The 72,089-nt window shown below is 40.2% G+C and overlaps 1 protein-coding gene across 1 annotated transcript; it reads right to left on the bottom strand.

The window, feature by feature from the left end:
• Window positions 1-18,905: 18,905 nt before the first annotated feature.
• Window positions 18,906-57,024, bottom strand: LOC138141735 (actin, cytoplasmic 2-like). The gene is made up of 4 exons (XM_069062566.1): window positions 56,981-57,024; window positions 56,577-56,930; window positions 55,859-56,180; window positions 18,906-19,141 (listed from the first exon to the last, which is right to left on the bottom strand). The coding sequence occupies exons 2-4, from the start codon at window positions 56,877-56,879 to the stop codon at window positions 18,906-18,908; spliced, it is 861 nt and encodes a 286-aa protein (XP_068918667.1). The 5' UTR covers window positions 56,880-56,930; window positions 56,981-57,024.
• Between the last annotated feature and the right edge of the window lie 15,065 nt (window positions 57,025-72,089).

Genomic DNA, 72,089 nt, shown 5'->3' with positions numbered 1-72,089 from the left:
TCTAATCAGTCCCACCCTAATTTTTTTGCAGATCTGTTTTGCTATATCCCCAAGCTATCCTGGGCTGGAAAAATGGCTCACTATGACTTTTTGTTGTTTTTCCCAACTCAAAAGGAGTTGGTTTTTTCCACTCAAAATTGTGTGATATACTTTTAAAAGTTGTTTCATAGGAGTGTCTTGAGAAAGTTTGGCAAAAATGCTGATTTCATTTGGCCATCTTGTCTCTACCCTCTCAGTGCTTCTTAAACTCCATGTTGGGGTCAAGACCCACAGTTTAAGAAGTGCTGAAGGAGTTGCAAGTGGAAAAAGTTTAAGAAGCCCAGCTCTAGAGGTTAAGGTGCTTTTAGTATGGTGAAAGTCTCCATTGTCTCTTTTGGCAACAAGGAGTGGTGAGTGAACCTAATCTAATGTTTGGTTTTGGTTCGGGGTGGGCACTTCATATTAATAGTAATAGTTCATGTTGCTCTGGCATATAACGGTTTATGAAATACTTTCCTCCCATACACTCTATGTGGTGGGGGTAGTCCAAATATTATTTTTTCTCATTTTACAGATGAGAATACTGAGGCTCACAGAAGTGACTGGGCTGAAGACACACAGCTAGTGAGGTTGTCTCCCAATCCACTTTTTTCACAAAGAATGGAAGGGAATAAGCATTTATATAGTGCCTACTATGGGACAGGCACTGTGCTTCAGCACTTTACAAATATTGTTTCATTTGATCCTCAAAACAACCCTGTGAGGGATATACGGTTTTTATCCCTATTTTACAGTTGAGGAAACTGAAGCAGAAAGAGGTAAAGTGACTTGAATGGATTTGAACTCACATCTTCCTGGCTCCAGGCCTACCACTCTGTCCACTGTACCACTTTGCTGCATTATTATAACATGTTGCTACTATCCATGATGTAGCCCCAAACTAGAAATGTCACACTTTCCAGCAAGAATTTAACACAAGAAATCTATAGAGCTCTTTGTAAGTTAGGGCATGTTGCCTGTAGATATATGAAAATGAAATGCTTAAAACTCTTCCCACTTGACTAGCAGAATCTTGGCATGACTTACTCCATCCTAAACTACATGGGAGAAAGCATCTTTAAAGTTTGTTTTTCACGTCTTCCATCTCTCAGAGGTTTCAGTGGTGCTGGCTTTTCCACCTCTGGTATATATTTTGCCCCATCCATGCCCCTCTCAGCTAGTGTGATTCTTTTTTTGTTTGTTTTTTTATTAGTTTATTTATTTTTAGTTTTCAACATTCACTTCCATAAGTTTAAAATTTTTTCTCCCTCCCAAGGTGGCATGCAATCTGATGGCATGCTCTACACATACATTCCTATTAAATACATTTTCACATTAGTCATGTTGCATAGAAGAATTATAACAAATGGGAGAAACCATGAGAAAGAAAGAAAAAAACAGAAGAAAAAAGAAAATAGTCTGCTTTGCTCTGCATTCTGATTCCATAGTTCCCTCTTTGCATGTGGATGGCATTTTCCATCATGAGTCCTTTGGAATTGTTTTATTGCATTGTTGAGAAGAGCTAAGTCTATCAAAATCAGTCATGTCACACTGTGGCTGTTACTGTGTACAATGTTCTCCTGGTTCTGCTCATACCACTCAGCATTAGTTCATATAAGTCTTTCCAGTTCAGAATTTCTTATGGCACAATAGTATTCCATTATATCTGTATAACACAACTTGTTCAGCCATTCCCCCATTGATAGGAATCCCCTAATTTCCAGTTCTTGACCACCACAAAAAGAGCTGGTATAAATATTTTTGTACATGTGGGTCCTTTACCCATTTTTATGATTTCTTTGGGATATAGCCCTAGAAGCGGTATTGCTGGGTCAAAGGGTATGCATATTTTTATAGCCCTTTGGGCATAGTTCCAAATTGCTCTCCAGAATGGTTGGATCATCTCACAACTCTACCAACAATGAATTAGTGTTCCAATTTTCCCACATCTCCAGCATTTATCATTTTCCTGTTTTGTCATGTTAGCCTGTCTGATAGGTATGATGTGGTACCTCAGAGTTGTTTAGATTTGCATCTCTCTAATCAATAGTGATTTAGAGCATTTTTTCTTATGACTATAGAAAGCTTTAATTTCTTCCTCTGAAAACTGCCTCTCTATTTCTTAGGCAGTACCAAGTAGTTTTTATGATTGCTGCTTTATAATACAATTTAAGATCTGGTATGGCCAGACTGCCTTCCCGAGCATTTCTTTTCATTACTTTCTTTGATATTCTGGACCTTTTGTTCTTCCAGATGAATTTTGATATTATTTTTTCTAGCTCTATAAAATGTTTTGGTAGTTTGATAGGTATGGCATTGAATAAGTAATTTAGATAGAATTGTTATTTTCATATTAGCTTGACCTACCTACAAGCAACTGATGTTTTTCCAATTATTTAGATCTGACTTTATATGAAAAGTGTTTTTTAATTTTGTTCTTATAGTTCCTGGGTTTGTGTGATTCTTGTTCATGGTCTTCCCTGAATCTACCACAGAGGACCCACCCCACATGAGAGACAACTTCTTTTGTTTTGTTGTATATTTTGTGGCTGCCAGTGTGATCTCTCTGAGATATTTTTTTTTAATTCAATCCACAAGCATTTATTCACCATTTACTATATGCCCAGTTCTGTATTAAGCAATCTTTTTGTCTAGACTTTTGATTTCATTGGTTTAGGTTACTTCCATAAGGAGATTTACCTCTAACAGTGTAGATTAGCAATTATTCTGTAATTTGCAGCTGTAGAAAATTGCCTGGTGTGCCGAAAGGTGAAGTGATTTATCTAGGATCACACAGCTAAGGTGACACTTGAAATCAGCTCTTACTGACCTTAAGATCACTATACAAACATTACCACCCCTAGCCTCCCCAGCTAAGATACACACATGAACACACACGTGGAATCCACAAAGAACCAGGAGAAGGCACCCAGTGTGTTGGGTGGTTCTCCCTTGGTGATTTTTGGTTGGACATTGACAAGAATTTTCCAGACTGAGAAGGTGGTACAGGTGGGTTGGAATTATATCCCAGAGTATGAAAGCACCAACTGAATGGAACCCATCTGTCTTTCAATCTTCACTCCTGATGTGACCAGCCTATCTCCTTTTCTGATCACACAGGTTATTGATGGGACGGTATCAGGTCTGCAGAGTAACACTGAATAAATCTCTTTGGGTTTCAGAGTTGTGCTTTCCACCTCCCTTTGCCTGGTGAGACAGACAGCTGTCACTGTTAGAAAGTTAATGGCATGTCAGTAACATCATGAACTCTCTGGACTGTTCAGTTAGGCATCTGGGCCTGAAGAGATGAAGTCAGCCTCAGAGTCACTCTGGCCTGGAAATGATTTCATTGAGCTGCAATGCAGATGGATTAATTCCAGTACCGTAAAGTCAACAGAGTTGAACATTGGCTACATCACAGTCTTCATTACTGTGGTCTGGATCAGGTTTTGATGAAGTAATTTCCCTTGAGTTTAGCACTTAGAAAAAATATAGGGCGTCCTTCTTGGATTGGACTTGAGATCAGCCTTCCCTTCCCCCAAGCTCAGTAAATTGGTCTTTATCAGTTGCACATGGACCTCTATGATTTGGAAAGGTTTCAAACAAGACCCATATGTTTTGTTGCACTCACTGCCCAAACAATCGGATGCATGAAATAAGATTCATTTTTTTGGCACAGGTGATGGAATTAATAACAAATGATATAGCACTCACTGTGAGGACCTTCAAATGTAGCAAGGAACTAGGTAACTGTAGTTTTCATAATGGATGACCCATCCCTTTGCTGAGGAGCCTGTCACCACATCCTTCCCATTAAGACAACTGCTTCAGATTCCAAAGCTTTCAAAATGGGCTTGTTATTCCAGGGAGTAGGAACATTAGCCTTCAAGGTTTGGGGAGCAAGGGATGTGATTAGTCAGACCTCATTGTCCTGCTAACTGTACAGTGTCCCAAATTCATAGGTTGTAGACTTTGGGTTCCCAAGGAAACGTTGCATTTTAAAACAGAAGAAAGAAAAAAATATCCAAGACCGCAGCTGAAAAGATGGAATAAGTCCTTAAGTATATTCTGTTCTGAAACAAAGGAATGTGCAAAAACAGTTGTTTTTCCAGCTTCCCCAGAAACCTCTGCATTCCTTATAAGACCAAAGGAAAGCAACCAAAAGCAGGCCAAGTATAGTTGCATTTTTTAGTTTTCAACCGGGGTCAGGGGGAGGAAATAGCCTTGGATGGTACAGATTAGTGTTCTCCATTGTACCTTGTGAGTGGAAATATTCAGACCTTGTATGAATAGTATAGTAGAAAGAACCCTGGATTTGGTGTCAGGGGATCTGGGTTCAAGTTTTGGCTCTATATGGCCTTGGTCAAGCTACTTTACATCTCAGGGCCTCAGTTTCCTCATCTGAAATGAAAGGGTTAGACTAGATGACTTTTAAGGCCCTTTCTAGCTCTGAATCTATAATCCTGTATGCCTGTCACAGTCCTGAGTTTTCATATTGGTTATCAACATAAGCATTTATTCAACATTTATTATGTGTGAGGCACTGTGTTGAGAACTAGAGGACAGGAGAAGTCAAAAATGGCCTCTGCCTTCAAGGAGTTTACATTATAGAGGAGGAGACAGTGTGTAGCTATCTAAGGATGTGCAGGATACATACAGAGTAGAAGGAAGGTGATCTTAGAGGGGAAGTCACTAGAAACTTGGGGTACTAGAAAGGCCTCCTGCAGAAAGTGATATTTGAGACAAGCCTTGAAGGAAACTAGGGATTCTAAGAAGTGGAAGTGAGGGAGAACATTTCAGGAGTGAGGGGCAGCCAGGACAAAGGTGTAGGAAAGACTATGAAAGTAGAGAAAACACAAATTGTGAAGGGCTCTAAATACTTATAAAGGTGCTCCATTTGAGCCTGGAATTAATAGGAATCCACTGGAGTTTATCAGGTATGTGGTTGACTTGGTCAGGTCTGTGTCTTAGTAAAATCACATTGGCAGTTGAACAAAGGTAGAATGAAGTGAGGAAAGACTTGAGAAAGGGAGACAAATAAGGAAGCTATTACAGTAGTCTAGGCAAGGGGTAGTAAGGATCTAAAGTGATGGCCATATGAGTGACAACGAAAGAATATTTGGCAACAAGATTGGGTATGTGAGATGAATGAGAGTGAAGAATGAAGTTTTAAATCTGTATGATTAAAAAGATAGTGGTGCCCTAGACAGTAATAGGGAAATTAGGAGGGGAAGGGATTCAGGAGGAAAAATGAGTTCAGTGTAAGACATGTTGAGTTTCAGGTGTCTTTGGGAATCCAGTTCACAACATCCACTAGGAAGTTGGTGGTACTGTACTATGGAGGTTAGAAGAGAATCTAGGGACAGATAATGTGGATCTGGGAATTATTTGTATAACGAAGATAATTGTACCCATGGAAGTTTGAGATCACCAAGAGGAGATGGCCCAGAGCCTTGGGGGACACCCATTACTTAGTGGGTGTAACAGCAATCAACAGTCAGCAGAGGAGACTGAAAAGTGGTCAGAAAGGGAGTATAACCAAGAAAGAGCAAGATCATGAAAACCCAGAGAGAAGAGAGTATCAAGGAAGAGAAGGATTACGATTATGAAGAAGCTGTGGAATTTGGCAATTAAGAGAGCTTCAGTTGATTGAGATTGGAAACCAGACTACATGAGGGATTAGAAGAGAGACTGGAGAGGAAATAGGAGCACCTATATAGATGATTTTTTTCTAAGGCTTTTCTCTGAGGAGAGGAGAGATATAGGATGATAGTGGGAATTATTGGATCAAGTGAGGGTTTTAAAAGATGTGGCAGATTTGAGTGTGTTTGTAAGCAGCAGGGAAGGAGCCAACCAAAGTGAGTCTCAAAGGAGGAGAGCTTGCTAAGTGATGGCAGTAGAGGGAGATTCTGGAACACAGGTATTTCCCAGGTTCTCTATCCTTACATTTATTTTGCATGTCCTTTTTATGTGCATGCTATCTCCCTGAAAGAATATAAGCTTCTCAAGGGAAGGGATTGTTTGACTTATCTTGGTTAGCTCCATTACCTGGCACATAGTAGGTGCTTAATAAATGCTTGTTAATTGATTGATTGATCATCTACATATGATGATGACATTTGACCATACCAGCATATACAGAATGAAGAAATTAAAAGCTTAACTGAAATACCTAACCCAGGAGTTTTTAATAGTCTGGTTCATTCATTAATTTCATAATTACTGAAAAGTTTTTTTCAGCCATTTAAAATCATTGGCAATCCTACTAATCTTACTAATCTATTCCTTCAGGTTTGCAAAAAACTTTATATATTACTTTATTCGATCCTCTGAAAAAGGATACCATGTTTTCAGATGGTACCCATGAGGTATCCCCATTTTGGAAATAAGGAAACTGCTTTAAAATTGATTAAGTTTATTGGACAAACACTTGCAATGTGTTTAGTCTTGATATAATAAAGAAATGTAAGTGCTCAAAGAGCTCCCAGTCAGGTTGGGGAAACAAGACCCACGGGTATACATGAAACAATTTGTGTTTGATGCTGTGTGCAAAGCAGCATAGAAGTGCTCAGTATGGCTCCGAGGGTCAGTGCAGGAGGATGAGCTCCAGCATTTTCTGCAGTGGCCAGGAAGACCTTCCTGCATGATCTAGGTCTTGCTGGATGGGTGGGATTTGGAGAGGAACTGGGCAATAGAGAAAATGACTTACTCTCTTGGGTCTTTATCTTTAATATAAATAATAATTCTGACACATAATTTGCCATTTTTGTTGTTTAGGAATGTTTATTTATTTTCCAGTAGAAAGCCAAGTAAACAGGGGGGACCAAGCTGCCCTGAGCTCTTCTCATTATCCTCAAATTGTTATGTTAATTATGGCAAGTCAATTTCTCAGGCAGTAGAAAGAAGATATGTTAATACTTATTCAGCCAGAGTATTGGGAAGTCATGTTATAAGAGCTCAGTGAATCTTCAGTTGAGACTACACAGCTACCAGGAGTGATTATTTTCAAGTTTATTTGCTAAGCCATTGATTGGATTGGGGTGATCTTTTTAATCTAGGCTGCATGATGGCTGAAGTTATGACTTCAGGTCTTTTGAGGCAAGGAGCCTGGGTTTGAATTTCACCTCTGGCTGCTTCCTTCCTGTTGTGTGTCCTTCGTTTTCCAAGAGGACCAGTGATATCATGGGGCAATGTCTTGACTTATGCATGAATTGGATTTAAGTGAGGCAGAATTACACAAAGTCGACAACTTCACTCTCTCTCCCAGAGTCATCAAAGTTCAGCAGCAGGACAAAAGTCAGAACAAATGGCAATGGCTTGAAGTTACCTTGGACAAGTCACATCATCTCTCTTAATCTCCTTACCTGTAAAATGAGTGGGTTTACTAGATCACCTTTAAAATCTCTCTTAACTTGAAATCTATAATTTTATGACTAGTTAAGATCAGCCTTTTGGCAATTAGTTCCTTGCTTTTCACTAATTAATACTAATAGAAATAATTATTCAAATATCTAGCTAGCAAGAATGGTAACAATAGTATATTCTTCCTGCTGACCCAACCCTCAGCTGAGTCAGGAGCTCTAGGACCCTGGTTTTGATTCATGGTACTGTGGGGGGAGAAGTTGAGTTAGATAAACAGCATCATGAAATCCTTGTATCCTTCTTGGCCCCCTAATATTGATCACCCCAATTTGAATCTCTGTTCCTTCACCCAGTCTCATTGACATGGTCCTCTCTAAGGTTACTTTCCATGTACTCTCTATGTATCTTGCACGTACCTATTTATAGACATGTTGTCTCTCCCACTAAGCTTTTTAAGGACAGGAACTGTTTTTTCCTATTTTTGTATCCCCAGAACCTAATAGTGTCTGGCACATTGTAAATGCTTAATAAGTACTTATTGATTGGGTGCTCCACAGAAACCAAGGTTCCTGATAATGTCCAGCCTTCAACATTTATGATGGCTTGTGTTCTGATTTAGACCTCAACCCTTCCTTCCCCTTAGACAAGTTTTTTATTCCTCTCTCAACTGTCATTATGTTTTGCCTAGACCAGGGGTAGGGAACCTTCTACCTCAAGGCCACTTGTGGCCCTCTAGGTCCCGAAGGGTGGCCCTTTGATTGAATCCAAACTTCAAAGAACAAATCCCCTTAATCAAAGAATTCATTCTGTAAAACTTGGAGTCAGTCAAAGGGCCACACCCAAGGACCTAGAAGTCCACATGTGGCCCCAAGGCCTCAGGTTCCCCACCACTTACCTGGATTATTTCAATAGTTTCCTAATTAGTCTCCTCTCTTCTAGTCTCTCCTGGTCCAATATGTCTCCTACACAGCAGCCCAATTGATATTCCTCTTTTTAAGTAAATAGGATTTTATTTTTTCCAATTACACATAAAGATAGTTTTCAACATTCTTTTTTTATAAGATTTTGATTTCCAATTTTTTTTCTCTTCCCCCTTCACTAAGATGGTAAGCAATCTGTTATAGGTTATACATGTACAGTCATGTTAAATGTTTAGTCATATTGTGAAACAAGAAACTGAACAAAAGGGAAAAACTATGCTTCAATCTGCATTCAGACTCTATAGTTATTTTCTCTGAATGTGGGTAGCATTTTCCATCATGAGTCTTTTGGAATTGTCTTAGATCATTGTGTTACTGAGAAGAGCTAAGTTTATCATGGTTGATCATGACAGAGTGTTGTCATTACTGTGTACAATGTTCTCCTGGTTCTGCTCACTTTACTTTGCATCAGTTCATGTAAGTCTTTCCAGGTTTTTCTGAAATCTGCCTGCTCATCATTTATTATAGCACAATAGTATTCCATTATATTTATATACCACAACTTGTTTAGTCATTCCCCCATTGATGGGCATCCCATAAATTTCTAATTCTCAGCCCCCACAAAAGGAGCTGCTATAAATAATTTTGTACATGTGGGATCTTTTCCCTTTTTTATAATCTTTTTGGGATATATACCTAGTAGTGGCAACAGCAACAGGGTATGTGAAGTTTGGTAGCCCTTTGGGCATAGTTCCAAATTGCTCTCCAGAATGGTTGGATCACTTCACAACACCACCAACAGTGCTTTAGTGTCCCAATTTTCCCAAATCTTCTCCAGCATGTATAATTTTCCTTTTCTGTCTTAGTAGCCAGTCTGATAGGCATGAGGTGGTACCTCAGAGTTGTTTTAATTTGCATTTCTCTAATCATTAGTGCTTTATAGCATTTTTTCCTATGACTATAGATAGGTTTAATTTCTTCATCTGAAAACTGCCTATTCATATCCTTTGACCTTTTATCAATTGGGGAATGACTTCTATTCTTGTAGATTTGACTCAGTTCTCTATATATTTGAGAAATAGGGCCTTTATCAGAAACACTGACAGTAAAAATTGTTTCCCCAGCTTTCTGCTTTCCTTCTAATCTTGACTGCATTGGTTTTGTTTGTGTAAAACCCTTTAAATTTAATGTAATCGAAATTAACTATTTTGCATTTCATAATGTTCTCTCTTATTTGATCATAAATTCTTCCCTTCCCCATAGATCTGACAGGCAAACTATTCCTTACTTTCCTAATTTGCTTATGCTATCACCCTATATGTCTAAATCACGTACCCATTTTGACCTTATCTTGGCATACAGTATGAGATGTTGGTCTATGCCTAGTTTTTGCTATACTATTTTCTAGTTTTCTCAGAAGTTTTTGTTAAATAGTGAGTTCTTATCCCAGAAGCTGGAATCTTTGGGTTTATCAAATCCTAGAATATTATGGTCATTTATTATTATGTCTTGTGTACCTAATCCCTTCCACTGATCCACCATGCTATTTCTTAGCCAGTACCAAATAGTTTTGATGATTGCTACTTTATAATATAGTTTTAGATCTGGTACAGCTAGGTCACCTTCCTTTGCATTTTTAAAATTGATTACCTTTATATTCTTGACCTTTTGTTCTTCCAGATGAATTTTTGGTTTTTTTTCTAGCTCTTTAAAATAAATTTTGGTAATGTGATTGATATGGCACTGAATAAGTAAATTAGGTAGAATGATCATTTTAATTATATTAGCTCAGCCTACCCTTGAGCAGCTGATATTTTTCTAGTTGTTTAGATATGACTTTATTTGTGTGAAAAGTGTTTTGTAATTGTGTTCCTTTAGTTCTTGGGTTTGTCTTGGCAAGTAGACTCCCAAGTATTTTGTATTGTCTACGGTTATTTTAAATGGAATTTTCCTTTCTATATTTTGCTGCTAGACTTTGTTGGTGATATATAGAAATGCTGATGCAAATTGATATTCCAAAAGCACAGGTCTGATCATGTCACCCTGGTCAAGAAGTTTCAGTGGCTCCCTATTGCCTCTAGGATCCAATATAAATTCCTCTGTTTGGCTTTTAAAACCTTTACAGTCTGGCTGCAGTCAGTCTTTATAGGTTTGTTAACACATTACTTCCTCTCAAGCAGTCACCCTTCCAGCCAGACTGGACTAAATAGTATTTGTCATACGTAACATTCAATTTCCCATCTCCATTCCTGGAATGTTCTCCCTCTCCACATCAACCCGTAGGAGCCCCTAACTCTCTTCAAAGCTCAGAGGCCTTTGCTACTGCTGCCGCCACCACTGCCACCAGTGATAACTAGCATTTATAGAGTGCCTGCTATGACAAGCATTGTACTAAGTGCTTAGCAAATGTTATCTCATTTGTTTTTTTTTTAAGCAATAGGGGTTAAGTAACTTGCTCAGGGTTACACGGCCAGTTATTTCTGGGTGTGGTGCTGAGTATCTGAGCCCGGATTTGATCCAGGTCATCCTGACACTGGAGCTGGTGCTCTTACTCGCTGAGCCACCTGGCTGCCCCCGACTTATGTTATTTTTACAGCCAGAAATGCTAACTCTCTATGGTTGTCATGGGGTAGGTGACCTAGCTCCACTCCTTTTTCCATATCTATACCAATTTGATATCCAGAGGGTGTGAATTCATGTGAATTTACCTAATCTGAATCACTTCTTAATCTCTTGTCCAACCAATAACGCCCTCTGCACTGAACTTGGTATATTTCACAAGACACTAATTAAACGACATTGGCATAATGGTCCTCATAAATGTAGACAGGCCTGCTTGAATATTGCATACAGTTTTGTCATGGAGCCAATAAGGACAATAAATCAATATCTAATAAAAAAATTTACCTGCACTTCTGCATCCCCATCTTCTACAGACCAAGGCATTTTCCAGGCAGTATGTCACCTGCTCCAAACACAGGAGTTCTTGGAAATAAATAAGTTTACTGTAATACTCAGGTCTGTCACTATTGTATGGACCCAAGGGTATAGGCAGTGTAACAGTTCACAACTAATGTTCAACTCACACATCCGTTAGGGCCAATCATGAGGTGAAGACTTAGGAACTCTTGACCTAGGTGTTGGATCCTTAATGCAGAGCACACATTCAGGTGATCGTAGACTTAGGAGAAAGCAGGAGCTCCCATAGCTGGTGTTTTTCTTGCTCCTGACTGTTTTGTTACCAGTAAGCACCTCCAGCTGCTTCTCATTGCAGAGTGAGTGGTCTCAATAGCTGACTTTGGCAAAGACAGAAGCCTTCCAATTTGTACCCATTATGTCTTTGGAGCCCTGCGAGGATGGTGCAGGTATTATTATCCCCATTTTAACAGATAAGGATATTGAGACTCAGGGGTGAAGAGATTTGCCCAAGGTCACTTGGCTAAGTGGTAGAGCCAGGAGTTTGATTCCAGGTTCAGTTCTCTTTCTGTGCTATCCAATTCTGTTTATGTCCATTGGCACATCAACCTGGCATCTCAAGTCACTGACTTGGACTGTGACACCTCTCTCTACTTCCTCTTTGTCTCTAGCAGCTAAAGGCCAATCTGTCCATGTAGAAGGGGAGAGGCAGGCTGGGTAAGAGTAGGCTAGAGCATAGGGCATGCAGCATGGAGAAGTATTGTGAGATAAGGATAGAGAGGCAGCTAGGGGCCAAATTGTGATGGGCCTTGAAGATCTGGTTAAGGGTTCTGTATGGGAGGTTTTTTGAGGAAGAAAGTGACATGGGTAGAATTGTTTTAAAATTCACTTGGGATGGTCTTGTGTTTTGTATACTGGTATATGTGTATTCCTGGGCTGTTTTTTTTTTTATTTAGTAGGCTGTCTCTATACGACTGCAAACATCTAAGTGGTAAGGCTTTTCATTTCTCTTGTACTTTTACCTTTTCAAAGTGTTCTGATATCTTTGACCTCATTTGTTGCAAGGCACGAAGGTCAGGCATGATGCCCACTAGTTTTTTCATATGGTAGCTGGCATTTCTATAGCATTTTAAAAGGTTACAAAACACTTTACATGCATTATCTCATTAGAGCCCTCTGTAGTTGGTGGCTCGGAGGTGAAGACAGTTGTCCAAGTTCCCCAAGTTGAGTACTCTTTTTGTGCCATCCATTTATGTTTAGTTACATAAACATTTGTTAAGCACCTACTTTGTGCCACACACTGGGGATACAAAGAAAATAAAGAAAGTGCAAAGGTCTAGACAAGGTGTCTAAAAAGTGGCAGAGCTGAGGCCACAATCTGGGCAGATGAACCTTGTTCTCATACTCTTTCTATTGTGCTTTGCTGCTCTGTTAAATGAAGAAAAAGTCAATTAATGGCCAAGATACGTTTACCAATACTCAGATGTTTGGCACTGCCTAGACATGACATTGATAATTGACGGCACTTTTTCTTTTTCCTCTGAATGTTGGGTTATCATATAGATATAGTTTTAGTGTCTGCTTTTCCATGGTCTCTTCCAAAAGCTTCACGTGGGAATGGATTGCATGATCTGTTTTGGGTAGTATAGCCAGTTTGCCATGCAAAGTTGGGGGTGTTCAACACAGCCACAAACCAGGTGGAGAATGGGCAGTCATCTTGGTACCTTGATCTGGCCAAACAGTCTACTTCAAAAGCACTGTCTGAATATTCAAACTCAGTTGTCTGTATGGATCACATTAACTGGGTGATGGTCCAGTCTCTGGTATGTTTTTGACTGCGTAGATGCAAGCTCACCGCTTACAGGAGACAAATGCTGAAGGAAGGAGAGGGTGAGAAAGCTGACGAAGCTTTGTATGGATTGGTAAATGTTTTTCTGTCATGTCTCCGATTCACATTTCCTCTGCCTTCATCATCCCTCACCTGGCCTGGTGTAGCCTCCCTACTGGTCTCTCTGCTTTCAGCCACTCTCCTCTCTAATCTATCTAAACAATTACCAGAATAATTCTTCTAAGGCACAGAAGAATTCGAAATTCTTCTAAATTTTCCATCTAATGATGTCACTTTCCTGATCAAAAGCTTTCAAGCTCTTTATTACTTGCAACATAAAATATGGATTCTTTTGACTGTAATTCAAGGCTCTCCGCAGTCTGACTCCAGCCTGCTTTTTCAGCTTCATACTCATATTGCTGTACCTGATATTCTAGTCACACTGGACTGTTAGCTCTTTCTTAGTCTTCTCTTGCCCCTACTTGTCTCCTTATACTTCCTCACAACTAGAATGCACTTGTTACTCATCTCTGCCCGTTGAAATCCTTTCTTCATTCAAAGCTGTCCGTGTCCTACCTGTGCATAGGAGCATGCTAGGGCTAGAACTGGGTTAGTTCTGGGCCCTCTTCCTGTTGCTCTATTTTCTTCATGATTTCATTAATTTATATGGGTTCAATAATTATCTCAGGAATCATCTATTCAGATGATTCCTAAGTCTATGTATTCAGTTCTCATCTCTCCCCAGTCCTTGATAGCCACATCTACCCGTGTGTCCCATAGACATCTTAAATACGTGTCCAAAATGAAACTCATTATTTTGTTCTCTTAGATACATCTTTCCTTACCTTCTTTAGGCTTTTTCTTCCAGTCGCCTAAGTGGACAGCCTTGAGGTCATCCTTTTCCCCTCTGTATTTAAGCACTCGCCAGTCTTGTCAGTTTCATCTCCATGGCACATCTCTTGCATCTGTCATCTCTTCTCTCTACTTAAATTGCTCTCATCACCCTTTATTTTAACTATTGCAACAGCCTCCTAATTGGTTTCTCTGCTTCTGGCCTCTTCTCTCCAATTCGGTTTTCCATACAGATGCCAAATTGATTTTCCTGAAGCACAAATCTATCACTTTCTTGTTCAAGAAACTTCAGTAGCTCCCTATTACCTCTGGGATAAAGTAGAAATTCCTGTGTTTGGCATTTAGAGTACTTCATGACCTAGCTCCATCCCATCTTTGTAGATATATTTAATATGTCAGTCAAACCATCCCTGAGCACTGGTCCTGAAATCAGGAGGTCTAAGACACTTATCAGTTGTGTGACCCTGGGCAGGTCACTTAATCTCAATTGCCTCCAAAATTGTTTTTTTCTTGAGTTGGACAGGTTTGGAACTGGAATAAGTGTTGAACAGAAAAGGCTAAGCTTTTTCTGCTTCCTGCCTAAAAGGAATAAACCTCAAAACTGAGGAACCGAGGGAGTAAAAAAGAAAGGCTTCTGTCAATCTATTTGACTATGGTTCATCATCCTTCCTGAAAAAACAAAGTAGTAGTCTATCTGAGAAGACGGTAATACCCATCCGAGTCAGAGGCTAGAGATGATGGTGACTGCACTTGCCCGTAGAATAGAGCAAGCTCAAAGAGGCTGGGAGATTGCTACAACCGGGAAAGAGGCCAGCGACTGAGTGATGTGCTTGACCCTGTTAGGCTGAATTAGGGTGACCTGCCTAGCATCTGTAACCAGCAGCTAAGTAATCAGCCCAGCTTGGTCTAGCTGAGATGCTCCCAATCTAGCAGAGATACTGTGCCCTATGAAGATCCAGCCCAGCCTAGCAGTAGAGCAGCTGACTTCTGACCCTGACATGCTTCGTTGTCAACTTCAGGAAGACTCTGGGCAACGAGAATAAATCAGGACCCTGCTTTTCCAGACTCATGAGCCCACATGTGCTCCCTACACATGTGCCCCACTCCTATTATAGTGAGGAACTAAGTTCCTGTTAATGCTCTACCCCTGGACTCTGTGTGTTTATAGGAGACTCTGCCCCATGTTGGGGACTTTGGGGGGTGAAGAATGCTTTATTTTTATTTGTCAAGTACATTTTTAATGATATCTTTTGTTTTTATTATCACCTGAATTTCTATCTGTATCTTGCCCTCCATTCCCCTGCAGAAAACCCTTCTTTGTAAAAAAGAATTTTCTTTAAAGAAAAATAAAGAGAGGCTGAAGAGGGGAAAAAATAAGCAAAACCAGTGATTAGCCTAAAAGAACCTGATATCATATGCAGGTCTGTAGACTTCCTGCTTTTGCAAATGAGCAGGGAGACATATCTTCTCATCTTTTTTGAGCTTTTTTTATTTATAATTTTGCAGCATTAATTTTTTATTGTTTTGTCTTACATTGTTGTAGTCTCTGTATATTTTCTTGCATCAGTTTGCTTCATTTTGTATCACTTCATTTAAGTATTGCCACATTTCTTGTTATTTGTCATACATGTTATTTCTTCTAGTATGGTAATATTCAGTTATATTCCTATATCATGATTTATTTACCTGTTCTCCAGTTAATGGATGTCTGCTTTGTTTCTAGATCTTTGCTACCATAGAATATGGTGTTATAAATGGTATGCTGTATCTGGAGCTTTCTTTAAAATCAGTGACCTCCTTGGGGCATTCTCCAACAGTGGAATTTCTGGGTCGAAGGGAATGAACATTTTGGTCACTTTGCATAATTCCAAATTGCTTCACAGTGTGGTTGTACTAATTCCCTGCTCCATGAGCAAATCATTAGTGTCTTTCCACAGTCTCTCCAACACTATTTCTGTCTTTTATAGTTTTTGCCGGTTTGCTAGATGTAAGGTTAAATCTCAGGGTTGTTTTGATTTGTATTTCTCTTAACATTAATTATTTGGCACATTATTTTGTACAGTTGCTTACAGTTTGCAACTTTTCTTTTGAGAATTGTTTCTTCATATTTTTTGAACCACTTATTTTTGGGGGAATGGCTTCTGTTCTTATGTATTATTGTTAGTTGTCTATATATATTAGATATCAAATCCTCATCTCAGAAATTTAATACTAAGTTTTTTCCCAAGGTGATACAGTTCCTTTTTTATTCCAGATGTGTTTGTTTTGTTTGTGCAAAAGCTTTCTATTTTTCATATAGATAAAATTATCTAACAAGTAGGCTAGTTTGTTTGCAATGTAAAGTAGGGGTTAAAGGAGAGGGATGACCCAATCCCCAGCTTGTAGATTGAAAGTTACTAAAAGAATGGTGCTGTTCCTGGTAGGAAGAGGATTGAGTTGAAGATGGAAAGATAATTAATTCTAGCTTTGATTTAGCTGAATTTGAAGTCAGAGGAGTCGAGTTTGAATCTCTGCTCTATCACTAATTATCTGTGTTACCTTGGCCAAATCATAAACTGTTACTGGGTCTCAGTTTCCTTCTCTTTCAAATGAGGGGATTGGACTTGATTGCCTCTTTTTTTTAATAAAAAGCTTTATTAACTTCTAGTTTACATCACTCATTTCTGCAAGATTTTGAGTTACAAATTTTCTCCCCGTTTTTCCCCTACCCACCACCACAAAATAGTGATCCCACTGGATATCCCCTCCTCCAATCTGCTCTCTCCCATATCTTCTCCCATACCCCCTCCAACTTTCCAGTAGGGCACGGTGGATCTCTATGCCCCAGTGCCTGTATGTATTATTTCCCAGTTACATGTAAAATAATATTAATAATAGAATATATATTTAAACATTTGATTTTAAAACTTTGAATTCCAGATTTTTTCCCTTCCTCCCTCATCAACCTCCCTTACTGAAAAAATAAGCAATTCAGTATAGGTTGTACATCTGTAGCTATGCAAAACATTTCCATAGTGGATATATTGTAAAAGACTGACTATATTTCCCTCCTTCTGATCCCACCTCCCACTTGTTCTGTTCTCTACTTTGATCCTGTCCCTTTTCATAGGTGGGTGCTTCCAACTTCCCTCCCCACCCCAGCCTGTCCTCCCTTCCATCGTCCCGCCTCTCATCCCATTCCCCCTTACTCTCCTGTATAGTGAGATACCCTATTTAGTGTGTATGTCATTCCCTCCCTAAGCCAAATTCAATTAGAATAAGGTTGACCCATTCCCTTTTGCCTTCCTGTTCTTCCCCTCCATTGTAACCATTTTCCCTTGCCTCTTCTATATGAGATAGTTTACCCCATTCTGTCTCTCCCCATCTCCTCTAATTATATTCCTCTCTCACCTCTTAATATCACCTTTTAAGTATCATACCTTCCTATTAAATTGATCCTGTGCCCTCTATCTATGTATGCCTGTACACATATATACACATTCACATATGTATTCATACGCCCATATACCCTCCTATATAGACATATATATATATATATATACACACACACACACAAATATATACATTTGTATTCCCTTCAACTATTCTCATACTGAAAAAAGTTTCTTAAGTTACAATTATCGTTTTTCCTTGTAGGGATGTAAATAGTTCAACTTTGGTAAGTTCCTTATGATTTCTTTTCCCTGTTTACCTTCTCATGCTTCTCTTGCTTCTTGTATCTGAATGTCAAATTTTCTATTCAACCCTGTTTTTTTCATCAAGAATGCTTGAAAGTCATCTATTCCACTGAATGACCATATTTTCCCCTGAAACATGATACTCAGTTTTGCCAGATAGCTGATTCTTGGTTTTAATCCCAGCTCCTTTGACCTCCAGAATATCATATTCCAAGCCCTTCGATCCCTCAGTGTGGAAGCTGCCAGATCCTGGGTTACCCTGATTGTGTTTCCACAATATTCAAATTGTTTCTTCCTGGCTACTTGTAATATTTTCTCCTTGATCTGGGAATTATGGAACCTGGCTATAATATTCCTAGGAGTTTTCTTTTTGGGATCTTTTTCAGGAGGTGATTGGTGGATTCTTTCAATCTCTATTTTGCTCTCTGGTTCTAAAACATCAGGGCAATTTTCTTTGAGAATTTCTTGAAGGATGATTTCTAGGTTCCTTTTTTGATCATGGCTTTCAGGTAGTCCAATAATTTTTAAATTATCTCTCCTGGGTCTATTTTCCAGGTCAGTGGTTTTTCCAATGAGTTATTTCATATTGCCTTCTGTTTTTTCATTTGTTTGGATCTGTTTCATAGTGTCTTGATTTCTCATAAAGTAACTAGCTTCCATTTGCTCCAGTCTAATTCTGAAGGAATGATTCTCCTCAGTGAGCTTTTGAGATTCTTTTTTCATCTGGAAAATTTGGCTTTTTAAGGCATTCTTCTCCTCATTGCCTTTTTGAGCCTCTTTTGACATTTGAGTTAACCTATTTTTAAGGTGTTATTTTCTTCAGTCAGGTTATTGACTCTCATTTCATAATTTTCTTGCACCTTTTTCATTTATCTTCCCAATTTTTCCTCCACTTCTCTTATTTGGTTTTCAAAATCCTTTTTTAAGCTCCTCTGTGGCCTCTAACTAGCTCGTATTTTTCTTGGAAGCTTTTGGTGCGGTAGTTGTGACTTTGTTGTCTTCCTCCTGTTCTATGCTTTGATCATGTTTGTCCCCAAAGTATGAGTGTAAAGTTAGGTTTCTCTGCTAGCTTTGCTTCCCTCATTTGCTCATGTTGCCACTCAATTACTTGACTTTGGGCTTTTTGTCACAGTAGGACTCTGCTACCAGAGAGAGGCCCAATCTCTGGGGTTTTCTCAGCTGCAGAAGGTATTAGTTGGGTGCCCTCTCTGAAGCCTCAACATGCTCTGGCAAGTTTGTTGTACAGCCCAGGACCTCCACCCTAGACCACAATCCAGATCCAAGCAGGTTAAAGCAAGAGTGATTACCCCTCAGACTGGTCGCTTCGTCCCCCTACAGTCTGCAGGCCAGAAGCTGAAGCTGCCACATGGCTGTATCTGCACAGCTGCTGTGCCTCTGCCGCTTCTCGCCCCAGGAGCAAAGGCCGACTGCACTCCCAAACTCCCAGGTCCAAAATTCCACACTGTACTGACCTCTCATTTTGTCTTTAGCATCTATGTATTGATAATTCTGGGAACAGCCACAGCTGCTGATGATCTGAAGTCCCTCCAGCAGGTGGCTGGTCAGGCCTGCCGTGAGGCTAAAAGCTCAGGCTCATGCGGGACTGGGCTCTGCCCCCAGAGCACTGCAGATGGCCACTTCCTGCCGGCCTGCCAGGCTGTCCTCAGTGGCAGGTTAGCTTATCTGTGTCATTTTGTGGGTTCAGTAGCTCCAAAGTTTCTTCAGAGTTACCTTTCACATGAATTGGAGGAAGTGGAATCAGGAGCCCTGGGGAAGTCCTGTTTCTACCTTGATCACCTCTTAAGATCTTATGTTCCAGTGCTGGTGCTTACTTGAACCCAGGTGTTCTTGACTTGAAGACAGGCTGTCTATCCACTCTGGTGTCATATAGTCTCTCATGATAAAAATATTTTTCGGACTGGACCTGTGATGATATAGGGAGCTCCCAATGAGGAAATTTCCTTTACCAGTGCAGATCAAGCCCCTGCTCTGCAACTCTTAGAAAGCTCCCTGGGACACTGAGAGGTAAAGTGACTTGCTTAGGGTCATATAGTCAATATATGTCAAAATCAGTCCTTCACCTCAGGACTTCTTGACTGAGCTCAGCTCTCTAGCCTCATTGCCTCTTGTAATAATTATTATTGTTATTTACCTGAGCCTCGGTGTCTCTCTCTGTAAAATGAGTGGGTTTAAGGTGCCTTCTAGCTCTAAAGCTTACAGTAATTGCATGAACATCACTTCTGTCTGGGTATCAGTTTCCTCATCTGTAAAATGAGGGGATTGTACTAGAGCAAGTGTTATAGACCCCTTTGGCAGTCTGAAGAAGCCTATGAATCTTTTCTCAGAATGATGTTTTTAAGCACATGAAATAAAATACATTGGATTAAAAGGGAAATCAACTCTATTGAAATACATTTTCTAAACAAGTTCACAGTCTCTAGGTTAAAATTCCCTGGGACTATAGGACCCCTAGGTTCCCTTTCTGCTTTAAAAGCTTGCGATAATCCTTTGAAAACCACTTCATTCTGGGCCTCAATGACCTCATCTGTAAAATGAGGGGGTAGACTTGAAGATTTTAAAGATTCCATCCAGGTCCAAAATTATATGATTCAGTGATTCAGATGCTCTACCATATCTAGTATTTTAGTGTAATAGAATTTCCAGATCTTTTCCAGAGATCTGACTTTGATGAGGTTCATGAGGATCAAAGCTGAAAGGACATGGCACCTGCTGGGAGTAGGTTGGGGAAGAGAGGACTCTACAGATGCTGTATAAAGACAGAAAGGGCAAGTGGAAGCTTGTTAAGAAAATCCACCTACTTGACAATTTTGTTAAGGACTGATGCTGCCATCCCAATGTTACAGTGCTATGTTTCGTTTGGATTATAGCCATCATTTTAGCCACTGGATCTTATTTTCAGGATGAAGCCCCCAGATGTATGACAGGGAAAATGACCAGCCTCAGGAGACTGATGGTCAGGCATCATGGCTTGTGTACCCCAAGGCAGCAGTGACTTAGAAACTGCAAAAGCACTGGCTTCTTTGGAGTGATTACTTCCTTTTCATCAGTCACGAGTCCCAAACCTTCTCCTCTTGTCCACTGCAAACACTTCTATTTCACTTGCATGTTGTGCAGAATCACGCTCTTCTATTTGTTAGATCTTCAAAAGAATACCCCATAGGAAATGGGGGCCTTTATTCTTTGTCTTTTTTGAAGCAAAACTGATTTTAAAACCATCTGAACTGATGACAAACAAAAGCATAGCTTAGAATGAAAGCATCACTCCCAGTTTATTGTAGTGTTATTATCTACAACCCCCCCTTCTCCTTCCCCACATTCCAGAAAAACACATACAGAAAATGGGTCTGCTTGGATGGCCTCTTACTCTTTCTATTCTCGGCCATGTAACCAGCAGCCCAGGAGTAGAAGTAAAGTAGAAATTTGGAGTCACTGGAATTGGATCAGAGTGTAAGCTCCTTGAGAACAGGTACTCTTATTTTTGTCTTGTATCCCCAGCACCTAGGATAGTACCTGACATTTAGTAGGCACTTAATCAAAGCTTGTTGATTGAATGACTGAGGTCAAACCTAGATTTTGTCATTCATTAGCTCTGTTGTCTTAGATAAATTCTTTCCCCTCAGTGAGCCATGGTTTTTGAGAGGGGGCTCCAGAGCTCCTAGGGCCTCTGCCATTCTCATGATTGCTCTCCTTCCTTACTCCCCCCACCCATAGGAAGATCTATAATCTCAAATTAAAATGAGTGGGATTCTTTGTAACGGCCATGCCAATATCCTTGATATACTGAATTAAACTTTACTTGTTGGTTTTATGTGTGTATGGGAGATATCAGGGAAGCATGGGGTCTTTGGGGAAGGTGGATAAGGGGGAGAGAGAATGGCTATCTACTGGTGGTAGCCAAGTATCTTTCTCTTTCTTATTGCCTTGACTGAACCAAGATGACCAGGCAGTTTACATCTTTTGAGGAGATTGCTTTGGATCCTGCCCAGTTACACAGAAAGAGAGATGCAAACAAAAAATACATGCATGTGAGAATGCTGTCCATCCAGGACCAGAGCCTGAAGCAGGGTCTGCCCAACTGGAGGAGTCTCCTGTGTCCTTTTTTGGGAGTGCCTGTCTCCTATCTATAGACTACATATTTACCTCCTGTGGAAGTTTCCTGGGAGTTAAAAAGCCTTGGCAAACAGCCTTGTTGGTTACAAGTTGGGAGCAGCTTGGGGGAACTGACCTCTTAGACTCTTTGACCTGACTGTGTGGGGAAGGAGAGTGCTGGAGCAGGGACTGGAGGGGGAATCAACACACTGGTATGGTGATGTTGCTCTGATTCATTTTCTATCATTATTATTTAAAAGGAAATATACAAACACATTTGTGTAGAGCTCATCTAAGAAAGATGGGGGCTATAACCTATTGATTTGATCAGATAACAGCATCACTGCCCACAAAAGAGTGGAGTCAAAGGATGAGTAGCAGTCAACTGGTCTCTTAATTGCTAAATCTGATGGCTTTTTCTCAGTGGGTCATTCTCGAACTCTTTGTAGCACTTGATGCTATTGATTACCTTCTCCTCCTGGATTATCTCTCTGCTCTGGGTTTTCACAACATTGTTCTCTTCTCCTACCTCTCTGACACTCCTTCTTGGGATTCAGGTCATGTCTATTTGAGTGTGTCATCCAAGGCTCTGTCCTGGGTTGTCTTCTCTTCTTCCTTGGTGATCTTTCTCATCGGCTTCCATGGGTTCAGTTATTACCCCTGTGCAGATGCTTCCCAGACCTTTATGTCAAGCCCTCGCTTCGCCCCTGAGCTCCAGTTTGATATTTCCACCTGCCTTTTTGATATCTGGATAGCCCAGAGAAGTCACCTTCAACCCATGTCTAAAACAGAGCCCATTGGATTTCCCCAAACCATGCCCTCTTCTGAACTTTCCTATAGCTGTTGAGGGCACCATCATTCTGCTAGTCATTAAGACTCATAACCGTAGTGCCATCCTTGATTCCTCACGCACTTAACTACCAGATTTTCTCATTTCTTTTCTAGAACCTTTCCCCACTTACACAGTTGGCACCCTAATTCAGATCCTCATCAACTTTTGCCCCCAAACTGTTGCATCCTCAACACTACTGTCAACGTTACCATGTATCCCGGTCCCACTTCACTCAGTAAAGCCCAGGGACTCCCTATTATCCCAAGTAGCAAATATAAAATCCTGTGCTTGACATTTAAAGCTCTTCACAAACTGTCACCTTTCTACCTTTTCAGTCTTCTTACTCTATTCCCTTCCATGTTTTCTGCCATCCGGTAACACTGGTCTTCTTGTTGATCCTCCTGCACAAAACTTTGTTTCCTGATGCCATGCCTTTTCACTGGCTCTCTTCCATGCCTAGAGCACTCTCTCTCCTTAGATTCTTTGGTTTCTTTGAAGACTTGGCTCCCATCCTCCCTTCTTTAGGAAATGTTTCCTGATCTCTTCTGCCCCAATCACTTCCAATCCCCCTGCTGTTGCTTGATGATCAGGTTTGTTGTTGTTCAGTTGTGTCTGACTCTTCATGACCTTGTGGACCATAACACACTAGGCTCTCAACCTAAGCAGCTTATCTTCTGATGTCATGAATTTTAAAGCTGTCATTTGTGTTTTCTTTGCAATGATACTGGAGTGGTTTACCATTTCCTTCTCCAGCGGATCACCTTTAGTCAGAGATCTCCACTATGAGCTGTCCACCTTGGGTAACCCTGTACAGCATGACTCACAGTTTCACTGAGCTATGCAAGCCCCTCTGCTAGGACAAAACAGTGATGGGGGGGGATGATCAGGTTACCTTTCATCTACTCTGTATACATCTTGTATGTACCTGGTCATTTACCTATTGTTTCCCCCATTAGAATGTGAACTTCTTGAGAGAAAGGACCATGTCTTTGTCTTTCTCTATCTGCATCTTTCCTTAGCTCTTAGTACAGTGGTGGGCATATAAAGAGTGCTTAATAATTGCTTGTTGACTGAGAGGTGAAATACCCAGGGAGCTTAGCAGTTACCTCCAAGTGCCCTCTAGTGCTGGGTATTGGGTGGTTCTCACAATGGGTGAGGCTAAGGGCTTGATTGAGTGCTGATAAGTGCCTGGCACTGGTTTGAGAGAGATGTGTGTGTGTGTGTGTGTGTTAAGGGTCATCTCTGTTCCCCCACAACATGGTATCAAATAATATTTTATTTTGATTTTCTACTCCTAATACCTGGGCTTTTAAATCTTTACTGGTCTCTACCACTACCATTGGGCTCCCCATTTTCATCAAAGGAGCTTTCTTCATGAGGAATCGAGTTGCTCTGTGATTCTCATTTGGTTGTCATAAATGTTGAGACTTGTGCTAAGTTTGACAGCCCTGTGATCCTTTTAGCAGTGCAGATTACAGCTGTTCTTTGTCACCCCCTCATCCTGTTTTATTCTTCTCTTTGTCTCTGTGTTGTACATTCTCTGTAGAAGATCTACTACATGCAGTGGTGGGGCCTTCCTCTCCTCTCATTTAAGATTTCATGGATCTCCGAAGTTTATGATGACCCAGAGATATCCCTTATCTGACCAGAAGACTAGATTCTGGGATCAGAACCTAGCTCTTAATTTCTAGTTTCTTCTAGAAACTGAGGAAGGAAATCTTCTCCCACTCCATCTAGAAGGTAAATGGTAGAGTTGACCTTGCCTACATTGACAAGTACATCTAGCTTTGTCATATATCTCTCAAAAGCTGATATTTACAGCTCTGGGTGACTTGAGATCTCCCACTTATTGCCATCTCAGAATATTTCTGGAAGGAAGATAGCCAAGAGAAAAAGCAGAAGAGGTCCAAATCCTTGATGAAGAAAGACTCCCTTTTTGAGCCACATACAAATGATAGCTCCTTCCAATAGAGTTCATCCTCTGAAGTGTCCAGGCCAACTGTTTGATCTTGGTTGCCACAGGCGGCAAACTTATGGATTTCAATTCTCCTGAGTGCAGCAAGAACCATAATTGAGAAATGTTTAACAAAATAAAGATACAATACAACATGGATAATGTTAATTTGCGATTTTCTAAGTCAATATGCAGGCTTCAGGGATCCATTTTTTACACCCCTTTTTTAGGCAACGCCCCTTAGTGAAGCATATCATCCACTATGTACCAAGGGAGTCTAGACTGACAGGTACAGTACTTCCCTCTGTCTTTTCAGCATGATGCCCATGGGCATGTCCATTTTCCACAGGAGGGGGTATAGTGGTGGTGGTGTGGGCCTTCAGGCCATTGTAAGACCTGTGCTGAAATCCATTGAATATCTGTAGGACACTGAGCAAGTCACTTAATCTGAACATTAGTTCTCTTATGATTAGACTGATTCGATCTCTGAAGTTCTTTCCAATGCCAGCTGCAGTTATAAATCTCAGTCCCACCTGACAAAAGGCAGCATCTCGGCTAGTGTCAGGACATGGGCCCTGCAGCTCAGTAATCATCCACAAGCCTTTATTAAACCTCTTCAAGGTGTAAGGCCCTGTCTGTTAGTAAATATTCTCCATTTTGTTCTGAAATCTCCCAGGTACTGTGTGCAATCAATCTTAACTCCGCACCCCAGAGCCAGCATGAAGACAGCTTTGGGGGAATTCATGTAGAACTTTTTTTGGTCTTTTTTAGAAAGATTTCTTTTGTACGTGTTTTCCTTTTGTGGAATATTCTCCAGAGTGGAATTTCTTCTGAAACTTGAGTAGAGTCAAGGAAATTCATTTTCTCCAGAAGAATTTCTTCTCTGCATAAATTTTTTGTGTGCTGGAGACTTTATTAAAAATGCTTTATTAAAAGATCAAAATGTTTGACAGTAATGAATATTTATTAAGAGTAGAACTATTTACTATTATCCAGGTATTTATATATCTGAGGCCACCCATTTATTACCCAATAAAGGTAAGTGATTTTAATTATAGATATGATTTAATATATATTACATATTTTCATATATATTTTACATATATATTTGTTCTGAACCATTTCATTGGTTTGAGAAATTTCTAAAATGAAAACTCCTTCTACCAATGCAAATCAGCCCCTCCTCAGTAATTTAGTCTTGGGTGTCTGGGACCCCTGGGAAGTCCAGGGCCTTATTCAACATTATATAGCTAGTTTGTGTGTCAGAGACAGGACTCAAACTCAGGTCTTCCTGACTCCTCAAGGCTATCCATAATACCATCTTACAAGTTGGAAATTACTCCCAGATTGTGATTGGGGATATCTGAATTTTCTAGAATCTTCTCTTTCTTTGTAAAACCTTTTGACCAAATAATATATCGTCAAATTAAAGAATCACAGAGTGTCAAGGGACTTCATAAGGTCCCTAATCCTGAACAGTGTTCTAGACAAGTGATCATTTAGTGTCCTCTTATAAATACTTCTAGTAAAGGGGAACTTGCCACTACTACCCCCCTCCTTTCCCTTCCCTTGGTCAGTTGTGACTATTGGGAATTTTTTCCCCATGGTCCCAGCTGAAATTTGCCTTCCCATTTTTCTAGCCCATTGCTTTTAGTTCTGCCCTCTGGGGCCAAGCAGAATAAACCAAATCATCTTCCACGTGAAATCACAGAGTTGGAAGGGTGCTCAGAGACAGATATTCCCTTTACAGTACCTTGAGCAAGTGGTTATCCAGCCTCTGCTTGAAGATGCCCAGCAATAGGTGAGTCACTATCTACTGAGGAATACAATCTAGTGAATTCTATTTGCAGGGCTGGGATTGAAACCAACCAGTTTTAGCCTTGATGCAATAGTAAGGTGAGGACAAGGTCTCAATCAGTCATAGGCTTTAGACTATATAGGGTAAGTCCTACTTGGTTAAGATACCAAGGCTAAAATGTAGTGGGACATTTTTGACTCTCCCCTCATATATTCCACCGCTGAATATATCTGATTGTTAAAAAGATTTCACTCATATCAAACTGAAATCTTCCTCCCTTCTCAACCACATCTACTCATTGCCCTCTGAGAACAAGCAAAAAAAATCAATTTCTCATCTACATAACAGCCTTCCCTCCAGACTCAAGTCTTTTTAGTTCCAGGCCAAACATACCCAGTTCCCCAGAGTAATCTTTATATGGCATGAGAGTCCTTCATATATCTGAAGATAACTATTATGCTTTCCCACACCTTCTCTCCTAGTCCCTTTAACCAATCTTTTCATGGCAGGGCTTTCATTATCCTGGTCACTTTCATCTGGGTCATCATCTGATTGTGTCCTTTCTAAAACATGGTGCCCAGACAATTGTCCTATCATCTCCTGGGTTCCCAACCTTATGTTTCTCTTACTGAAGGCTAAGATTATAAGAGCTTTTTCAGCTGCCCCATTACCCTGCTCACTCAGTGAGCTTGCAGTACAATAATAACTGCAGATCTTTTTCACGTGACCTGTTGTCTAGCCATAGCTCTCTGATAGGGACTTAGGCCCTTGAATTTTTTCCTCATAAAGAGAACTTTATTTTTTACCCTAGTCAGTTTCGTCTGAGTAGCTTTAGCTCAAGATGATTGGGTCTGTGCTATCAAGAATAGAAAGTAGAGCTTCAGCCCATTATTCAACCTTGTTAAGATTTATTCAAATTCTGGTTCTCTCATCCAATGTGTTAGCCTTCCTGGCTTGGTGGCATCTGCACATTTGGTGAGAATATCACTTATGACTTTATCCATGTCTCTGATAAAAATATTGGGTAGCACAGGACCAAGAACAGATCCTTGGGGCAGTCTACCACAGACTTCCTTTATACATTGACATTAATCAGTACTCTTCAAGTTGAGTCATTGAACCAGCTATGAACCCACCTAAAGTACTATTCAATACACTAGGACAGTATGACACTTTGTCGAATGACTAATTGAAATCTAGATATACAATGTCCTTAACTACTAGTCTAGTTACACAATTACGCCAGAAAATGAGGATGTCTGGCATTCTCAGACTAGGGGAGTAATTATCCATTTCAGTACTGGTACATTTAACAAGCCAACTCATTTAACAGATGAAGGAACTGAGGCAAATAGGGTGAAGTGACTTGGCCAAGGTCACTCAGCTTGTGAGTGTCTGAGGCTGGGTCTGAACTCAGGTCCTTCTGACTCCAGACGTGGTTTTTCATCTACTTCAGTGTCACCTAGCTGCAGAACTCTGCTTAAATGAGAAGCTTATTTCATGGCATTGGCTGCAATATCTATCTATCTATCTATCTATCTATCTATCTATCTATCTATCTATCTATCTATCTATCTATCTATCTATCTATCTATAAAACAATATACAACAACAGGCCTGGAGTCAGGAGGACCTGAGTTCAGATCCAGCCTCAGACACTCACAAGCTGGGTGACCCTGGCCAAGTCACTTCACCCTATTTGCCTCAGTTCCTTCATCTTTACAAAGAGTTGGAGAAAGAAATGGCAAACCATTCCAGCTTCTTTGCCAAGAAAACCCCAAGAAATGACTGAACCTAGTAAAGTAGTAAATTTGTGATAAGTGTTTGCTTTTCTCAAAATTTTCAACATATTCATTTAGCAATTTGAAGAAAAATATGTCAAAACAAGGTTTTTTTTCAATTATCAATTTTCATTTATCAAGCATTTTCCCCTCTCATTCTTCCCTCCCCTCCCCCTGCGGTGGGGGTAATGTAGGGGGAAGAAGGAAAACAAAACCCTTATAACAAATATAACAAATAGGTAAAACAAATTCCCATATTGACTATATCCTAAAATATGTGTTTCATTCTACATATTTAATCCATCACCTCTCTGTCAGGATGTGAACAACATTTTTATCATTGGTCCACTGGAATCATGGTTAATCATTGGGTTGGCCAGAGTTAAATCTTTCAAAATTGTTAGATTTCACAATATTGTTATAGTATAAATTGTTCTGGCTTTGTTCACTCTGCATCAATTCCTACAAGCATTCCTAGTTTACTTCAAAAACAATAAATAAACATTTATTAAGTGCCTACTATGTACCAGGCACGGGCTAAGCACTGGGAATACAAAAAGAGGCACTAGACAATCCCTGCCCTCAAGGAGCTTGCCATCTAATGGGGAGACAACATATCAACAAATATATACAAAATGAACTATATATACAGGATAAATAGGAAATAATTAAAAGAGAGAAGGCACTGGAATTAAGAGGCTTTAGGGAAGGAAACTATTTCTTTGATCATGCACAATAGTATTTCATTACATTTATATACTATAATTTGTTCAGCTGATGAGCATCCCCTTAGTTTCTAGTTCTTTATGACTACAAAAAGAGCTGCTACAAATATTTTTGTATATATGGGTTCTTTTCTCTTTGATTTCTTTGGGGTATAGACCCAGCAGGTCAAAGGATATGCACAGTATTAACTTTGGGGACATTTCTAAATGTGTCAACATGCATTTATAGAGCCTGTGGTTTTTAGAACTGGAAGGGACCTGAGGAACTGAGTCCATTTTACAGATAAGGAAACTGAGAAGAAGGGAAGTAAATCTTGTCCAAGGTCACATATCTAGCCCAGATTCAATGTATTGTCAGAGCCAGTAGTATGTAGAGACAGCAGATAATTTTTTTCTTCCTCTCTCCTGTTTTGTTTCCTATCTCTACATCTGTCTCTGTCTGTCTTTGTATAAATATTTTCATATATGTGTATATGAAATACTATGTAAATATATATGAATTTTAAAAAATTTCTTACTAACTCCTTCTTAGACTGTTTATATCTCCAGATAGGAATCCAAAATAACCTCATTCCCTGTTTCATTTTCTTGTATATATTTTTAAAACCTCTCATGTTTGTAAAATGACATTTGGCTCATCAGCAGAGTTCTAAAACAAATGGTCTAACAAGTTCACTCTATACCAGTTTTTTTTGTGCATCCCTACCCCCTTTGGCAACCTAGTGAAGTCTGTGCACCCCATCTCAGAATCTTGTTTTTACGTGTGTAAAATAAAATATGTAGGATTTCAAAGGAAACAGATTATATTGAAAAACAGTTGCGAAAGTATTTTTTAAAACCCAACAGGTTCACAGACCTCAGGTTAAAAACCCCTGTTCTATACCATCTTGAAGCTAGATTCAGTCATACCTTTATACAAGTCACATGATTTTAGCAACTTAAGCCCAAGAATATGGCAGTGGTGATACTGAAATCCCTTCTCTTGTTTGTTTCAAAACTATATTAACCAGGGAAACACCAAATCTCATGTATTTTAAATTTTTGAACATCTTCATTAAAGGATTTAGATAATCTGACTTTAACAGGCACAGAGATATGACCAAAAGATCAGTGGGCTGGGAATCATGAGAGACCAGGCTTCAAATTGTGACTCAAGCCATTTCTAGCTATGAACAATCAGTTCACGTCTCTGAGGCTCAGGGTCTAGTTAGAAAATTGTTTTGGAAACCTAAAGGTCCTAGAAAAATGACTTATTAGTGTATATTTGCATTTTTTAAACTATTTGTCTCACTCTCTATATCTACCTCTATCTCCTTGTTCCCTGAAGTCTAGAATAATTTCCCCTAAATTTAGTCAGAAGTTTCTGGAAGAGAATAGAGCGGGCTTCTGCCTCCTGAAATAATCACCACAAACATTATAGAAGATTCAGGAGTTCAGCACAACTTCACATTGAAAACACGCTTACTTTTAGGAAAAAAAATGGCATTTTAAGGATTTTTTAAAAAATGAGAATCATTAGTATCTAGACCTGGAAGGGGCCTTAGTAATCATCTGAGGAAATGAAGGCCCAAAAAGGCGAAGTGACTTGTCCAAGGTAGTAATTGGCCAAACTGGGATTTGAAGAAACACGATTTTTCTTGAGTAACCCTGAATTTAAGCTCTGAATTCACACAAACTGGGTTCCTTCTTTGGCATTTCTAATTAATCATACTCATTTCAGCTTGTGCCTCCTGCTGGGATTTCCCTGGTGTATTTTATCTCTTTCCAGCATTTCCTAGGAACAGCTATTTGGTTCATGTCTACATCTCTACAGAAAAAGTAAAAGGTCCCTCGGCTCCCATGCAGTCACTCAGGCTAACAAAACATCAAATACAATACACGCTTTACTTAGCAATAGACACATACCTGAACAACTTTCCTTCTGTTTCCTATGAGCCCCACCTCCTGCAGAGACCTGGGCAATCCATCTGGTTTTCTACTAATGCTCTTGGTGGGCAGCCCCCACTGGAAAGCAACTGGAGTCAGTAGGGAGTTGACTCCTGTTCTTCTGGAACCACACAATCCCTAAAACTTAAAGTGAAGTCATCATCCAACTTTGCTCCTCCTTATCCCCGCTCTGTCCCTTCAAGCTTTTCTGCTTTCAATCTTGCTTAGTCCAAGAATTCTTTCTCTAAATATTAGAAAAGAAGCTTGATCTTTGTTGCACATCATCCCCTGGAGTACGTGACTTTCTTTTTGGAGGGCAATTGGGGTTAAGTGACTTGCCCAAAGAAACATGGCTAGTAAGTATGTCAAGTGTCTGAGGCCGGATTTGAACTCAGGTTCTCCTGACTCCAGGGCCAGCCCTCCACTCATTGTGCCACCTAGCTGCCTCATGACTTTCTTAAAGTCCTATGGCAATGAGTTATTTAAGAATACAAAGAGTTTTTTTCATAACCCTGTGAAGTAAGTAGTGCCAGTATTCTTATCCCCATATATGAATGAGTAAACTGAGACCCAGGGATGTTAAATAACTGTCCCAGAGTTACAGAGCTAGACAACATCAGAGCCAGGCTTCCAAGTCAGGTCTCATGACAGCACACAGAACAGTCACACATGCACCCTACACAAGGATTTAGAGCTGTGATACTTGAATAGTATGGAATACAATCCAAACAATTGCAAATCAATATTCAGTGGAATTGGTATGAGATGTCTTACAAAATGGCCCATTTTTAACTGAAGGAGAAGAACATGGACTCTTGTCTGAAATTAGAGTAATTGGCCTCAACAATAAATTTAGTAAGAACATCTTGGCCTGCTTTAAGAGTTACATTGGGTACATTATGCCTACATCAGGAACCTGTTATCATTCATTCTACATGCTTTGGAAAAAGGAACCGATTGAAACATTCCTCTCCTTTCTCCAATCTCCTCCTAAAAGAACTAGTTTCTAAATTTGGTTTGTTAGGTAAGTATGTGGTTATTTGAATCAATGAGGCAAGGTTGCTATTAGGATCTTTCAAGTATATTATGTTCATTCAGGACAAATAGATTCCCCCTGGGGTGAGTGTGGGTTATGCCAAGTGTGGACACAACACCAGATAATTTGTACAGCTGAGTCTGAGGAATGCTTAACACCAACGCAGAGCGGAGCATGCTGTTTGAAGGGAGTTTACACTTCGGATCTTCTGACTCCAGAGCCAGTATTTTTCCACTAATTTGCTGACTTTGTCATATTAATAGATCTCATGAGCATATGTCGGGGAGGTGATGTGGCACATGGCCCTGCAAGGTCACTTCAAGTTCATCAAACATCTTCTGAGGGCCTAGGCTAGACGTGGGGGAGACACAAAGCCAAAAGCAAAAGCACTCCTGCCAGTAATACACTTTTATTCTAATGGAGGAGATGCAGGATGTACATAAATCAATAAATCCCAAAGTAACAGCATAAAAATAAACCTTTCTCACAGACTCCACTGGAAGTCATATGCACCAACCAAGTCAGAGGCAGAGAGAAATATCCCATAGATAGCACAATATTCACTAGGCCAGCCTATCATCTTTGTTCCCTCTTGTGAATCTTTGATGCTATCCTTTCCATTGGTTCTTCATAAGCCCTTGTCACACTTAGCAATGTCTCTCCATTGTCTTTTGGACAGTCCTCAACTTCATTCTTTCAGTGAATGTTCCATGACTTTCAGTTCTATAACACCAGAACATTATGAGTATTAGAAATGAATTCAAATTCTAATTCTAATCTGATTTCTAATTAGAAACAAATTCCATGATGTTAAAAAGAGGGGCTTTTGTTTCAGGTCGCAACTTGGGGTCATTAGAAGAATTTTTCAGTTTCTTAAAGTCAACCCAGGCCATTCTCTTCCTCCTGTTCAGTATTGGAACCAACTCACTGTCTGTTTGCAGTACTGATGAATAAATTCCCATGGTCCAAAGTTCTTTAGGGGAGAAGACAGTTCTGGAGGGGTGCGAAATTCTTAAGAATGAAATTCTGAAGACCAAAGAAGAATAAAGACTCAATGAAGAATAAAAATGGGATCCATCTGAAGAAACCAGTACGTGTCTTAAAAATGTACAGAAGATGGAAGCAAGGCCAGGTAACAGAATTCGTATGAATGTATCCATCCTATAAACATAGCATCAGGAATGCTGCACTTGAGAATAAACTGAGGCTGCTGAGCTGAGGGCAACAAAAAGTGTTTTAAAAGCTTTATTGGGAGAGGAGGATTGAAGGAAGGATGACACTTTGCCTTGGGGTGAGTGGACAGTTAAAAATGGCAGCAGAGAGAAAGCACTTGTGCACATTTCATGTCTTGTTACTGCTTTCTTTGTGGAAGACCTTTACACTGGGGATTGATAGCACAGAAATGGCTAATAGGGAGCTGATAGGCCAAATAAATAAAGAAATGGTGAGAAATACAGTTTACCTCGATTTTAGCAAAGATTTTTTTATAAACCATTTCTTGCTACTCTCGGGGAAAAGCTGAAGAGCTATAGCTTAAACAATAATACAATCAGATGGAGTCAGAATTGGCTGGATGGCCAGAGTCAAAGGATGGGTCAGTGTTAAAGTGGCAGGAGGTCTCCAGTGACCCCTGCTTGACCCTGTGCTGTAACATTTTTACCAATGACTTAGATAAAAGCATAGACTATATGGACATCAAATTTCCTGACGACACAAAAATTGGGAGGGTTTGCTAGAACACTAGGTGTTGAGATTACAAAAGATTCTGACAGGTTAGAGCATTGGGCTGGATCAAGTATGATAAAATCCAGCAGGGATGGATAGACATTTGGGCACAAAAAACCCAAGTACAAAATGGAGAAGGTGTAGCTAGATAGCAGTTGCTTTTTAAAAGAGTTATGGGTTTTAATGTACTGCATACTCAATACTAGTCAGCAGTATAATATGGCAACCAAAGAAGCCAGTGTAAGGGACACTGATTGCAGGAATAGGGAGGTGATAGTCCCATGTACGCTGTGCCTGTCAGACCTCATCTGTGGAACTGTGTTCAGTTCTGAGCACCTTGCTCTAAGAAAGACATTATTAAGTTAGAAAGTGTCTAGAGAAGAACAACTGGGATGGGAAAGAGTCTTGATTGATGCTGTGGCATGTGAGGATTAAATAAAGGAAGTGGCCATATTTAACTTGGAGCAGAGAAGACTAAGGGTGAACATGAGAGCTGTCTTCAAGTATTTGACAGGCTGTATTGGCAAGGAGTGACTAGACTTTTTTCTGCTTGGCCCCAGAATACACAACCAAGACCTATGAATGGAAATTGCAGAGAGGGAGATTTAGGTTTGGTGTCTGGAAAACCGAACTAACAAAAAAACTGCCTAACAGGTAGATCTGTCCAAAAATGGAATGGCTTGCCTTGAGAGGAGTTGAATTTAAAATCATAGAAGTGGGAAATAAGGCACCAGAGTCCGTAATTAATTGATATTCTCTTGGCTGCAGTTTTTGAGTATTGATAAGGTCTGAGATTGTTTTTTATGCCTGTGGTATCTTCCCCTCCTTCATAAACCTTGACAGTCACCTTCAGGAAAGACATCTTTTGATATATTCTTGGGCTAATCTGACTGCTTTCCCCATCTTTGTTTTCTTCAGTGCAATTTCCATTTCTTCTTTAAGCAAATCTGACACTGATGCTAATAGTTCAGATGTGGTGTCTCTGCCATCCTTGACAGTGGAAAGAGTTTGTTTCAAAAAACTTTGCAGATTTTGTTAAACTTTCATTTGTTTGCCTTCCTTAAATTTAAGTATCTTTAATTAGGTCTTTGACCAAGCTTTCTGTAAACTGGCTTTTTTCTCTACCAAATGCTTGCTGTTTCATGATACTCTCACCAATCTTGTCTACAAGATTTTACAAACGAGATTATATCCTTAACTGGTGTTCTTGCTGCTATATTTCTCCCCTTTGTGGGTAAATCAAGTGTCGGTTGACTAAGGTAGTTTTTAGGCACTTTTGATGTCATTATGACAGTTGAGTTACATTAGTCTATATGAAATTGTTGTAATAAATGCTAATGCCTTTTATTTTATTCATTTCCTATTTTTCATTGTTAGTAACTTGTCAAAATAGGTCAGGTTGGATCTGTTTTAATTGAATATAATATATTTTTTTTCTCATTTTGGTCTTTGGGCTATATACTCCTTTTGGCTTTTGCTTTAACAAGTCAGTGATCATGACTGTACAAAGCCAGCTGATTATAGAATGAGTCCTGTATCAATAATGAGTAATTCCCTCCCATCAAAATATAGTCATTTTCATTTTTGTGATGTCATTCAGTTTTTTCCATGGCTAGCATCTTTTAACTTTTCTCAAAGAGAGAATTCATGCTGCACAGGTGCGAGGCTTCTAGGTAGTATATAACTCTGACCTTTTTCTCTTTTTACTCCAGAACCATTTTTTCAACATTTTTTGTAGTCCTAGCCTATCCACACAATGAATTGAAGTAATTGAGTATTTTTTAAAGCAATTGGGGTTAAGTAACTTGCTCAAGGTTACACGGCCAGTTATTTCTGGGTGTGGTGCTGAGTATCTGAGCCCGGATTCAATCCCCAGGTCATCCTGACACTGGGGCCGGTGCTCTTGCTCTCTGTGCTACCTGGCCGCCCCAAAGTAATTGAGTATTAAAATATATGTTGATTTAATTTGGAGGGCCTTAATTCTTTAAAAAAAATATTATCTACTTTATGCTCTATAGCAGATATTGTTATTTTGATATTCATATATTTAGTTATTTTGAGGCAGCAGGGTGGTGTGGAGCAGTGGAGAGAGCACTGGGCTTGGAGTCAGAAAGGACCTGAGTTTGAATCCTGCTTCAGTCACTTAGTACCTCTATGACCCTGGGCAAGTCACTTCACCTCTTTGGCTCCCAGTTTCTTTAACTGTAAAATGGGGATAATAGTGGCACCTACCTTCCGGTTATTGTGAAGATCAAATGAATTAACATTTGAAGCACTTTGGAAAACTCAGCATGCCTTATAAATGCTGCTAATTTTTCTCAGGCATCTTTCTGTACATATTTATCATGAGCACTGTAATATGAGATGACCCAAATGCCCCACAAGATGATGTTTTCTGTTCTCTTTGTGTGCCTGATAAAACCAACTCTGCAAACTCCTTTACTTGCCTCCCTGGAGAGAAACTGTTAGCATCCTTCCATTGAACTGCAGCTTCTTTCTAAGTTTAGGTTTCTTTTATAGCAGGGATATCAAGGTTGATATGATTAAGTTCCTCCAGTAATATGTTCATTTGTTGGTCATTAGACAAGGATCTCACATTTTTAGCACCAATAGCTAAGTCCGTGTTGATAGATGGTTTGAAAGTAGCAAGAGTCTTTGCTCCCATTGCTACAGAAGTGCAAGGAGGCCACACAGGTCATTTTGTAATTTTCTTTGTGTCATAGATTTCCATGGTGAAAAAATTCATTATGCCAAGTGGCCAGCCAGCCTAGTGATCATGAGCTTCACTGTACTGAGGTTGGTCCTCAGAAAGCAGACTTCTATTGCTGCTGGAACTTCCACTGAAGGTTTTCCAGCATGATGGAATCTGCTAGAGCTTATACTCCTGGCATAGCCTTTATGGAAATCTTAAATCTTCCCTCTTAAGTGAAGTATGCCCTTTTGCTACCCCAGATCCACTTCTCCAACTCCCATTCAAATTGGCAAAGCCTCATTCCTTAGAAGGCAGTTGACTGCTATTCACTTTAGCATTCTGGAAGTGACTGTGAGGGGCTGGGTTTCTAGTATTGTCAGTCCTGAGCCCCCCAGCAGGTGTGCTTCCTGGTATGAAATATCCAGTAGGACTCTATTAACTAAATTAATCTCAAGTGGCATAGTAAAAAGAGTATTTAAAAAAATATTCCTCCAGAGAACCTTTGCACAGTGAAGGTCCCTGGAGGAGAGTGGGCTCAAACTTAAAATACAGTCATAATGAGGCATATTAAGGCTATGAGGGGCAAGTATGGCTGACTTTTAGCCCTGTTAGGCTTTTTCTCCTTTTGTGCAGTCCTCATCTAAGATCTCTTTAAGTGTAATCCTCTGTTGGGCTCTCAGAACTGATACCTTTCTAGAGCCAGCCCTTCTCTCCCCAGGGGCCTGCAAGTGGGAGCTCATGACTTCTGAAGCTGCTTCCACATTGGGGTGGCTGTCCACCTGCGTTTTGGGGTCCTTCCTCTTTTGTTAGCAACTGTTAGCCCCTCTAGTGGACCATGTTACGAACTTGGGTTGCCAGATGAGACTCTGCTGATTTTGAATATTTGGAAATTTGCAAGATTGTAATCTGGTAAATTCCAACTCTGGAGATGAGGCTGCCTAAGATCAGAGAAGAACAAAGACACAAGGACCTCATAACCACCGTCAAAACAGTTCTTACTTCACTTGGTGCTAGGAAAGAAAAGAGACAGAGATCATCACATTCCCTTTTGAATGCAGACTCAGTTCTGGCTCAGCATCTCTAGAGTCATTGCTGCTCCTGTCTCCATAGTCATTTAGGCTTTGCATGGTAACACTATACCAACTCCTCATGTACTCTTGGCTGGAAACTGGCTCCCAAAGTTCCATATGTTGGAGAGGAACCAGGTAGAAAATATCTGTGCATACTCTGTGTCACATGCCAAGAAGGGCAAATCTGAGGGCAGTCTAAATATTGGGCCCTTATTATCCAATATTCCCTTTACACTAAGGCTTATTTCACCCTAGTTATATGTTTTTCTGTTTATCAGAGGAGTATTCTCTAGGTAGAAAAAATTATATGCATTATTAATGTCCATTAGTGGAAGAAAAGCTGACTTTTAAAAGCTTAATTAAAATTTTGTCTTCCTCTCATTTCTCCCAGCTGTGATAAATGCACAGTTTCCAAACATATATTTTGGGAATGGAATGGATTCCTTTAACACTATGATTATTTGAATCTGAAATTGTAAGAAGCAGACTGAAAAAAAGAGGAGGCGGAAGACTGTAAAATATTTTTTCTGTTATAATCTAATTTTCTGAAAATCTGTAATCCATAAACAGTAATTCCCTCTCAACCCCAAAGATTAAGTAGCATGTTAGAAGAGAGGGCTAGGTGGGTTGTGATGGGAGGTACTAACCGCAAGACTACATTAAAGTTGGAACTCTGCCACTCGCCTTGGTAAGACACTTGATCTCTCTGAGCCTCAGTTTCCTCTAATGTAAAATAAAGGTACTGAACTAGATGAATTCTTAAAGTCCCTTTCAGCTTTAGCAATCTGTAATTCTGGTGACTAACATTGACGCTAAGCCATCCTCTTCTGACCAGGGCTCCTTTTTTGCCCTCTGCTCATGGATCACACTAGGTTTATATTATGTTATATTTTATTATATATTTATTTATTTGGTGAGACTCCAGGGGAGCAAACTGACTCACTGGGCTAGAGGAAAGGACTGTGGAGCATGGAAGCAAGCAGTCCCTGTCAGGAGAGAGAGAAATGGTTTTCCTCTGAGTATGAGGAAGAGCCACCTGGGGGGAATTTAGACTCCAAGGAGGCCTCCAACCTCAGGAAGAGCTTTTTGACTCTACCTTGAGTTTCAAAGGTACTTTCTAAAGTAGTTTCCATGCATTTGATTTGTGATGGAAATAAACTGGCAGCTGAACATCGGATCATGGACTTAGATATGGATTCATGGGACAGCTCCTGGACTTTTTCCTTTGAAAAGCTTACAGTATTGGTATTATCCTTCAGACATATTACTTAGTAAATAGTGTCTGAATTTAACTTTCATTTAAGGGTTCTGTTTGTAAAGGAAAAAGCATGCTGATGTCTCTTTCCATCTGAGTAGCAGCAGCTCAGGAGCACATGGCAGTATGTTATATACAGTTGCCATCTGGTGGCCGCTTACCCTGTTTGCACCCTTAGTTCTGTAATTGAAACAGCCTCCTATAGCTAACAGTAATAGCTAGCTATTTAGCCCTTTAAGATTTGTAAAGTGCTTTATAAACACCTAATTTTGTCTTCACGAAAACCCTTGAGAGTTAGGTCATACTATTATCTCTTTGTAGATGAGGAAACTGAGGCAGACAGAGGTGAAGTGACTTGCCCAGGGTAACACATCTTGCAAGTGTCTGAGGCTAGGTTTGAACTCAGGTCTTCCTGATTCCAGGCTCAGAACTCTATCCACTGCATCTACCTGCCTTGAACTTGCAACCTTAAGCTTATAAAATGGTGGCTGACATCCCAGGGACCTATCCCACAGTGAGGTTGAAGATGTTCTCTAAGACAAAAGATGAAACTTTGCCCTTTACACCATGGTGTCAGGTGTGCAGTTTCACTCCTTTTGGCCCACTTCAGTATTGGTGTTGGTTTCCTTGAATGTTTGGGATGACAGTGATGTCAAACTGGTAGGCATGTTGGCTATGGTGTTTTCCATTAGTTCAGTTCAAATGGAGTTCCTGACCCAGCAAAGAATGCACGTGTGGTTTCTAAAACATCTGATCTTTCTCTCTCTGTCTGTCTCTCTCCCTCTCCCTTCCTCCCTCTCTCTTCCTCCCTCTCTCTGTGTCCCTCTCCCTCCCCCTCTCCCTCCCTCCCGCCTTGATCACTGAAGGAATCCCACAAAGAGGCCAAAGCATCCACTAGCTTGTGCTGAAATACTTTAGAGATTTTGACATTGACTCTGTTCTTGGGGAAACACTTGGCTTTGCTGGTACTATTCAGTTTTCCAACCCAACTTTTATGTTTTAAAGACATTTCCTCTTGAAAAAGGCTGCTGGGGCATTTAAATTGTTAAACAGCCAGGTATGGATCCTCTTTCACTTGTTTAAATATACTATATACTAATCAGACCTAAATTGGTATCCAGCATTCTGACCACAGGACACCAGGTTAATCAAGTAGAATAGGAATAATTCAATCAGTTAATTGTAAGAACCTGAACTTACTTTTAAAAACCCCACTGACTTGACTAACACTGGTTTAAAATGAGCTGACTGGATTGGCCAGGCACCTGTAACTATGGCTGGAGTGTGCCAGTACTGTGGGCATTCTCACCTGTGGCTTTAGGAGATTTAAATATGTGGAAACATACTTGAAACTTTTAGAAACAGTTCAAAGGAGAGGCTTGGGAAAGAGGGCAGGCAACTTTACAGACTATAAGACCTTGAAGGCAAAAGACCTTGTCTTATCTCCCCTTTGGATTTGTCCCAGCCGGGCTTCTGGACTTTTGTCCTGCCACTGTACTTCAGTGACTCTGGAGGAGAGAGTGGGATTGATGGATTGTTGCCCAATTCTGTTTCGCTTAAATTCTCTTCATGTGAGAGTCAATATATCACCTGGGATGTCATCGGTCCTCTTCGAAAAGGACAAGCTAGCAAAAACATTTGTCTCAGTAGACTTCTCTGCACACAGTAGGAGCCACAGTAAAGAAACATATGTCAGGATTTCATGGAGAAAGATTTTGGAGATGTGTTCTGGTCCATTCCCTTCATTTTAGAGAAAAGGAGACTAAGACCTGGAAAGGGGAAATGACTACATCACCAAATCAAGACCCTCCCAGGTCTTGTAGCCCCAAATACTGTGAGTGCTCTTTCCGTTTCACTATATTTGTGTCCAGGGAAAAAGAAAAAACTCCATGATATCAGTGTCATCCCTATCATATAGAAAACCCTTATCCCCAGGGAGAACTGGTAGAAAGCCACACACTGAATGCAGTTAGGGTGAGCAGCCACCAGGTGGCAGGCATGCCCCACACTTCTAGATCAGTGCAATTCTGCAATTCCAGAACAAACATTAATAAAGTGCCTACTATGTGCAAAGCACTATGCTGTGTGTTGGGCATACACAGGCAAAAACCAAATATAGTCCCTGTCCTCAAGAAGATTGCATTTTACTGGAGCATGGGGCAGGGTCAAGTGTCTGTCTTTTTGCTACTTATGGGGTGTTTGTTGATTTTTTGTGGGTTTTTTATTTTGGTGGGGTGGTGGCCAGTGCAATGTTGGGGAGCCAGCCCTCTACTCCCAGCTCTTTCTGTTGAATTTAAAGGCAAGGTGAGTGGTAACTTCCCAGTCCTTGCTCTCCAGAATCTAAAGAAGTAGGTATGGTTGTCAAGAAAACTAGGCCCAATCATGGACAACAGCTGGTGGCCTAAGGCAAGGTTTCCTGATTCAGTGTGAATGTTTTGGCTTGAATTATCTGAATAATGGCAGCTGGCAGCAAAATGGATAGAGAACTGGGTCTGGAGTCAGGAAGACCTGAGTTCAAATCTTACCTCAGATACTTCCTAGATGTGTGACCCTGGGCAAGTTACTTCACCCTGTTTGCCTCAGTTTCCTCATCTATAAAATGAGCTGGAGAAGGAAATGGCAAAAAGAATCTTTCTAAGAAAACCCCAAATTGGGGTTTTCAGACATGACTGAAAGACGACTGAACAGCAACAGTCTGAATAATGAGTATGTGTTCAACTCTGAAAAGGTCATTGAGGAGGTCCTAGGACCTCCCATATCCCAGATTAAATGCCATTTCATAGTTTTAGGCCTATTTGGAGGCAGGGAACCAATTAAATGACTTTTTTGGCTCTGACTCCCTAGTCTTTCATGTTTTTTAAAAGAATGATTACTACTGGTCCTGAACAATGTATTGGTTGTTGAGTGAATTTTGAGGTTTAAAATGGGAAAAGGTCCTGCCAACAGGAGTGGAGATAAGCCAACAGGAAAAGTCACCAAGCATTCATAAAGATCTGTTCTATGTCAGACACTCTGCTAGGCAGTGGGTGTGTAGTTATAAAAGTGAGAAAGCCTTGCGTCAAGGAACTTTCATGGGGGGGGGATACAACATGTTTACAGATTAGTACGTACAAGCTTTCTGTTTGGTCTGGACTGACCTGTGATTTCATCAGCATAGGGAATTCCTGACTAAGAAACTCCCCTTAATCACTGAAGATTTGAAACTGTTCTACAAGTTGAGGTTATACAGCTTTAGAGCTAGAAGGAAACTTTGTGTTCATTAGTCCAACCCCCTTTACACATAAGGAAACTGAGACTCTGAGAGGGACATTATGCAGATGGTAGGTGACCAAGACAGGATCTAAGCTGAGACCCTCTGATTCCATGTTCCATGTTTTTTCCACTGTATCAAATCTAGTGGTCTGAGTTACTTTGGGAGACATGTGTCTTAGAGAATTACCTGAAACACACTATAGGATCAGAGATGGATCTAGAAGGGACAAAGGAGGAAAGTTTTGTTTCTTGGAAGCCCAGAGAGGTAAAGTGACTTTCCTGGTCAAGTAGCCTGTATATGTTGGACTTCAACCCAGATTTTTCTGAGTCCAGTCCACATATCTAAAGGTAAGATCCCTCCCTAACCTAGACCTTTCTTACCTTTCCAGTTTTCTTACACCTTAGTCTTTGACATGAGCTCTTTAATTCAGTGACACTGGCCTCTGGCTGTCCCATGAACAATCCCCTCCATCTCTCAGTTCCGGGCATTCTCTCTGGCTGTTCCCCATGCTGGGAATGCTCTCCCTTTTCCATTCTGACTACTGACCTCCCTGGCCTCCTTTAAGACCCAATCAAAATCTCACCTTCTACAGGACGTCTTTCCATCCTTTCTTAAATACACCACCTTCCCTCTCTCAATTATTTTCTTTGTATCCTGTATATACTTGCTTTGTATGTATTTGTTTGCATGGTGTCTCTCCTGTTAGATTGTAAGCTCCTTGAGGGCAGGGACAGTCTTTTTCTCTTTTTTTATCCCCAGCAGTGCTTAGTCCAGTGCGTGGAACATAGTAGGTGCTTAGTAAATGTTGGATTAATTAATTGAATCCTGCAAGGCCTCTTGAAGGGGAGGTGGCACTTAAGCTAAGCTTTGAAGGGAGCCAGAGTTTCCAAGAAGTGGAGATGAGACACTAGAACATTCCTGGCATGTGGTACAGCTTGGGGATTGTACATCAAAGGCAAGGAAGCTGGCGATGGACTGTTTTGTATTGAGGAACAGCAAATTGTCCCATTTGCGTGGAGTGAGTATGCATAAGAAGGAGTCATGGGTAATCAGCCTGGAAAGATAGTCTGGACCTCAGCCAGATTGTGGAGGGCTTTAAAAGAAGAGGTGGTGATGTGGACATCTTAGCCAATTCAGCCCTTTGAAGAGATCACTAGGGGATTGTTTGAAGAGAAAACATTGCATGGCTCTGCATTCTTTTTGACAGAACCCTAGAGGCTTGACCAAGCTGAGACCTGGTGTATTGTTTGTAAAGGAAATATCAACCCAAATGGTGCTTTCAACCCAAACACAGGCAGAGAGTACGCAGCCTCCAAATATCACACCTGGCTTTGTACCTCTAGGAAACACTGGCTATATTTGGCTAGGAAGTTGTCACAGGAACAGGGGGTTGCAAAGGCAAAACCTTAGAGAGTCATGCCTTAAGTTTTCCTCTTCCCTCTCCTAAGCCATTTAAAACAGAATTAAGTTCAGTGTGTTAAGGGAAATGAATTGTTGCAGACTCAGGCCCAAGCCACTGAGACAGAAACATACCAGGGAGGTCTATATTCAGCTGGACTATGGTTATTATTGAGAATGAATGTGCTCCACTACTGCTTGGGGGCTTCTGGTTAACTCCAAGTTACCCTCTTTACTGGAGATGATTTCCCACCATTCAAAGAATTAGAATGCATGGTTCTTCCTCCTAAATGACCCTAAGTTTTAATTTTCTCTGTGTTTGATACACTTGGGAATCTTGTAAGGCTTTAATAACATCACTCTGAATCCCAGTTATTACTGTGGAAAGAAATTCTGGATGCTGAGCTTTAAAGTCCTATGCAATCCCTGGTTTCAAGGACCTTGTGATGGTACTTACGGAGACCATAAAATGTTTTATAAGCTTTGAGAGAGAAATTTTCATAGTTCCCAGAAGAGATGACAGATGCAGAGCTATAAGGAATATTAGAAGTAATCTAGGACTCCCTTTGCCCCCTTTTCATGTGGAAGAAACTGGGCTGCTTAGAAGCCAAGGGACTTGCCCAAAGTCACACAGCCAACAAGTATCAGAACCAAGACCCTCTGACTTCAAATTTGCTTTTTGTCCTATGTAACTACATTTTAGTCATTACATACTGGGGAAGGAAATCAAAGAAGGCTTCACATAGGAGGTGGCATTTGAGTTGGACTTTAAATAATGTGTAGGTATTCAGCAGGAAGGTTTTACAACCAAAGACAAAGGCATGGAGAAAAAAGAGTGCAGGTGAGCTTATGGGGCATGGAGCAACTACTGAATTGCTAGCAGAGACCTAGGAAAACCATCTAGATCTTTGATCCCCCCATTTTGTAAACAAAGAAACAGGGCCAGTAAAGTAAGTGACATGCCCCACATAGTTGGTGGTAGAAGAACCAGGATTTATCCCACTTCCTATGATCTGACCAATTCCAGAACTGTCCTCATTGTGAGAGCTGCTTCTTGTTTTAGGGGCCACAGGCTGTACGTGCTGTGTCTCATGGTTTGTAGAGATAACTTGTTTGGTTTCTTAAGCCAGCTCTAAACTGACACACTAGCCCGAGAAAGTGTGATATGTAAACGTGGTCCAGGCATAATTGTAAAGCAATCTTTTTATTGATACCATGAGCAAAGTTTTTAGAGAAGTTAAACAAAGAAGGTAATTATAGGTCACTTGGTTTTCTTAATACTCTTTGTTCAGTAATGATGTCAACTATTAGGCCTTGAAGATAACCAGGTCCCAAGTATAGTATCTAAAAATATATAAAAATGTATAAAAGGCAGCGAACATCTTCTGGCAATAATCCCAGAACAGGGTACCTCCCTGGATCACAGGATATCAGAAAGGCTCTGATAATAGCCTCTTCTCAAGGGAAAAAACCAAGACCAGTTACTTTGCACTGGCCATGGTGAAAACCCGGAGCAAACCTATCTAGGACCAGCCTGATTCCTGGATCAGATGTTTTGGCTCCCTTCAATGGTTCAGTTTGATGGGATCATAATAGGCATCAGTATGAGATAGAGCTCAAAAGAAGAGTAGAGGGACTTGAAGGCTGGCTAAGGAATTGTCATTTGACTCCATAATTATGGAAGGACTTTGAGCAAAGCAATCACATAACCACATCTATTCCTAAAGATCTGGGAGGAACCTTAGAGCAACAGTAGAATGTCGGAGTTAGGGGGCTCTCTAAAAGATAGAATAGGATGTAAGGGCCTGAAGGGACCTTACAACATCGTATGTCCATAGTGGATGGGATCTTAGAAGCTAAACTAGAGTGTCAGAACCAGAAAGGAGGTTCCTTAGAGCTAGAGCACAGAATTGTTAGAATTGTGACTCCCTAGAACATCACAATACCCAGGATATCAGAATTGGAAGGGTCTGATCTTAGAGCCAAAAAGAACTGGAGAACATGGAGTGTCAGAGACTGAAGGGAAGGGCCTTAGAACTTGCAACTTGAGCTTATACATGAGAAGAGAGACCTAATATTGGTGTAGCTGTGCCATCCCCCTATGTTGAAGGGACTGAGAGAAGATTGACACACTAGTAAAATATTGGTGGGCCTGTGCAATGACCTCCAGTTCTGAAAAGGAACTTGATAGTTTCTAAACTGTTTAGTGTGTTAGAAAAGGACAGAGGGAACTTAAAACATGCAACTTGGGCTTGTAGCCAGTTTACATGGGAAAGAACCTGGGGTGGAGTGGAGGGGAGAGTGACTTTTGTAGGGGTTCTGGATCCATTTTAGGGGCTATAGTCTGTACAGCAGCTGCTTTCCCTATTCTCTGCCAGGGAAAAGACTTTCTGTCCCAGGTGTACTCCCAAGGCCTCCTGCACCTGGATTTTCTGTTTCTCCTGAACTTTCTTCTCCTAAGCCCAGTAGCGTGGGGAGGTTAGCTTCTTAGTTTTTTTGTTTGTTTCCAGTAACTCGCCCCACCACGATGCTGAGCTTTAGGGGTCCTCTGCTGGACTTGGCTCGTCAAAGGAGTGAAGTTGGGGGCCTGAACCCTGTCCATTGGTCCATAAACCATTCCCACCCAACCCTGTCTGCCCCACCCCATTATTGTCACCCCTGCCTCCCAGGAAGGTAGGCCTCTGGTCCTGGGCCTGGAACCTAAGGAGTCACATGAGTAAATCTCTTTGAGCCCTATCTTCCCCTGTGTGGCCATCTTCACCCTCCTCTCCCTTTTCCTTTTTCTCTCTTCTCCTTAAAATTAGCAAAAATTGAAATAGTCAAATTTGGAGGTTCTGTGGAAAAATAGGCACATTAGTATACTTAGAGTGGAACTATAATTTTGTCCTGGAAGAGCTCATAATTATGCAATAAAAGTTACTAAAATCTTTGGAGGTCATAAATTTAGAGCTAAGGAACCTTGGGATGTAGAAAACTGTCACATCTTGGTGAATTTCTGTAACTCTCATCCAGGAAGCACCTGGGCAAATTTTACATTTTAAAAAATGTAAATACCCCCCAAAAGAGTATTTCTATACCTACAACAGAATACAATAAGAAGATTCTTTATGAAACCATAAATCTCCATTTCACACCACTATACATATTACTTCCTTTAAATTTTAAAAATTTGTAATTGAATTTTATTTTTTCAAGTATTAAGCATTTATTTTTCCCTCCTATAAAGACAAAAAGAAAACCTATGTAAAAATGTGCGTGGTAAAGCACATTTAACCATATTAGCCTTATTCAAAAATGTTGTTACTTTCAAAACTGTCCTGCTTATCTGTGCTTCTTTCAGAACTTCCTTCTGTTCTCTTCTGCACACTTTGAAAAAAAATTTTACACTGGTCCTCTTTTTTTTCAGCATGCTATTGCTAAACCTCAATCCTCTGATCCTCCTTTCCCCCAATTAGCAGAAAATTACAAAGAAAAAACATGTACTAACAAGCCTAGCCAAAACAAATTTGCAAAGTGACCATGTCCAAAAATGCATGCCTCTACTCCTTGAATCCATCAACTTTCAGGAAGTAGATAGCATCCTTCATCATTGACTCTCTGAAGACATGGTTGGTCAGTGCTTTGATTGGTTTTTTTTTTGTACTTAACATGTTTTTTTTTTCTTTAAAATGTTGTCTTTGTATAAATTGTTCTCCTGGTTTCACTCAGTGTCAGTTCTTAATACCTGGGATTCTCTGAAACTGTCTCTTTGGTTATTCTTTAAGGCAAAGTAATATTTTGCCCTAAAAATAACATTTAAATGCCACAATTTGTTTGGCAGTTTTCCATATTTTAAGAGGTAATTTAAGGTACCCCCATTAGATTTTAATTCTTTTCTTTTTTCTTCCTTAAGGATTATGACTGTTCTTTCCCTGGTATTATCCTCCATTTTTAATTTTAATTTTATTTTTTTAGGGAAAGTTTAAAAAAAATTTTTTTAGTTCACATCATTCATTTCCACAAGATTTTGAGTTACAAATTTTCTCCCCATTTTCCCCTACCCACCACCCCAAAACAGCAATCCCACTGAATATCCCCTCCCCAAATCTGCTCTCTCCGATGTCTTCCCCCATCCCACCTCTGACTTTCCAGTAGGGCAGGGTGGATCTCTTTGCCCCAGTGCCTGTTTATCTTATTTCCCAGTTACATGTAAAATAATAATAAATAATAATAATAATAATATATTTTAAACATTTGATTTTAAAATTTGAATTCCAGATTTTTTCTCTACCTCCTTCGTCACCCACCCTTACTGGGAAGATAAGCAATTCAATATAGGTTGTACATGTGTAGCTATGCAAAATATTTCTATAGTGGATATATTGTGAAAGCCTGACTATATTTCCTTCCATCCCATCCCACCCCCAACTTGTTCTATTCTCTACTTTGATCCTGTCCCTTTTAAAAAGTGGGTGCTTCCAACTTCCCTCCCCCGTAGCCTGCCCTCTCTTCCATCATCTCCCTCTCATCCCCTTCCCCCCTACTCTCCTGTAGGGTGAGATACCCTATTTAGTGTGTATGCCATTCCCTCCCAAAGCCAGATTCGTTGAGAATAAGGTTGACTCATTTCCTTTTGCCTTCCTGTTCTTCTTCTCCATTGTAACAGTTTTCTCTTGCCTCTTCTATATGAGATAATTTACCCCATTCTATCTCTCCCCATCTCCTCTCATTATATTCATCTCTCACCTCTTAATTTCACCTTTTAAGTATCATCCCTTCTTATTCAACTGGTCCTGTGCCCTCTGTCTACATATACCTGTACACATATATACACACATTCACATATGTATTTATATGACCATATACCTTCCTATATAGACATATATATATGTATACATAAATACATACACACATTTCTATTCCCTTCAACTATTCTCATGCTGAGAAAAGTTTCATAAGTTACAATTATTGTTTTTCCATGTAGGAATGTAAGTAGTTCAACTTTGATAAGTTCCTTATGATTCCTTTTCCTTGTTTACCTTCTCATGCTTCTCTTGCTTCTTGTATCTCAATGTCAGATTTTCTATTCAACTCTGATTTTTTCATCAAGAATGCTTGAAAGTCCTCTATTCCATTGAATGACCATATTTTCCCCTGAAACATGATACTCAATTTTGCTGGGTAGTTGATTCTTGGGTTTAATCCCAGCTCCTTTGGAATATCATATTCCAAGGCCTTTGAACCCTCAGTGTAGAAGCTGCCAGATCCTGTGTTATCCTGAATGTGTTTCCACAGTATTCAAATTGTGTCTTCTTGGCTGCTTGTAATATTTTCTCCTTGAGGGGTGGCAAGGTGGCGCAGTGAATAGAGTGCAGGACCTGAGTTTAAATCCGGCCTCAGACACTTAACACAAAAACTAGCCATGTGACCTTGGGCAAGTCATGTAACCCCAATTGCCCTCCAAAAAGCAAAAAAAAAAATTTCTCCTTGATCTGGGAATTCTAAAACCTGGCTATAGTATTTCTAGTTTTTTGGGGGGGATCTTTTTCAGGAAGTGATTGGTGGATTCTTTCAACCTCTATTTTGCCTTCTGGTTCTAAAACATCAGGGCAATTTTCCTTGAGAATTTCTCGAAGGATGATTTCTAGGTTCTTTTTTTTTTATCGTGGCTTTCAGGTAGTCCAATAATTTTAAAATTATCTCTCCTGGATCTGTTTTCCAGGTCAGTGGTTTTTTCAATGAGATATTTCATATTGCCTTCTACTTTTTCATTTGTTTGGATCTGTTTAATATTATCTTGATTTCTCATAATGTCACTAGCTTCCATTTGCTCCAATCTAATTCTGAAGGAATGATTCTCTTCAGTGAGCTTTTGAGATTCTTTTTCCATCTGGCAAATTCGACTTTTTAAGGCATTCTTCTCCTCATTGCATTTTTGATCCTCTTTTGCCATTTGAGTTAGTCTATTTTTAAGGTGTTATTTTCTTCAGTCAGGTTGTTGACTCTCATTTTATTACTTTCTTGCATCATTCTCATTTCTCTTCCCAATTTTTCCTCCACTTCTCTTTTTTGATTTTCAAAATCCTTCTTAAGTTCTTCTATGTTCTATAAGCTGCTTATTCTTTTCTTGGAAGCTTCTGGTGCAGGAGTTCTGATTTTGTTGTCTTCCTTCTGTTCCATGCTTTGATCCTTTTTGTCCCCAAAAAAGGAATCCAAAGTTGGACTGCTGTGCTTGCCTTACTTCCCTCACTTGCTCATGTTGCCACTCAGTTACTTGACTTTTGAATTTTTTTTGTCACAGTAGAACTCTGCTACCAGAGGGGGGAGCTTTGTCCCAATCTCTGGGGGTTTCTCAGCTACTGGAGCTATTAGTTGACTGCCCTCTCAGAAGCTTCCACATTCTCTGCCACACTGGTCATGCACCCCAGGACCTCCACCCCAGACAGTGATCCAGATCCAAGCAGGTTAAAGCAAGAGTGATTACTTCTCAGACAGGTTGCTTGGTCCCCCTACAATCTGAAGTCCTAGAGCTCTGATGCAACCACGTGGTAGCAGCTAGCATAGTTTGCCCTCCAGGGGGCAAAGGCCAGATCGAACTCCTGAACTCCAGGTCCCAAAGTCCACACTACACTCTCACTTTGTCCTTTGCATCTATGATTTGATAATTCTGGAAACCGCCACAGCTGCTGGTGATCTGAAGTCTCCCCAGCTGGTGGCTGGTTGTCGCCTCCCTGAGGCTAAAACCTTGGGCTCGGGTCCCAGAGTGCTGTTGTGCTGGCCCCTTCCTGCCAGCCTGCTGGGCTGTCTTCAGCAGGAGGTTAGCTTCTCTGTGTCACTTTGTGGGTTCTGTAGCTCCAAAATTTGTTTAGAGTCCTTTTTTACATGAATTGGAGGAGGTGGAAGTGGGAGCCCGAGGAAGTCCTTTTTCTGCTCTGCCATCTTGACTCTGGCCCAGGGATGATATGTTTGAGCTGGAAGGGATCTTATAACATTGAACACAGACTACCAGAGATGGAGGGGAGGCAGAGTATAGCAGGAAACTTGGATGACTCCCATGCCTGCCATCCTCTGCTTGGAAACAGGACTTCCTGCCTTATGCCTGCATTGAGGTTTGCCCTTCATATCCCTCATTTCCTCATTTCTAATGAGGTATGGGCTCAATGATGAGGTATGGGCTCTGGGAGCCCACTTGAGCTCTCCTTGAGTCCTTGGGGTACAGGCTCTGGGAACCTCCCTTGGACTCTTGATTAAATCATCCCATTTGATGATGCAATTGCATGAGACAATAAGCCTTACATTGTGGCTGAGCCCAGCCCTCTGTTACTAGACTTCCCAATCCAAGTGTCTGATTCATCCTTGAACTGGCCTAGCTCACCAATGTTTGTGGTCTCCAGGTGGCCTCCAGCAACTTCCCACCCTTAATCACTCATTGTCCTCATTAACTCCTCCTGAAGACCCTCCCCAAACTTCTTTTAGATTCAACTCTAGCACCGCCTTCTGAATGAGATCCTTTCTCACTTCTACTCCCAAATGACAGTTCCTTACCACCAAATCACTTTGTTTCTATTTTGTGTATATTTTGTATGTGGGGTTTGGGTTGAGTTGGTTAAACAGTTATTTCACTCCACTCAGAGTAAGTGCTAAGATCCTACCCTCTGACTGCCTTGACCCAGGTAAGAGCACCTTTCTATTGAATATGTCATATACTTTATGATGAGCTATGGGCTCTTGGAGCCCCCTCGAGCTCTCCTTGAGTCCTTGAGGTACAGGCTCTGGAAACCACCTCCCCCTTGAACTCTGATTAAATCATCTCATTTGATGAGGCATTTGCATGAGGCAATAAGCCTTACATTATGGCTGGGCCCAAACCTCAGTTACTAGACTTCCCACCCTTGAGCCTATCAAAATATTAATCCACCCTTGAACTGGCCTAGCCCAGTATTGCCTGTAGTCTCCAGGTAGCCTCTAGCAACTTCCCACCCTTAATCACTTGACCTCATCTGACTCCTGAAGACCCTCCACAAACTCCTCCCCTAGACCACCCCTAGATTCCTCCCACAACCTTCTGTATATAAGATCCCATCTTGTCTCCATGTTTGTGAGAGTGCCATGGAATGACCTAGCACAGGCTTACTCTGTGTCTAATACAAGTGAACTTTTAATAAACTTTACTTTTCTTTGGCTGAGAAGACTTGAGTCGAATTCATTTGGTAGGACCAACATGCAGGTGTTGGTATTTTGGGGTCTGCAGAGCAACCTTAATCCTCTTTATGGGTAACCTCTTCACTTTAGACTTAGTGTGGAAAAAGTCCTTGATCATTTTAGATGTCCTTAAAAGCCATTGGCTAGAAGTGAACAGAACCAGTAAGACATTGTATATAGTAGCAGAAACATTGTGCAATGACCAACTTTGATAAACTTAGCTCTTCTCAGCAATACAAGGATCTAAGACAAATTCCAAAAGACTCATGATGGAAAATGCTACTCATATCCAGAGAAAGAAATATGGGGTATGAATATAGATTAGAGCATACTATTTTCTCTTCCTTTGTTTCTTCTCATGATTTTCCCCTTTGGTTCTACTTCTTCTTTACAACATGACTAATGTGGAAATATGTTTAATATGATTGTACATGTAGAGCTTATATCAGATTGCACACTGTCTTGGGGAGGGGGGAGGAGAGAGAAAATTTGGAACTCAAAATCTTATAGAAGTAAATGTTGAAAACTTTAAAAAATAAATTTAATAAAATGAAAGAAAGCCATTGGGTGAACTGGATTAATATTGCACAAGAACTGTGTTGTGATTGGTTGAGGAAATTTTGTTACTCCCTGTGGGCTATCTGTAAAATAGCTAGGGTTTAAGAACCTGGCAGTAGAGAGAAAGCCCCAGCCAAGTCCCTGAGAAGGAATCACATGGCTTCCTTCACCTTCTCTTTCTTGGCTGGCAGAGGACCTCATGAATTTTAGGGTAGGGGAAGATTGGAATTTTTTCATCGATGTCCTAACCATGTCTTTGGGAGAGCAATGGCTGATAGCATTGTCTTTATACAGAGCCAAAGACAGACTGGATGTAAAGAGAAAAGACTGAGTCAAGGTTCTGTACCATACCCATGGGGAGGATTTTGAGAATTCTAGAAAAAAAAAGACAGAGGAGCCATGAGTTACTCTTTCCCTACAGACTCTCTAAGCTTGAACCCACTTTCTCTTGGACTCGATTTCAAGTCAGCAAATATGTATGAGGTGGTGAGAAAGTGTATCACAGGTCTGGGGGAGGGGGTGGTATGTGATATTTTGTATCAACTATACCAACTCAGTAAATATTCCCTTCTAATAATTAAGCTTGACTAGCTAATTTGTAGCAGTTGACAATCACAGAGGAAACACATGGAAGATTATAAACTATAGCATTAGAAAGATACCCTTTAACCCCTTGAGGTGACCTCCTAGAATTGAGGAAAGATGTAGCAGTCTTGCTTTGGGGACAGCCTGCTAATGCAGCTGGTTACTGGAAGACTAATCCATAGCACCTGGTACATGTACGTGCCACTCTTGGTAGATTGTAAACTCATTGAGTTCAAAGATTCTTTCATTTTTTTGTGATATTCCCAGGGCTTAACACTGTCTCTTACTAGTAAGTACTTAGTAAAAGCTTGTTAATGAAAGCTGTCCTAGCAGCCTTTTCACCATGGAAGATCACTTCACCCCTGTTGTACCTACTTCTGATTGGTCATTCCTGCGGATCCTTCATTTTAAGAAAGTTCCCAGGCCAGTCAGAATGTCCAGTTCTACGCTTTATTCTCTGAACTTCTTTCGCCATGATCTATTGTCCCTTTCCTCTAGCATTTTCCAGTTTCTTTTTATGTGTTGTCTTCTCTCATTAGACTATAAGCTACTTACTAGAAGGGAACTCAGAGGTCATCTGGTGTTTTTGTTTAAAAAAATTCTAGTTTTTAAATATGAGTTCTGCATAGGTTAATTCCCAGATATTTAATGCATGTTGTTATCCTTAATGAAATTTTTTTCCTATCTCTTTTAAGTTTTCTTAATAATATATGGAAAAGATGAGGATTTTGTGTTTTTATTTAGTGCCCTGCCATTTTACTAAAATTATCTTATTTTTTGTTGTTTTTCAAACCATTATGTCACCTGTAAATGATTGAAGATAATTTTGCTTTTCTTGTCTATACTCTCTTTTAATTTTTTTTCTCATTGTTAATAGCATTTCTAGCACTGTGTCAAATAATAGTGAAGAGAAGGGGCATTTGTGTATACCTGTTTTTATTGGGAAGGTGTCCAGAGTTTCTCCATTACAAATAGATTTTTTTATATAGTTTTACATATTAAGGAAAGTTGTTTTGTTTCTACTTCAATGTTAGGGAAGGTTTCTAGTTTTGTTAGTTGCATACAAAAGTATTTAGATATATACATACTCCCTAAATACTGCTTTATTTTACTTATTCTATTAAGTATTCATTTCCTCTCACTATTTCTCCCTTCCTCCCTATTGGAAACAAACAAACACTAAATAAATCCTTGTGAAATGAAAGAAATTTTCATATTTGCTATGTAAAAATATCATGTCACATTCTGCATCAACTTTCTGTCACGAGGTGGGCAACATTTTCCATCACCTATCTTCTGGAATTGAGGGTAGTCATTGCATTGATCAGCATTCTTAAGTCTTTCAATGTTGTTGGTCTTCATAATGTTGTTATTAATATAAATTGCTCTTCTGATTCTGCTCAATTAACTCTGCATAAGTTCACATAAATCTTCCAGGTTTCTTTGAAACTCTACTTTTCGTGATTTTTTTTTTAACAGTGTGACTATGTTCTATTGCATTTATAAGCCATATTTGTTCAGCCATTCCCTGATAGACACCCCACCCCACCTTAGTTTCTAGTTCTTTGCCACTACAAATACAGCTGCTATAAATATCTTTCATGAGTCTTTTTCTTTTTCCTTTGATCTCTTTGAGGTATAGACTTATTAGTGGTATCACTGTTGAAGGATGTGTGCAATTTAGTAACTCGTGGGTCATAGTTCCATATTGCCTTACAGAATGACTGGACCAATTTACCACTCTACCTACAGTGCATTTCCACAGCCCCTCCAATATTTGTTATTTTCCTTTTTTTGTCATCTTTGCTAACATGAGGAATGTGGGGTGGATCCTCAGAGTTGCTTAAATTTGGAGAGAGAGAGAGGGAAGAGAGAGAGAAAGTGTCAGGATAATGGGGTAGCAGGAAGGAAGTACAATTCAGCTACCCCAACGCATCCCCATCCACAAAGATCTAGAAAATTCACCAGACCAAGTCCTGATTTGTAAATCCAAGAAAAAAAATCATAGTGAGCATTTTTCCAGCCTACATCTCACAGGAAGATAGAAAGACTTCTGAATACTAGGATTAGAGTCTGACCAGAAGCATATATGGCTCATTTCAGTACCCAGAGACTGAGATAGTGCTGAGGCTGTGCAACTGGGCAGGAAGTACTAGGGCAGTAAGAGGTCCCAGAGCTTCCCTAAACCAGTACAGAGTATGGGAACAAGTGCCAACTGGCAGCTCTGTTGGTTATTATCCAGTTCTACGTTACAGATTCAAGGTATACTGAGGAGGAAATCTGTGCCTAGAGGTGATGGAAAGGAGCAGTAATGAATGGGCCCTGGGGTGTGGATGAGCAAAGAGTAAGTTCCAGAGCAGGTAGAAAGTGGGTGTGGCTATGATCCTAGGAGCAAAACAGAAACTGTTCTAGCCCAGTCTGAAGTTTATAGTAGAATAACAAGGTCGAGAATCCCAAACTAAAGGAGACACTAAAGTTCTGTTACTCTGAAATAGCAGAGCTGTCCTAGCTGGCTGATGGTGGCTAAGTCCAGCAGTAGTATACTAGAATTCCCATGTAAGAACAAAGTCACAGCCAGCCCATGTTTTTAGACCTAAACCTGGGTCATGATATTGCAGAAGTGACAGAAGAGAATGACTTAAACATCTATAAGCAAAGCCTCAATGAAAAATGACACTTGGGCACAAATCCAACCAGAATTCCTGAAAGAGATAAAACAAGTTTGGAGGGTTTTTTTTTTCTTTAACGTATTTTGAACTGGTTTTAAGTCAGTGTACAGGTAAAGCTCCTCTCCTCACCCAAGTACTGGAATCAATCTCAAAACTTGAAGGGAGACTTTATTTACATCTATGTTGGGGGCACGGAGGGAATTTAGGAAGCCATTCAATATGGCTGAGAAATTTTTTTTAAAAAAGGAACAAGGATTAAGGTGGAAGATACAAAAAGTTTTTTTTTTAGGATTACATAATTTACATTTAAAGCAATACTAGTACCTTCCCCCCTGTCCCCTCTCCATCTGGATCTTTGTTATATTGCTCCTTTGCTCTCTAGCAGAGTACAACCTTCACAGAGGCTTGTAACTCTGTAACAATGCATCATATACAATATTAGAAATGAATATTTAAAAAAAACAAATGTATAATCAGAGTCCTGAAGATGCACTGTAGAACTTTGGGAATGTTTGCCTCCAACATACTTAGACTTCTCGTCACCTTCACTCTTCCAGTTTTGAAATCCTGAGTCAAGTGCCCCCCCCCCCCAAAAAAAAAAAGCCATGCCAATCTCATCTCTCTTTTTTGGCAATTACCATGTCACACCCTTTGACCAAAAAACAAACAAAAAAACCCACAAACAGTACATTTAGAAGCATTTGCGGTGGACAGTGGAGGGCCCAGATTCATCATACCCTGCTTGCTGATCCACATCTTCTGGAAGGTGGAAAGAGATGCCAGGATGGAGCCTCCAATCCATACAGAGTATTTGCGCTCAGGTGGGGCAATGATCTTGCTTTTCATTGTGCTGGGGGCTAGGGCTGTAATCTCCTTCTGAATCCAGGCAGCAATGCCTGGGTACATGGTGGTACCACCCGACAACACGGTGTTGGCATACAAATCCTTACGGATGTCAACATCACACTTCATGACTGAGTTGAAGGTAGTTTCATAGATTCCATAGGATTCCATACCTAAGAAAGATGGTTGGAAGAGAGCTTCTGGGCATCGTAACTTCTCGTTGCCAATGGTGATAACCTGACCATTAGGGAGTTCATAACTCTTTTCCAGAGAAGAGCTAGATACAGCAGTGGCCATTTACTGCTCAAAGTCTAGGGCGACATAACACAGCTTCTCCTTGATGTCATGCACGATTTCCCTCTCAGCTGTGGTGGTGAAACTGTACCCTCTCTTGGTCAGGATCTTCATGAGGTAGTCTATCAGATCATGGCCAGCCAGATCCTGATGGAGGATGGCATAGGGAAGGGCATAACCTTCATAAATAGGCACCATCACTGGAGTCCGTTACAATACCAGTGCTATGACCAGAAGCATAGAGGGATAGCACAGCTGGATGGCAATGTACATAGCTGGGGTGTTGAAGGTCTCAAACATAATCTGAGTCATCTTTACTTTGTTGGTTTTGGGGTTCAGGGGGGCTTCTGTGAGCAGCACAGAGTGCTCTTCAGGTGCCACATGGAGGTCATTGTAGAAAGTATGATGCCAGATCTTCTCCATGTCATCCCAGTTGGTGACAATACCATGTTCAATGGGATACTTCAGGGTCAGAATACCTCTCTTGCTCTGGGCCTCATCCCCCACGTAGCTGTCTTTCTGGCCCATACCCACCATTACACCCTGATGTCTGGGGCATCCAACAACGGAAGGGAAGACAGCCCGAGGGGCATCGTCTCCTGCAAAGCCAGCTTTGCACATTCCAGAGCCATTGTCATCAACGAGAGCAGCAATATCATCATCCCTGGCGAACTTTGAAGTGGCAAGTTTAAACCCTTGAGACAGAGGATGTGGTGTCACACCTGGAGGCAGGGGGAGGCAAGTGCACAATGGGTGGAAGAGCTCACAGCTCTGGAGGTTTTTTAAGAACTAGAAATGATTTTAAAAAACAACTGAAAGTGCTAGAAGAAAAATTGAAAAATAAATGAGAGGTATGGAAGAAAGAAATGGAAAGAAAATTAACAGCATGGAACAAAGGAACAAAACCTTACCCAAGGAAATTACAATGGACCCCAAAATGATAATGGACAAAATAAAACCTAATGAGATCACGAGGCATCAAGAAATAGTAAGACAAAGTCAAAAGACTGAAAAAGTAGAGGAAAGTATAAAGTATCTCATAACAGAAACTGACCTAGAAAACAGATGGAGAAGAGATATTTGAAGAATCATTGGACTGCCTGAAAACCATGACCTAAAAAAGAACCTAGACACCTTATTTGAAGAAGTTAATAGAAGAAAAGAAAGAATACTGCCCACATATATTAGAACCAGAAGACAAAGTAGAAATAGGAAAAAATAATTCATTGATCACTTCTTGAAAGAAACCCCTAAGTGAAAATTCCCAGGAAAGTCGCTGCCAAAATTCAGAGCTTTCAGATCAATGATCAAATACTGCAACCAAAATACTGCAAAGTCAGAAAGAAAGAATTCAAGTACTGAGGAGCCATTCAGAACCATGCAAAGACTTGGCAACCACTGCATTAAAGGAGGGGAGAGTTTAGAATATAATATGAATGGAATTCAGTATATCTATCTATAGAGATAGCTACATGGTTCAGTGGATAGAGCACTGGGACTGGAGTTAGGAAGACCTGAATTAAAATCTGGCCTCAACACAATGAATTATATTCACCTGCTTTGTTATTAGGGAGTACTAAACATGATGCAGTTTTTTATTGATGACTCATGGCTATTACTAGAAGATAGGGACTAGATTTGTGATTTCATTGCTATAAGGAACTCCCAGATGAGGAGCTTCCCTCTACCAATGCAGGGCAGCACTTTCCCTGAAACTTACAGTCTTAGTTTCCTGGATTGCTGAGAGGTTAAATAATTTTTGTGCGACCAGTGTCACACAGCCAGTATGTGTTTGAAGGAAGACTTGAACTGTCTCCAAATCTAGTTTTTTATCCATCATACTACATACACTGCCTCTCCTGAGTCATGGATGTCATTAGGAATATCATTTAAAGTAGTGTGCTCAGAAGCTAATCAAGACAGGACCACCCCTTCTGTTAGGCTTTCTTTCTTTTAAGGCAATCTGCTTTCATTTTATTTTTATATATGTACCTTCTTTTCACATACGCTCACCCACTGTAGGGAGAAGTGGGACCATGTTCAAAGCCTGGAAGAGGCCACCAAATCTAACTCTTGCATTTTACAGGTGAGGAAACTGAGACCCAGAAAAAAATGAAGTGGCTTGCCTCCGGTCACACTGGTAGTAAGTGGCAGAGCTGGGATTTTATCTCAGGTCTTTTCACTTTAAACCCAGTGATTATTCTATGGAACCATGCAGTTATTTACACAAGAAGTTTGCAGTCTCTACTAATGATAGTAGAATACATTGTAATGAAATCGTAGATCCATCTAAGTAGTCAAGACTGGTAAATCAAGGTAATTATGCATTTAAGGAAGACATTTGTCAAAGTCTCTTATGGTATTCTTTTGGATGAGATGGAGAGGCACAGGCTAGACAGTAAATTTAGATGGATTTGGAACTGATTGAATTGGAGTCGAGTTGTTTTTTTGTTTTTGTTTTTTTTTTTTTTTATAAGCAATCGGGGTTAAGTAACTTGCTCAAGGTTATAGGGCCAGTATTTTTTCTGTGGGTGCTGAGTATCTGAGGCCAGAACCGATCCCGGGTCTCTCGACTCTGGGGCCGGTGCTCTTACTCACTGCGCCACCTGGCCACCCTGAGTCGAGTTGTTGTTAATAGTTTGATGTCTCCAGTAGGGCATCCCAGGGATCTGTGTTTGGCTTTTTATCATTTACTTTGGATGAATGCATTAGGTTGTCACACTTATCAAAAATTACAAAAAAAAACCCAACAACTCACGAAGTTGAAGTGGGGAATGCTAACACATTGTGTGACAAGAATCGGGCTCCAAAAAGATAGCACAGACTAAGGAGAATGTTAGATTGAATTGAGTAAGATGAGTTTTGTTTTGATTTTTATTTTCATTAGGACATGTAGGGTGTCAACACAAATCAATAAATGTTCTACATTTATAGTCTTAGAGTCACTTGGAGCACTGAGAAGTGAAGTGATTTGCCCACAGTCACATGCTGATGTGCATTAGAGCCAGGGCTTGAATGCTAAATTGCCTGGTGAGATAAAGTGTAAAGGGATGTAGCCTATGCAGACCCTGGGACCTTATTCCAATTTCCACTCCCACAGGTGAGGTGAATTCCCAAATATTGGCTACACCTCCTCCTCAGGGTTTTAGAACTAATCCCCAAAAGTCAGAGGTAATTCTTTAATGCTATTGGCTTGAGCCCCCACTGTGGTGCTTTTCCTCAGTATTATCAGTTGAGAATCTATTTACTCACCTAGTTAACATCAAGGTTAACATGGGATTTCGTGGTTTGGACTGTACCCTCACGGAGATAAATGGAAGCAACACAATGCAGGCAGCATGACTAGATGTGTCACTTGAAAAGGATCTGGGGGGTTTTCACGGACTGTAACTTTTCTTCGATTGGAACTTCAGTAGGATTTGACTGCCAAGAAATCTCAGGTGATTTTCAACTATAAGAAGAAGACTAAAGTGCTTAGGACTGTGCCCTGGTCAGACTATGTTTGGAATATTATGTTTAGTTCTAGAAACCTATTTTAGGAAGGCTATTGTCTATATTATGTGCTTAACAAGATGAATATTAAGGAGTAACCAGGCTCTTTGTGCTGCTTTGATTTCTTTTCTAGTAAGCAGGGAGGAAAGAGTTGGGAGCTTTGGAAAAGAAGTCGAAGGTGGCTGGTTCATGTGGGCTGGGTCAGTGGGAAGTTCCTAGGACTTGGAGTCAGGAAGGGTTGAACTCAAATCCTTTCTTATACACTTAATAGCTGTGTGACCCTGGGTAAATAACCTAACCCATAGCTACTATCATCGTGATCTAATCCTCTAATAAGATTATAAGGAAACTGAGGCCCAGAGAGGCTAGGTGACTTGCTCAGGATTATATAGGGAATTAGTAAATGGTAGAGCAGGGAATAGAATCTTGTTCCTTTGACTCCAAATCCAGCATTCTTTCCCTTAACGTAAAGCATCCCCAAAGCATTCGAGCCAAAAGAAAAAGATGACTTCCAGTGACTATCAGCTTGAAAACAAGAGGGTTGAGGAGACGATCTCTAACATCCCTCTAGCACTTCACCTAGAATCCTAAATTATGGTAAACTGGAGAGCAACATGAATGGTGAGAATCAGTCAGGGGCAGAAGAAGGAACCAAAGCTATTGTAATTCCAAGTTTGGCCCTTAGCATGACAGGCCTGCAGTCAAGAAGACTCCTCTTCCCAAGCTCATATCTGGCCTCAGACACTTCCTAGCTGTATGACCCTGGCCAGGTCACTTCACCCTGTTTGCCTTACTTCCTTATCTGTAAAATGAGCTGGAGAAGGAAATGGAAAACCAGGCCCAAATAGGCACAAAGAGTTGGATACAACTGAACAATAACAATGGCAGGGATGGTCTGACTGGAAGCAGGCCTGGGAGACAAATGAGCATGGACCAGTTTTCTCACCTTCTTGATGACTTCAAGTAGCATAAACCCAATTACAAAGCTAATTGGTATGAGATTCTCTCCTTAAGGGTCAAAATGAAGTCCCTGGGGCAGCTAGGTGGCATAGTGAATAGGGCACTGGCCCTGGAGTCGGGAGGACCTGAGTTCAAATCCGGCCTCAGACACTTAACACAAAACTATAGCTGTGTGACCTTGGGCAAGTCACTTAACCCCAATTGCCCTGTCTTCCCCCCTCCAAAAAGTGAAACAAAAAAATGAAGGCCCTGCCCTTTGTGAGGGGTGGGGCAGAGTTGGCAAGAGAGAGTGGGAGAGCTCCAACCTTTTCCTGTCTTCTTCAGGACTCTTCAAGCAGCAAGTTGCTTCAGTGCTTCTGGCTTTGAGGGAGATGATGGATGAGGCCAAACCCACCTCAATCCCTGCTGGAGTAAAAGAGTATGGGAAGACATGAGAGGTGCTGGCAGTCTCCATCATGCCTCTATTCCCAACTTGCTGCACTAGAGATTTGAGGGAACGTCCCTTTGGGTAAGATCCAAGACTATTGATTAAGCCAAGTTTTTCATTTTCCAATGAGAAAGTTCCTTCACTCTGTATTGTCTGATATGCATCTTCCTACATATATCTACTCTGATTTGTCTTTTGCTATTAATCTGAATAAATGAATTTTCTTTGCTTTTATTCATTGTGGAATTGGTATTAGGTGGAAAAGGGGTCAAGCTTGGGATCTTTCTTCTCCCCTGATACTAATGAGACAAAGTGATCAGAAATTGTCTTGAAGCCAATCAAATCCCCTAAACTAATAGTATTTAAGGGAATAAATAGATATTCTAGCTCAGGGGTGGGGAACCTGCAGCCTTGAGGCCACATGTGGCCCTCTAGGTCTTCAATTGTGGCCCTTTGACTGTTGAACTTCCCAAAACAAATCCTCTTAATAAAAGGATTTGTTCTGTAAAACTTTCACTCAGTCAAAAGGCCGCACCCGAGGATCTAGAAGGCAACACGTGGCTTCGCCACCACGAGTTCCCCAATCCCTCTTCTAGCCTGGTACCTTCCTCCCTCTAGCCCCAACCTCCTGCTTCCTCTCCTGACAGGAATGGAAGTCTCCCTTGGAGCAGGGTGGGGGGAGAAGAGACTAGTGATGTCCATTATTCATTCCCCCTTGGAGCCCTTGGTACAGGCAGGACCTCCTTGAAACAGGTGGGCCCTCTCCATATGCAAGTTCTCCCTATGGTAGTATTTCTCTGTGGTCTATCCACTATCTTTTTTTTTTTTTTGCTTTTTGGAGGGCAATTGGGGTTAAGTGACTTGCCCAAGATCATATGGCTAGTTTTTGTGTTAAGTGTTAAGGCCGGATTTGAACTCAGGTCCTCCTGACTCCAGGGCTGGTGCTCTATTCACTGTGCCACTTAGCCGCCCTAGCCACTATCTTTTTAAATAGGGCTGTTCTTTGTAGCAGTGGTCCAACTCAAATAGAAAGAGGGCATATATAAGGATCCCTGTCTCCAGCCTATTGACTTAGAAGGCTACATATTAACATATGTGCTCTATTGTATTTTGAGTTATTTTGTTAAATGTTTCTCAATTACATTTTAATCTGGTTCAGTAGCACTTGGGAGTGTTGCTGGCTGCAATGTGGCATCGTGTTTAATGCTTCTCTCTACAGCTTCCCTTCTCTGGTCCAAGGGGTTATTTATCTTATGAATTATTCAAGTCACCCAAAGGGCCATTTTCTATATGATCTCACTATTGATATGGAGAATTATTTTCTATAGTTAGCTTCCTTTTGCAGGGGAAGGCGGGGGGGGATTTTCTTTATGGTCTTCTTTCTAGATATTCTGTCTATCTGAAGGGCTGTTTCTCTCTTCTTCATCTCTTGTCCAAATGAGTATTTTTCTCTGGGGTCTTCCTGGCAACATTAGATGTTTTGTCTGTGGCTTGGGTAGCATCCTCTCTAATTAAATAGCCCCTCTATCTTCTGTGGAAGGCCTGTACAACCTGCAGCCTGTGAAAAACATAGAGGATGATTCCCTCTACATCTTTCACGGGCCACCTGAAATCCTTTGGTGTGCCATGAGCAGCCATTGGGCCTGTTCTATGGTTTGGTTTCCTCTTTAGCCTGGACCTGCATTTTTCTCTATGGTTTCCATTTCCAAAATAACATTTTAGGTTGAAGTGTCAGGAAACAACATGTAAGCACATCCTATTCAGGTATATAACCTTCATCAGCCCCAGATCTTGCTGCAGCTTTTTTTCAGCCTTCATTTGCCTTGGCCGGTGGCCCAGTCAATTGAGGCCTTCTAGCCAGAAGGGTGGGAGAAAAGGTGGGAATGGGCATTTCTTATAGCAGCTTCTGTGTTCCAGGTACTGTGTTGTGCTGTGTTTTTTTTTAAACAAATATCTCATTTGATCCTTACCCTGAGAAATAGGTGTCATTATTTCCATTTTACAGTTGAGGAAATTGAGGAGATAGAGGTCAAGTGACTTGTCCAAGGTCACAGAGATAGTCTCTGAGGTCACATTTGAATTCAGGTCTTTCTGACTCTAGACCCAGCTCAGTATCTTCTGTATCACCTCGCTGCCATGAGCTGCCTTGCTTTGGCAGCTGACTATGCTGTCTGTCCACTGCCCACCAAAACATCCCCTAGGGCATTTGCCATGGTCTGTACCACCAAGGCTGCCCCAAGAAGGAAATGGCCAGGACTATGGCTCTGATAAGGCCTATTCTGTCCTCATGTTGGGGTGGGCACTGAGATGGTGCTGGAAGGAAGCACCTTTGTCCTGACCTTGGCTGTCTGGCAGAATGTCCAAGATGCTTCTACTGGTCCTACAGATACATTAGTCACCTCATCACCTCCACCCAAGGGAGACTGTGTCACCCCATACTTCTTTTTTTAAAATTAATTTGTTTGTTTCCTTTTAGGTTACAGGATTCAATTCCACAATTCCTTGAGTTTCACATTTTGTCCCCCTCCCTCCCCTCCCCCCCATGGCGGCTTATAGTCAAGTATAGGATCTGGATTGTGTCAGATGGAATGAACAATGGTAAAGAAGACATAAAACCAAACAAGAGAAGGAAAAAGATCAGGTATTTTGCTTCTACCTGGATATAAACTCCGTTCTTTCTAGTTCTTTATCTGGATGCACACGTTTCTCTCCATCATGAGTCTTTTGGGATTGATTTATATCACTGCATTGCTGAGAAGAGTCCAGTCTATCAAAGTTGGTCATCTCACATACTTTGTGTCACTAATTGTGTACAAATTCCTCCTGGCTCTACTCTTCTCAATCAGCATCAGTTTGTACAAGCCTCTCCAGGTAAATATGAAGACCACCTGCTCCTCGTTTCTTATAGCACAATAGTATTCCATAACATGCATATACCACAACTTGTTCAGCCATTCCCCAATTGATGGGCATCCCCTTAATTTCCAATTCTTTGCCACCACAAAAAGAGCTGCTATAAATATTTTTGTACATATGGGTCTTCCTGCCACTTCTATGATCTCTTTGGGATATAACCCTAGGAGTGGTATTGCTGGGTCAAGGGATATGAGAGTATTTATAGCCCTTTGGGCATAATTCCAGATTGCTCTCCAGAAAGGCTGGATCAATTCACAATTCCACCAGCAATGCATTAGTGTTCCAATTTGCCCACATCCTCTCCAGCATTTGTCATTTTCCTATTTTGTCATCTTAGCCAATCTGACCAGTGAGATGTGGTACCTCAGAGTTGTTTTGATTTGCATTTCTCTAATCAATAGTGATTTAGAGCATTTTTTCATGTGCTTATAGATATCTTTAATTTCTTTCTCTGAAAATTGCCTGTTCATAACCTTTGACCATTTATCAATTGGGGAATGACTTGTATTCTTAAAAATTTGACTTAATTCTCTGTATATTTTAGAAACGAGTCCTTTGTCAGAGACATAGGTTGTAAAGATTCTTTCCCAATTTCCCACCTCCCTCTTAACCTTGGTTACATTGGCTTTGTTTGTACAGAAGCTTTTCAATTTCATGTAGTCAAAATTATCCATTTTACATTTTATAATGATCTCTAATTCTTGTTTAGTCATAAAGTCTTTCCCTCTCCACAAGTCTGACAGGTAAACTATTCCTTGTTTTACGAGACTGCTTACAGTATCAACCTTTATACCTAGATCATGCACCCATTTAGACTTGATTTTGGTATATGGTGTTAGATAATGGTCTATGCCCAGTTTCTGCCATACTATATTCCAGTTTTCCCAGCAGTTTTTGTCAAATAATGAGTTCTTATCCCAAAAACCAGGGTCTGAGGGTTTATCAAACAATAGATTACTATAGTCGTTGACTTCTGAATCTTGTGTGCCTAATATATTCCATTGATCCACTCCTCTATTCCCCAGCCAGTACCAAGTAGTTTCAATGACTGCTGCTTTATAATACAGATTGGAATCTGGTATAGCTAGTCTATCTTCCCTAGCATTTCTTTTCATTAATTCCCTTGATATTCTGGACCGTTTATTCTTCCAAATGAATTTTGTTACTATTTTTTCTAGCTCTATAAAGTGGTTTTTTGGTAAATTAATTGGTATGGCATTAACATATAATTTAATTTAGGTAAAATTGCCATTTTTATTACATTAGCTCAACCGAGCCATGAGCAATTGATATTTTTCCAATTAGTTAGATCTGACTTCATTTGTGTGAAAAGTGTTTTGTAGTTGTGGTCATATAGGTCCTGGGTTTGTTTTGGGAGGCAGATTCCCAAATATTTTATAATGTCTACAGTAACATTAAATGGGATTTCTCTTTCTATCTCTTGCTGTTGGATTTCATTAGAGATATATACGAATGCCGAGGACTTATGGGACTTATTTTATATCCCGCATCTTTGCCAAATTTACTTATTGTCTCAAGTAGTTTTTTACTTGATTCTCTAGGATTGTCTAAGTATATCATCATATCATCTGCAGAGTGATAGCTTGGTCTCTTCGTTACCTAATTGGATTCCTTTGATTTCTTTTTCTTCTCTAATTGCTACTGCTAACATTTCTAGTACCAGATTGAATAAGAGGGGGGTGATAGTGGACACCCTTGTTTCACCCCTGATCTTATAGGAAATGCTTCTAGCTTCTCCCCATTACATATAATACTTGCTGATGGCTTTAAATAGATGCTACCTATTATTTTAAGGAAGGCTCCATTTATTCCTATACTTTCTAATTTTTTAATAGGAATGGATATTGTCTTTTGTCAAAAGCCTTTTCTGCATCTATTGAGATGATCGTGTGGTTTCCGCTAGTTTTATTGTTGATATGATCAATTATACTGAAGGTTTTCCTAATATTAAACCATCCTTGCATTCCTGGAATAAATCCTACCTGATCAAAGTGTATTATTCTTGTGATCAGTTGCTGTAGTCTTTTTGCTAGTATTTTATTTAGAATTTTTGCATCTATATTCATGAGGGAGATTGGTCTATAATTTTCTTTCTCTGTTTTATCTCTTCCTGATTTAGGTATCAGTACCATATTTGTGTGATAAAAATAATTTGGTAGGACTCCTTCTTCACTAATTCTCCCAAATAGTCTGTAGAGTATGGGAATCAATTGTTCTTTAAATGTTTGATAGAATTCACTAGTAAATCAGTATAGCCCTGGAGACTTTTTCCTTGGAGTTGACTGATGGCATATTCAATTTCTTTTTCTGAGATGGGGTTATTTAAGTAATTTACTTCCTCTTCAGTTAATCTGGGCAACTTGTATTTTTGTAAATATTCATCCATTTCCCTAAGATTGTCAAATTTATGTGCATACATTTGGGAAAATAATTTCTAATTATTGTTTTAATTTCCTTTTCATTGGAGGTAGATTCACCCTTTTCATTTTTGATAGTCATAATTTGGTTCTCTTTTTTCTTTTTTTTATCATATTGACTAATTTTTTCTTTTTTTAAAATGCTTTATTAACTTCTGATTTACAGCATTCATTTCTGCCAGATTTTGAGTTACAAATTTTCTCCCCGTTTTTCTCCTACCCACTGCCCCAAAATAGCAGTCCCACAGAATATCCCCTCCTCCAATATGCTCTCTCCCACATTTTCTCCTGTACCCCTTTCGACTTTTCCAGTGCATCTCTATGCCCCAGTGCCTGTATATCTTATTTCCCAATTACATGTAAAATAGTATTAATAATGGTATATATATTTAAACATTTGATTTTAAAATTTTAGTTCCAGATTCATTCCCTTCCTCCCTTGTCACCCACCCTTACTGGGAAGATAAGCAGTTCAGTATAGGTTGTACATTTGTGACTAATGCGAAACAATAACATAGTAGATATATTGTAAAAGACTGATTATATTTCCCTCCGTCCTATCCCACCTCCCACTTGTTCTATTGTCTACTTTGATCCCGTCCCTTTTCAAAAGTGGGTGCTTCCAACTTTCCTCCCCACCGCTGGCCCTCCCTTCCATCATCCCCCCTCTCATCCCCTTCCCCCCTACTCTCCTGTAGGGTGAGATACCCTATTTAGTGTGTATTTCATTCCCTTTTCAAGCCAAATTCAATGGGAATAAGGTTGACCCATTCCCTTTTGCCTTCCTATTCTTCCCCTCCATTGTAACCATTTTCCCTTGCCTCTTCTATACAAGATAGTTTACCCCATTCTGTCTCCATCTCCTCTCATTATATTCCTCTCTCAACTCTTAATTTCACCTTTTAAGTATCATCCCTTCCTGTTAAATTGGTCCTGTGCCCTCTATCTATGTATACCTGTAAACATATATACACACATTCACATATGTATTCATATGCCCATATACCTTCATATATAGACATACACACACACACAGACACACACACACACACACACATATATATATTTCTATTCCCTTCAACTACTGAGAAAGGTTTCATAAGTTACAATTATTGTTTTTCCATGTAGGAATGTTAATAGTTTAACTTTGATAAATTCCTTATGATTTCTTTTCCCTTTTTACCTTCTCATGCATCTCTTGTTTCTTGTATCTGAATGTCAGATTTTCTATTCAACTCTGGTTTTTTCATCAAGAATGCTTGAAAGTCCTCTATTCCACTGAATGACCATATTTTCCCCTGAAACATGATACTCAGTTTTGCTGTGTAGGTGACTCTTGGTTTTAATCCCAGCTCCTTTGACCTCCGGAATATCATATTCCAAGCCCTTTGATCCCTCAGTGTAGAAACTGCCAGATCCTGGGTTATCCTGATTGTGTTTCCACAATATTCAAGTTGTTTCTTCCTGGCTGCTTGTAATACTCTGTCCTTAATCTGGGAATTCAAGAACCTGGCTATAATATTCCTAGGAGTTTTCTTTTGGGGATCTTTTTCAGGAGGTGATCAGTGGATTCTTTCAACCTCTATTTTGCCCTCTGGTTCTAAAACATCAGGGCAGTTTTCTTTGAGAACTTCCTGGAGGATGATTTCTAGGTTCTTACTTTGATCATGGCTTTCAGGTAGTCCAATAATTTTTAAATTATCTCTCCTGGATCTATTTTCCAGGTCAGTGGTTTTTCCAATGACATATTTCACATTGCCTTCTGTTCTTTCATTTGTTTGGATCTGTGTATCAGCATCTTGATTTCTCATAAAGTCATTAGCTTGTATTTGCTCCAATCTAATTCTGAAACAATGATTCTTCTCCTTGAGCTTTTAAGATTATTTTTCCATCTGGCAAATTAGATTTTTTAAGGCATTCTTCTCCTCATTGCCTTTTTTGAGCCTCTTTTGCCATTTGAGTTAGTCTATTTTTTAAGGTATGATTTTCCTCAGTCAGGCTGTTGACTCTCATTTTGTAATTTTCTTCCATTGTTCTCATTTCTCTTCCCAATTTTTCCTCCACTTCTCTTATCTGCTTCTAGAGGTCCTCTATGGCCTGTAACAAGCTCATATTTTCCTTTGAAGCTTTTGGTACAGGAGTTCTGAGTTCACTGTCTTCCTCCTGTTCCATGCTTTGCTCCTTTTTCCCCCCAAAATACGAGTCTGTTGTTGGAATCTTCTGTCTGCTTTGTTTCCTTTGCCTGGTCATGTCACCCCTCAGTCACGTGACCCCTGGGATTTTTGCCACAGTAGGACTCTGCCACCAGACAGGGGAGCTTTCGTCCTAAACGCTGGGGTTTGCTCAGCTGCCGGAGGTATTAGATGGGTGCCCTCTCTGAGGCCTCCACACGCTCTGGCAAGCTGGACACACACCCCAGGACGTCCACCCTAGACTGCAATCCAGATCCAAGCAGGTTAAAGCAAGAGTGATTACCCCTCAGACTAGTGCTTGGTCTCCCTACACTCTGTAGGCCAGGAGCTGAAGCTGCCACATGGCGCTAGCTAGCTGTGCCTGGTGTCTCAGGAGCTTCTTGCCCTGGGGGCAAAAGCCACACTCTCCCACTTACTGGGTCCCAAAGTCCAGACTGCACTGACCTCTCACTTAGTCCTTTTTATCTATGTGTTGATAATTCTGGAAAAGGCTACAGCTGCTGCTTATCTGGAGTCCCTCCAGGGGTGGCTGGTCAGGCCTGCCCTGGGGCTAAAGCCTTGGTGTGGGGCTGGGCTCCCAGAGCACTGAGCTGGCCGATTCCTGCTGGCTTGCTGGGCTATCCTCAGAGGGAGGTTAGCTTCTCTATGTCATTTTGTGAGTTTTCCAGCTCGAAAGTTTGTTTAGAGTCCCCTTTTTACATGGATTGGGAAAGGTGGAAACCAGAGCAGCAGGGAGGTCCTGCTTCTACTCTGCCATCTTGACTGCCCCTCACCCCATGTTTCTTGCACACTTCTTCCACTGATGAGTTATGTTTTCAATTAGATTGCAACCTCCTTGAGTACAGGGACAATTTTGTTGGATTGTGTCTGTATCCCCTGTGCTTGGCACAGTGCCTGGTATGCAATAGCAGGTGCTTAATAAATGATCTCTATCTATACAGTGTAATTTGTGGTTGGCTTCTTTTTAGAAGTTCAGTAGATGGTCTTGGATTTTTTTTGCCCCTGTCACTTTCTACTGACCTGTTCCTTCCCTTCCCCACTTCATTCTTCTACCCAATCCTACAATATAACAAAGGACAGGCCAACATAGTAAGTCAGCAGCCTGAATTCACTCTCCTCTTGGAGCCACCAAGATGTAGGGTCTGACTAGAGCTCCCAGGTCTTTCAGTGTTGTTTAATTTATGTTATTTCAATCATCATGTAAATTGTTTCTTATGTTCTGATGAATTTGTATCAATTTATACAAGTTATGAAATAATAGATTTAGAACTTGAAGGAATCTCAGAGGTCAGATAGGCCAACACCTTTGTTTCCCAGTTGAGGACTGAGGTATATTAACCAAGGTAGTAGGATTTGAAGCCCCAAGTTTCTTTGCATTCTTCATAGCCTTCTTTTGGATTGCACAATAATCATCCATTTCCCTCATTAGGGAAGCAACATGGCATAGTGGAAAGCATTGCTATTGAGCATATCTATTGTGGGACCCTGGGCAAGTCACTTAACATCTCTGCCAAATAGGGTCATGGGCTCTGAAGTCCTTTCTACCTCTTAGTCAGAGGTCCAGTGTACCTTAGTTGGTTCAAGCATTTCCCAGTCTAGGTGCCCGGTGGACATTGTTCCACATTGTTTTCCAGAATGGCTCTGGATCAGTTCACACCAATAGTTTAGTGTGTGCGTGGCCTCTGACCAACATTTAGTAATTTTCCTTTTCTATAATCGTTGCTAGTCTAATAGATGTGAAGTAGAGCTTCATAGTTGCTTTAATTTTCATTTCTGTAATTATTAGTGACAAGTTTTTCATATGGTAGTTAATAACTTTGGGTATCTTTTCTTTGAAAACTGCCTGTACATATCCTTTGATCATTTATTAATTGGGGAGTGGCTCTTGGACTTATAAATATGAATCAGTTCCTTATATATCTTGAAAATGAGATTTTTTCATATGTAATATCATCATTACTAAATCATCATAGACAAAATAAAAATCAGTGTTTGCTTTCATGGTACATTTGCCCTCCCCCCAACCCACCTCCAACACATGTAACCCACTGCTCCCCTCCATCAAAGGAAAATGTTCCATAACCTATTAGAGACAAACATCAATGTAACATTCGATCATGAACTTTCCCCCTGTCCTTAGATTCCAAAAAGGCAGTTCTTCTCTCTCTAATTTTTCATGATGTCACCTTTTATGTCTAAGTGAGGTATATATTTGGAACATCTTGGTACATGTTGTGAAGTGTTAGGCTAAACTTACTTGGAGCAAACTACTTTCCATTTCCTTAGCAGTTTGTGTTGAATAGTGTTTCCCCTGTGTATGTTATGAACCTTTTCTGATTAACTGATGGACATCTCTCTTTCTTTTTTTTTATTTTTGGAGGGCAATTGGGGTTAAGTGACTTGCCCAAGGTCACATGGCTAGTAAGTGTTAAATGTATGGACCCAGATTTGAACTCAGGTCCTCCTGACTCCAGGGCCGGTGCTCTATTCACTGCGCCACCTAGCTGCCCCAACATCTCTCTTTCTTAACCTGTACCAAATCATTTTGATAAGTATTACTTTATAGAAGTACAATTTGAGATCCCATACTGCTAGCTCACCTCCCTTCCCACATTTTTTCATTATTTCCCTTGAGATTCTTCATCTTTTGTTGCTTCAGATGAATTTTGTTATTTCTTTCTAGCTGTCTATAGTAACTCTTTGTTAGTTGGGTTAGCATGGAACTAAATACGTAAATTAAATCGGGTATTGTTGTCCTTTTTATTATTTTGACTCAGCCTGCCCGTGAACAATTAATGTTTCTGCACTTGCTTCAGCCAGTCTTTATTTCTGTAGAGTGTTTTGCAGTTGTCTTTATAAAGTTCCTGTGTATGTTTATTCTCAAGTATTTTAGATATTCTGAAGTTATTTTAAATTCAATTTCTCTTTCTCCTCCTTAAGAATTTTTTGTTAATATACAGAAATGCCTATGATTTGTGTGACTGTATTTTATATCTTGCAATTTTTCTGAATTTATTATTATTTCAGTTCGTTTTTTTAGTTAGATCTATGGCGTTTTCTAAGTAAAACATCATATTATCTTCAAAAAGAAATAATTTTGTTCCCTCTTTCCCTCTGCTTAGTCCCTCAATGTTTTTTTTCTTATCTTATTGCTATAGTTAGCATTTCTAGCAGTATATGAAATAGCAGTGATGATTATGGTGCTTTGATCTTATTGGAAAGGTCTCTAGGTTATTCCCATTATGTATCATGCTAGCTCATTTGTTCCTTTGCCTTTTGGGTTGTATTTTCAAAAGATTTTTCTGTATCTGTTGATAAAATCATATGTTCTGCATTGTTATTCTTAATAATATGGTCTATTATGTTAGTTTTCCTAATACTAAACCAACCCTACATTCTTGGCATT

Source organism: Petaurus breviceps, unplaced genomic scaffold (assembly GCF_028583685.1).
Source record: "Petaurus breviceps papuanus isolate PSGF00001 unplaced genomic scaffold, PetGlider_PUasm1.0 90459, whole genome shotgun sequence".
In the NCBI taxonomy this organism is placed as follows: domain Eukaryota; kingdom Metazoa; phylum Chordata; class Mammalia; order Diprotodontia; family Petauridae; genus Petaurus; species Petaurus breviceps.
This window is presented reverse-complemented; position numbering and strand designations above follow the sequence as displayed.

Coding starts and splice junctions, on each gene's coding strand:
- LOC138141735 (XM_069062566.1), bottom strand. CDS start 56,879: ATGTGCAAAGCTGGCTTTGCAGGAGACGATGCCCCTCGGGCTGTCTTC. Junction 56,181..56,576: donor TGAACCCCAAAACCAACAAA/GTAAAGATGACT, acceptor ATTGGCAACGAG/AAGTTACGATGCCCAGAAGC. Junction 19,142..55,858: donor GATGTGGATCAGCAAGCAGG/GTATGATGAATC, acceptor GCCTCACGGCAG/GCCTGACCAGCCACCTGCTG.